Source organism: Thunnus maccoyii, unplaced genomic scaffold (assembly GCF_910596095.1).
Source record: "Thunnus maccoyii unplaced genomic scaffold, fThuMac1.1, whole genome shotgun sequence".
Lineage (NCBI taxonomy): Eukaryota > Metazoa > Chordata > Actinopteri > Scombriformes > Scombridae > Thunnus > Thunnus maccoyii.
The window spans coordinates 1096452-1168540 of record NW_024757900.1 but is presented as its reverse complement, the minus strand read 5'-3'; the positions used below and the strand labels follow the sequence as shown (position 1 = coordinate 1168540).

The 72089-nt window shown below is 42.1% G+C and overlaps 4 protein-coding genes across 5 annotated transcripts; all 4 read left to right on the top strand.

Moving 5' to 3' along the window:
• The first annotated feature begins 47743 nt into the window (after positions 1 to 47743).
• Positions 47744 to 52910, top strand: LOC121893567. Of its 2 annotated transcripts, none has more exons than XM_042405568.1 (11): positions 47744 to 47900; positions 49517 to 50002; positions 50096 to 50199; positions 50287 to 50559; positions 50670 to 50763; positions 50880 to 50947; positions 51057 to 51272; positions 51376 to 51510; positions 51600 to 51662; positions 51783 to 51851; positions 51941 to 52910. In XM_042405568.1, exons 2-11 carry the CDS (start codon positions 49900 to 49902, stop codon positions 52838 to 52840), a joined length of 2025 nt encoding a protein of 674 aa, XP_042261502.1. In that variant the 5' UTR covers positions 47744 to 47900; positions 49517 to 49899; the 3' UTR covers positions 52841 to 52910. The 2 variants fall into 2 exon arrangements, with proteins under 2 accessions (XP_042261502.1, XP_042261503.1); XM_042405569.1 differs by lacking the exon at positions 47744 to 47900 and having other exon boundaries at positions 48853 to 49767; positions 49900 to 50002; positions 51941 to 52909.
• Positions 52815 to 54117, top strand: LOC121893568. Its single transcript, XM_042405571.1, has one exon. It carries the CDS (start codon positions 52885 to 52887, stop codon positions 54109 to 54111), a length of 1227 nt encoding a protein of 408 aa, XP_042261505.1. The 5' UTR covers positions 52815 to 52884; the 3' UTR covers positions 54112 to 54117.
• Positions 54117 to 55457, top strand: LOC121893570. Its single transcript, XM_042405573.1, has one exon. The coding sequence runs from the start codon at positions 54308 to 54310 to the stop codon at positions 55454 to 55456; it is 1149 nt and encodes a 382-aa protein (XP_042261507.1). The 5' UTR covers positions 54117 to 54307; the 3' UTR covers position 55457.
• A 322-nt stretch (positions 55458 to 55779) lies between these two features.
• Positions 55780 to 59805, top strand: LOC121893566. Its single transcript, XM_042405567.1, has one exon. It carries the CDS (start codon positions 55780 to 55782, stop codon positions 59803 to 59805), a length of 4026 nt encoding a protein of 1341 aa, XP_042261501.1.
• Positions 59806 to 72089: the final 12284 nt, after the last annotated feature.

The window sequence follows — 72089 nt, the reverse complement described above, 5'->3', positions numbered from 1 at the left end:
GGCTGTGTCCTACTAAGAACAGGGAACAGAGAACAGAGGTGCTCTGCCTGGATGATAATGCAAGCCCACCAGTTGTATCACAAATCTCAGGGCACTGGGTTCTGCCTGTTGCTTGTCCTCCCATTTTCCTGAAAAATTATTTACTTTTAGGCTTTGCTCTAAGAGAGTTCCAGGGAGGACTACTGCTTGTAGATTTATTGTCTGGCACACAGCCCTCCTGTTTCTTGGTAGTCTTGCTGGTGCTAATTAGCCACTGTTTTGAGTCCATGGTAAGGTGGTGTCGTTCCCACATAGTCCATTCACTTCCATATTCACTTCTAACTGGTGAATTTTGGTTTCCAGCACTGCAATCTTCTGTAGAAGTTTGTGGTAGTTGTCCGTGAAGAAGGGAGGCATCTTGCTGCTAATTAGCTTCAGCTAAGTTCTGTGTTTCCAGTCACTACAGTACAGGCTTGTCTGCTGGTTGGCTTCACTCATGTAGTACTGAGGTATGGAAAGCCATTTCATTCAAAACCCTACCCAAACCGTGCACCACCTAGTCAACAGTGCACGCGACCCAGTTGACGGCGCTGCCACCGATTCGACAGTGCACGCGACCCAGTCAACGGCGCTGCCACCCAGTCGACAGCGTGCGAGACCCAGTCGATAGAGTTGCCACCCAGTGGACGGCACACGCGACCCAGTCGTCCATGTGTCGAATTGGACATCTGGATTTCTGGACTCCGCTTGGAGGATGTGTTCCACAGATGCACAGTGGATCGGCGTCTATTGATTGTAGCGTAGTGGCCACGCAGACACAACAAATTGGAGGTACGCGGATGTCCACACAGAGCCTATGCATACATTTTTACATCACACAGCCCCTAGCAGACCCTTGTATGGTCGCGGACAAGGAAAGTATAACACCGGCTTAACTAGCAAACTTTTATTTTTTGAGACTTTTATTTTTTTATTTATTTTTTGAATAAAAAGAACTGATAATGGCATCTAGATTCAGTTATGCATCTTTTCAAATATACAGAGGAGGGGCAGCACCACAGATTTAAATCTATTAATTAAAAGTGTGCAAAAAAAAGAAAGAAAAACTTTCAGCATCAGTATGCCAGTAGCTTGAGCACCAATTTACGTCAGCTGCCTGTTCATACTACCATTAATATTTGGGGTGTTATGAATGTATATTTTGGAACTTCAGGTGCTTCACAGAGGAACTTTCTCTTCTCTCTCTCTCAAACCATTCAGTGACCCCTTGTGCCCTATGAATTGGGGCATTGTCAGCGTGGAAGAGACCACTCCAGTCCATGTAACAAGTTTGGTGTTCAATTTTCCATATAAAAAATAAAAAATAGAAAAACCGGAAAATTGAATTCAGTTTTCTAAAATTGTGTTTTTCGTTCATTAGATCAATGTATAATTAAGATTTTGGAGTTTTGTTTTGTTTTCTAATTTTCTATTTGTGGAATGTTGGATAGTAGGATGGAAAATGGAAATATAGAAAATCGGAAACTTTTTATTTCTATTTGTATCTTGGGCTGCCTGAGAAGGCGGGTCTAAGTGCCCAACTCAACTTACATCTGATTGGCTGGTGGGGGGTGCTAGTCTCACCTATCATCACGCCTGCATTCAAGGATTACATCCGATTATGGCCGTACACAGATCCCGCTGTTATAGGTGAGTGCCACCGCTCCCTCCCTCTAAATGCACATTTGGCAGAGGTGCCAACTCATGGGGAAGACTCTGTGTTTATGTGGATATACAGCTTATACCATGGGAATCATATATAGTGATTTTTTCTGTATTGCCCAGGATGAAAAAGCTAAATACGCTAGCCTATGTAGCTAACGTTAGCCCTGTTATGCAGTGTGTCCATGCTTCAGAGACACTTGGTGATGCAGCCGCTGCATAGATTGAAATAAAAAAAAAAAAACAAAGTCAGATTGTTGAACTAGACTATCAGTGCAAAGTTGATTAGCTGAGAAGTCATCTCCTCTGCATACTTTGAGTCAGGAGGAATTGGTGCCATAACGTTAAATGTCTAAATGTTTCTGTGTAACTCAGCTGCTCCAGCAGTTTAGTGATGTATGATCTGAGCTGTGGATTAAAATCCCTCTTTTCCCTCACACGTGTCCTGCAGTGGTCATCCTGCTGCCTGCAGATCCTCTCATCTCAACTAAGGATATTACTTCAGCACTCCTCTGCATCAAACACTCAGCATTTACATCTGTCTTTATAAACATGCTTCAGTACAAGTTAGTCCATCATTTAGCCAATAACCAATGTATTGTAGTTATACATAGCTGCAAAGGTGACCCATCTTTTGTTCCTTATGATTCTTTTATTGAGGCAGTTACTGAAAACAGTTGCTACAGCCTCTGTAACATTTCAGTCCAAATGTCTGATTTGTCTGAATTTTCTCAGATGAAACTACAGTGTTAGGCAGACACAGCCTTGTAACAAGTTAAATTACAAAATCTTAATAGCATTCAGTTTACACAAACATGTATGACTGATATTCCCACTTTCTTGGTGAGTGTTACTAGCAAGATAGGTCTTCAGAGTGTGGTTGCAGACCAAAGCCCCATTTCCTAAAAGCATTTTAAGGCTCAGATTATCTTAGTCCCGTTGTAAATCCATGGTCTAAGATCACTTTAGCCTGAAGATGATTTTGGGAAATGTGCCCCGTCTAGTAGGAGCTGATGTTTCAAATAATTTTGTGTCACAAAGGGCATGCCTTGCAGCAAACTTCTTTAATTCTGAGGCAATAATCCTGCATATTCAAGTGCTTAACATCATATTCAAGTACTTAACAATATATTCAATTAATTAACATCTGCAACAGATTGCTGTTAGGGTTATCATTGTAATTTTAACAAACAACAGTGAACAGAGTGAGTCATAGAAAGTTCAACATTTTATGGGATTAGATTTGTTTCATAATATTAGAACAAAATCTCCCAGGAATCAAACAAAAACATTAATTGAAAGCAAATAAAAATGTGAAACAAAAACTAACTCAAAGGAAAAATTGACACCAAAACTATACAAGACATTTGATTCATTCACTTCCAATTAAATGTATTTTTTATCAGTTCTGGGAGATTTTATTTGATTATGAAACAAATCTAATCTCATAACATTGGTATGTTAGAACAGATTAAGTGGTACTGAACTGGGTTGTCATTTCAGGAAAGTTTAACAAGAACCTAGCCTTGCACAGAAGACAGCTGTTGTTTGTTGTTTGACACTTTCAGCTGATTCATAAGAGGCAAGTTCACTTGTCTTTTCCTCAACCTCTTTGTTGATTCAGCCTGCTTGACCTCCACTTTCACTCTCTCTCTCTCAGACTGCTCCTTACTGCTCCTCATCCGTCATGAGAAGAGGAACATGCCAATTCACTAAACATACACACAAATGTCTAGTCACTTACACAGTAAGCAGTTTTTAAATTTATAGTTACACTTTTTAAATGCAAACCACTCATTAATGCATAATTTATTATTTTTTTTATAATTTATCACTCAGGCCTAAAGCAATTTTTTTCAGAAATTTCATTGCTTTAGCAGTAGTGTCACTACCTGGTTATACACCAATAAGCCAAAACATTATGACCACCAGCTTTGGCTTATTTGTGTACAACACATAGTTTATAAAATGTTTCCTGTTCTTGCCCACCTCTTACTCATTGGCCTAGGGTTAATTTCTTCTGAATCTGTGTGTAATGTTAACGTATGACAGCAGAGCCTCCATAAAGACAGCATGTTGACCAGTGACTGTGCTGTAAAATATGTCTTCAAAGCTGGTATATGCAGTTGAAAACAGAATATCATGCTGCTGCAGTAGGTCAGCATGCCCATCTAGAGGGTCATATCCGATGTCTGTGGGGTTGATCAGGTGACCTCCATTGACAATGTAATCTGCTGACAGAACTTGAGCAGGAGGGAGAAGTTCTAGAGGTACTCTTGCTGTTCTTAGGTTGTTAGCAAACAAGACATGTGGAATACCTTTTCTTGGTATAGTGTGGACATTCCATGCTGGGACAAAGGCTCAATGCCCCTGGTCGGACATCTCGCCAGACTTTATCACAGGTCTGCTGCTCTGGTGGACAGATTTTCTAAGATGGCTCATTTTATACCTTTGCCCAAGTAACCCTCAGCCAAAGAAACAGCTGAGGTGGTGCTGCAGTATTTGTTCTGTTTACATGGTTTCCCCAGGGATGTGGTGTCTGACCAGGGGCCGCAGTTTGTCTCCAAGTTCTGGAAAGCCTTTTGTACACTCATCAGAGCCACAGTGAGCCTCACTTTCTGGCTCTCACCCCCAGTCGAATGGGCAAACAGAGAAGCTTAACCGGGAGCTGGAGAAGGGCCTTCGCTGTCTCGTCTACAGCTGCCCCTCCTTCTGGAGTAAGAACCTGATCTGGGTTGATTATGCTCATAACACCTTGCCTTGCTCTGCCTCTGGTCTCACTCCCTTTCAGTGTGCCTCTGGTTATCAGCCTCCCCTGTTTCCTGAGTTGGAGGCTGAAGTAGTGGTTCCATCTGCTCAAGCCCTCATTCATTGGTGCTGCCGGATCTGGAACTGGGCCAGGCTTCAGTTGATCAGGGCCGCAGCTAGGAACAAGAGGGCTGTGGACCAGCAGTGGATTCCGGCCCCCTCATACCAGCCGGGACAAAGACTGTGGCTGTCTGCTCAGGATCTTCCTCTCAGAGTGGAGTCATATAAGCTGGCCCCCCGTTTCACTGGACCTTTTCCTATATCCAGGGTCGTTAACCCTGCCGCTGTCCATCTCAAGCTCCCTAGGACCTGGAAAATTCACCCCACCTTTCATGTTTCCCGTGTCAAGCTTGCCAAGGACAAGGACCTCTGGTTCCCTCCTTCAGACCCCCCGGATCATCGATGGGGCCCCTGTCAAGCGGTTCCTGCCAGTCTGCTGCAGGAAGCGTAGCCATCAATACCACATGGACTGGGAGGGTTATGGTCCTGAGGAGAGGTTGTGGGTCTCGTCCTGCAATATCCTGGATCCAAGCCTCATTAGGGCCTTTCACCAGCGCAACCCAGGTCTTCCTGGTCCATCTGGAGCCGTCTCTTGGTGGGGGAGGGTACTGTCATGTCTCGTCCTCTGTGCATGTGACCATCAATGAAGGTGTTGGAGTCCTGGTAATTGCCAACACAGTGCACGAATACATCAACTCATCAGATTCCTTCACCATTTGTGACTGCAAGGGGGTGCCCATTTCTGACACAACTGAGACAAAAAGGTTTGATCAGTATATTACAGAATATAAATACTTACTTTTCACATTAGGCTGCTTAAGAAAATATGTAGGAATTGTTAGAAACTTAGAAGCTTATCAAAGCTAATAAAATGTAACTCTGAATAAGAAAACTACACTCACTTGCCAGTTTGACACACCTAGATAAAAACAATTCTATATAAGCTCAGCAAAAGATCCCTCACTTATGAAGGTTATAATGTTCAGTTTTTATTTGTTCAATTTTAAAGAGGTGTTGATTTATTGTATGATCATTTTGGAAGCTGCAGTGATGCAGAGCTATATTGATTGTACTGAAGGTGTCACTGGGATGGGATGAACAAAATATTAGCAACACCTCGCAGTATAACCAAAATAATTGGTAAACTAAAACCTATATTGCCTTAGTTTAGGTGTACCTAATAAACTGGCAAGTGAGTGTATACAGCCCTCCAATCAACAAGCAACATGTTAGTAAGCACATGTGATATATAACCACAAAGTAACACCAATGTACCTCCTAAAACATGTGTACTTTAGGTGCGAGTGATCCAACAAATTAAGTATTGTTAATTGCTTTGCATTTAAAAATACTAACTACTGAATCTTAACTTTATTTTGTAAATGACTATACACATTGCTTGTGTGTGTGTCTGTGTTCTTCAGTGTATGCAGATGCAGAGTTCTGGAAAGCCCCAAGTCATAAACTATATGCTATCAAGAGCACTGACCTGGTGAAACTTCAAAAACAGACTTCATCATCAAAGAAAAGGAGGTGGGGATTGACAGTATTTTAGTGTGCATATCCTTAACACAGATTTTCTTAATTAAGATGAGTGGATCGTCCCTGACACACAGGACTGATTGTAAATTGACATTTCCTTGTCTCAGAGATCAGAAGCTGCTGACATTCCAGAACACAGCATGAGGAGCAGTTTGCATGATATCGAGGAGAGTCTAAAAGTGGAGGTTCAGTGGGCTGAATCAAATATTCAAGAAGAGGTTGAAAAAAGACAAGTGAACTCGCCTCTCTCATTAATCAGGTGAAAGTCATTTAAGTTGACATGTTGGAGACCATCAGTCAATCTATCAAATATTTGGTTCTAGAGGCCCAAGTTAACTGCTCCCTTAAGGAGACATTTAGCTGTAAAATGTGCACTGGTATCCCTGCAACAGTGATTGTTGTGGCTTCTTGTTGTGGCCAATTGATTGGATGTGGTGAATGTGTACAAAAATATCTAGAAACTAGAAAATGCAATTTCTGTAGAAATTGCGTGTGATTGCTGAAAGCGGATTTAGACTGCATAACTGGAAGCTGAACACTAATGAAAAATCTACCAAGATTAAAATCAGCAATGGGTGGAATTGAACCTGCACCTTCATGATTATGAGACAGACATGATATACACCGAGCTGTCATGTCACACAGCAATGCCCGGCCAGATTTTGGTGTTTAGTTTGTCAATTGCATGAAATTTATCAGTAGCAGTCTCATTAAGCATGACATCACCCATAGACTCCTGCATTTTTCACCTTCAATTCAATACTGAGCTCTGCCCTAAGCAGGGCTCAAACTCATAGTCTTTTGATCTAAAAGGAATTGAGAATGGACATGAGCCTAAACCACTGGACTGCTCAGACATGGCTCTGCAGCACAGGGAAAGATGTCTTTAACATGCATATCAATCCACATTTTAGGTAATAATGCTAAAGTAAGCTAGAGTGGAATTAAGTTATGGTACAGACATTCACAAAAAAGACAGGAAAAAATCTCCATTTTGATGAGGAAAATGTATTTGTCCCAAAGTAGAGCTTGAACCCCAGAGATTTGTACATCATTAGTGAAAGCAAGAGTAGTTTAACATGAGAGTGAATGATATATGTAAAAAGTTTTTGAAGGAAGAGAGAATCTGTAAGTTAAAGGAACTGGAGTGAGAGGAGACACACATCCTACAGACTGTATTGCAGTCAATGAGAGCAAGACATAGACTCTCTATCAATTAAGGTTTACATCTCAAAAACTGTCAGTCCTGTGTGAAATGTTTTTACATTTTGAGAGAGAGGAGGCTTGTGGCAACATACTGAGACAGGATATGTGCTTGAGGAGTTAAAACTGTGGGAGTGCGACCTGTTTAGAATTTTTTTTCTGGTCTAAAATGATCTGTGCTCTCCACTGCGCCTGATCACATGACATGCTGGAGAGACCTGGCAAAGTCTGAAAAACCCCTGACTTTGGGCTTGAATGGCGTCTGTAGGATAAGGGACGTCCGAGCAGTTGAGTGTTAACGTGACAAAGGTTCCAACTCAGTTTGATGGTTCGCCCCATAGACTGCCATTATAAATTTTAATGTTCAAAAAAATTATATAAAATCGCTGGAACATGTTACATTTCAGAAAAATACAAGTGCACATCTACTCAATGAGTTGTACAGATTGACGTTTGAATGGTTTTTATAGCACAAAGTATGCAGCAGTTGAAAAGGGCCAAAAAACGTACGGAAGACGGAATACGGATAAAGAGTGAGAAGAACAAAGTGATAATAAATGACAGCTGTCTTCTGTGCAAGGCCAGTTTCTTTGGAACTAAACTGGTTTTCCTCAGAGGGATGAGTGAGGTTCTTGCTAAACTTTCCAGAAATGACAGCCCAATTCAGTACCACCTAATCCGTTCCAACATACCAATGTTATGAGATTAGATTTGTTTCATAATCAAACAAAATCTCCCAAGACTGAAAAAAATATTATTAATTGGAGGTGAATGAATCAAATGTCTTGTATAGTTTTAGTGTCAATTTTTCCTTTGAGTTAATTTTTTGTTTCACATGTTTATTTGCTTTCAATAAATGTTTTTGTTTGATTCTTGGGAAATTTTCCAATATTCTGGTTCTAATATTATGAAACAAATTTAATCCCATAAAATGTTATGGTCTTTTTTGTTGAACTTTATATGACTCACTCCGTTCACTGTTGTTTGTTAAAATTACAATGATAAGATGTTATTTAATTGAATATGCTGTTATGTACTTGAATATGTTGCTAAATACTTGAATATGTTGTTGAGTACTTGAATATGATGTTAAGTACTTGAATATGATGTCACATACTTGAATATGATGTTAAGTACTTAAATATGCAGGATTATTGCCTCAGAATTAAAGAAGTTCACAGCAAGACATGCCCTTAGTGACACAAAATTATTTGAAACATTACTTCCTAATGACCACAGTATCACTACAGGACATGTGTGAGGGAACAGAAGGATTTTAATCCACAGCTCAGATCATACATCACTAAACTGCTGGAGCAGCTAAGTTACACAGAAACATTTAGACATGTAACGCTATAGCACCAATTCCTCCTGATTCAAAGTATGCAGAGGAGATGATTTCTCAGCTAATCAACTTTGCACTGATAGCCTAGCTTCAACAATCTGACTTTGTTTTTTTATTTCAATCTGTGCAGCGGCTGCATCACTAAGTATTTCTGAAGCATGGACACACTGCATAACAAGGCCAACGTTAGCTACATAGGCTAGCGTATTTAGCTTTTTTTGTCCTGGGCAATACAGGAAAATCACTATATATGACTCTCAAGCTGTATGCTGTATATCCACATAAACACAGTCTTCCTGTCATGTGGTGAGTGGAGCAGGTGGACCCAAATGCAGGAGACGGCAGGCAGGCAGGATCAGATGCAGAACATTTAACGATAAACATGAGACACTGAGACACAGGAACAGGGAACATACAAGGGAAACAGAGAAAACCAAAAGAACAAAAACACGAGGTCCAGGCAGGATGTGACAGAACCCCCCCCCCCCCTTAAGGGACGGATCCCAGACATCCCACAAATGCCACCAAGGGACAAAGGATGGATGGCCATCGTAAGATGGGGGGAGGAGGAGGCCAAAACTGACAGTCCATAGGCCAGGACAAAGTGCAGGTAGCCAGGGAGGTGGCACTCGGGCAGGCAGCCAGGACACTGGAAACCTGGGAGGCGGCACTCAGGTGGGCAGCCTGAGGTCGGACAGGAGTGGAGCCAGGCCTGGGGACTGAGCAGGGGCAGAGCAAAAGTTCAGGTGGAAGGCCCGTGGGCCGGAAAGAGGCAGAGTCAGAAAGTTCAGGGGGACAGCCCAGGGCCCAAACAGAGGCAGAGCACAGAGCCCCAGGCAAATGGCCTGGGGGCTGAACAGGGGCACAGAACAGACGAGCAGCCTCAGGGCAGGACCAAGGGAAAACTGAGGACCTCTGGCAGGCAACGGCTGAAGCTGCTCTGCAGTGCGACCAGGGTGCAGGACAGAGGACAGAGGTCGCTCAGGAGGATGACCAGGAGGCAGGACAGACGGCAGAAGTCACTCTGGAGGGCGACCAGGGCACAGGACAGATGGCAGAAGTCACTGGGGAGGGCAACCAGATGGGAGGAGCTCCTCTAGAAGTTGGGCTGCAGATCGGCAGCGAAGGTGGAACCCCTCCGAAGGCCAGACAGGGAGTCGGTGGCGAAGGCGGAACCCCTCTGGAGGCTGATCTGGAGGTCGGGCTACAGGCCGGTGGCAATGGCGGAGTCCCTCTGGTGATTGGGCTGCAGGCTGGCGGCGAAGATAGAGCCCCTCGGGGGGCTGGCAGCGAAGGTGGAACCCCTCGGAGGGCTGGGCCAATCCGAGGGTTGGCGGTGAAGCTGGGGGCCAGGAAGAGCAGACGGCACCAGAAGACCCAGCCGTAGATCAGAGTGGGGCACTGGAGAAGCAACCCACCGGAATGCAGAGCAGGAGGCTGACCCAACCCAGCATTGGCAAAGATGGCCAACCAACAATCCGGGAGGCCTGGCCATGGGTCAACAGAGACAGCCAACCAGAGGTCTGGCCAAGCATTGGCAAAGACAGTCAACTGGAGATCTAGAGGGTTGTCAGCTGGTGCACTGGGCAGTGGAGAAACAGGGAACTGTACCACTGGGAGTGTAGCCGACTCAGGGGGCAGGTCTACCAGGTATGCTGCAAGCTCGGAAGGTGACACCACTGGGGATGCTGCAGACTCTGGGGCGGAGCCACTAGGGATCAAGGAAGTGGAGACCTGGTCCTCCTGGGAAAGCCGGAACCACAGGGAGTCCAGGCAGGATGTGACACTTCCTCATGAGTTGGCACCTCTGCCAAATGTGCATTTAGAGGGAGGAAGTGATGGCATTCACCTATAACAGTGGGATCTGTGCCGGATGTAATCTTTGAATGCAGGCATGATGATAGGTGAGACTAGCTGCCCCCGCCAGCCAATCAGATGCAAGTTGAGTTGGGCGCTTACACCCGCCTTCTCAAGGCAGCCCAAGATACAAATAGAAATAAAACTTTCCGATTTTCTATATTTCCATTTTCCATCCTACTATCCAACATTCCACAAATAGAAAATTAGAAAAATGACTCCAAAAATCTTAAACTGGCGAAATAATAAATATGTAATAATAATAATAATAATAATAATAATAATAATAATAATAATAATAATGATAAGAAGAAGAAGAAGAAGAAGAAGAAGATAACATAGTGTGCGAACTGTATTGCAGATTCTGATAATGATGACAGAGGAATTACATGTCAAGCAGTCTTATCAGGCATGCAAGTATATCCCATGTCAGTTATTTGTGCTGACACCGGGCTCAGTCAGAACTATCAAAGTATTTATACTGCCATGTTTCTACAGAAAATCACCTCCCAATCCCACCTCACTTTTCCTCCAGCATATCCCTAATTTCAATGGATGCAGCATCTTAGGTTTTTGCAGGAATTTACTCAGCAGAGGTGTGTAATAGCAATATTGAGGGATGGAAGATACAAGAGATACAATACATTCTACTCCAGCAAATTCCTCCTGACAGCTGATAGGTATTCAAGTGTTCAAACTTCATGACAGGTGTCCTATGTGTAAATGCTTAACCTTAAAAAATGGGACCAACAGTACCACCATGTGATCAGTTATTACAGTTTCTCTGATTTTATATACAATTTTAAATATTAAAATTTATAATGGCAGTCTATGGGAGCAATTGTCCAACAGAGTTGGAACCTTTGTCATTTTGAGACTCAACTACTCAGTACAGGTGTGCCCGAATACAAATATGTTATTTGGCAAAGCAGAAATAGTGTTTTTTTTTACGAATATTTATATATGTTTGAGGAATATATTTGTTTCATATAAATATTTCAAAAATTATTTGTTTTCAAGAAAAAAAACATGTCAAATACCAGCATGCAGGTTGGTTGCATCACTATCTCAGTCTTTTTCCTCTGCTCCGCTGTTACGTCTATCAGCAGGTCTCACCGAGATAGAAAATAAATGACAGGTGCAAAGCAATAATCACCTTTGAAGTTCTTTTCTATGCGTTACACAGTGTGCTGTCTCTGTGTTATGGGTGTATAAAGAGATAGAGGTCTGTCTGCAATGAGGCAATGAGTAAAGTTTTAGCTCAGTAGTCAGTTGTCTATGATCTGGGAGACTCCAGTTTTAGACCCAGTGTGGGGACCTCCTTCATGGGTAGTTTATTCATGAACACTTCTTGCAATGCTTTAATTTTCTAAAATTAAAAGTGTAATAAAAACAAAAACAGGATTTTTAAGTCTCTTTCCACTTTTATTCGAATACAAATACTGCTGCCTCACAAATACAATTACAAATACAAATACTGGGCCCTCTGCACATCCCTACAGCTCAGACATCCCTTATCCTACAGACCCCATTAAACTTTAAAATGTTCATAAAACTTTGAATTTTCAAAGTTATCGGATTGTTTAGTGATATATTTTGTAGTTTTGCAGTAATTTAAGTCCAAAGTCAGGGGTATTACAGTCGTTGTCAGGTCTCACCAGTGTGTTATGTGATCAGGCACAGTGGAGATCACAGATATTTTTAGACCAGAAAAGATTTTTTAATCAGCTCTCACTCCCACAATTTTAACTCCTCAAGCACATATCCTGCCACAGTATGTTGCCACAAGCCTCCTCTCTCTCAAAATGTAAATACATTTCACACAGGACTTATAGTTTTTGAGATCTAAACCTGCAATACAGTCTGCAAGATGTGTGTCTCGTCTCACTCCAGTTCCTTTAACTTACAGATTCTCTCTTCCATCAAACACTTTTTACACATATCATTCATTCTCATGTTAAGCTAGTCTTGCTTTCACTAATGATGTACAAATCTCTGGGCTCCAAGCTCTAGTTTGAGACAAATACATTTTCCTCATCAAAATGGAGATTTTTTTCCTCTCATTTTTGTGAATGTCCGTTGGCTCAGTGGTTTAGAACACTGTTCTTATGATCAGCTTCACCTTAGATGACAAGGTTGTGTGTTTAATACCCGCTCAATGCAATGTTCCTCATAATATTGCTCTCATGTACAAAGTTGGTTTACATCTTTACTATGTACCATAATTCAATTCCACTCTAGCTTATTTTAACATTATTACCTAAAATGTGGATTGATATGCTTGTTAAACACATCTTTTCCTGTGCTACAGAGCATGTCTGAGTAGTCTTGAGGTCTAAGCTCATGTCACTTCTGAACTCCTTTTAAATCAAAAGACTGTGAGTTCTCCCTTGCTTAGGGCAGAACTCATGTAGAGTTGAAGGATGCAGGAATCCACAGGTGATGTCAATCTGCTTAATGAGACTTCTATTGATAAATGTCATGCAATTGACAGACTAAACACCAAAATCTGGCCTGGCAAACATGAGGATGTAGGTTCAACTCCACCCATTGCTGATTTTAATCTTGGTAGATTTTTCGATAGTGTTCAGCTTCCAGTAATACAATCTAAATCAGCTTTCAGCAATCACACACAATTTCTATAGAAATTGAATAGAATAATTTGTCCTACACAATTTGTTGTATCAACTTCGTTTCAATGTCAAATTGTACATCCCCATAAGGAGATGTGTGCTATTACTTTTCTCATCTCTAACGTATTCCGATGATTTTATATAATTTTTTAAAGTATTAAAATTTAAAATGGAAAGTCAATGGGAGCAATGTTTGAAAGTTCATATCTCAAAAACTAAAAGTGCTAGTGTTCAAACGTGATTGACAGGTGGCCCATGTGAAAATGCTTCTTATATCCTAAAACGTGACCTATAGCACCACCATGTGGTCATTTATTACGTGTTTTACGTTTTGGCTTATAACTCATGAATTGTGAGGCCTATCCAAACAATTTTTGCACAGTGTTTATCTTGGATGGTCCCAAGTAGACTGATATAGGCCACGCCCACTTACGCCCAGAAAATTTTCCGCCATTTTGAATTTTTTTCAAAAATGCATTTTTTGCCTCTTTTGGCACATTTTTCATCCAATCTTCACCAAACTTGGTACATGCCATGTTTAGATGATCCTGGACAGAGCTCATATCTTCGTTTTTTGGTATCACTTATTGTTTGTCTGTAATTGTTTACCAAACTTTTGAAGACATGGCCTGATGCATTTAACAAGCCATAACTCTTCAATGCTGGTTCGGATCAGCACCAAATTTGAGAGTCTTGTAAGGATAATGACAGTGCACCATTATATAACATTTGACACAATTCTAACCACAGGAAGCACTGCTGTTGATGATGATATTTCTTCAGTTCTGTTGTCGTCAGTGAAATGAAACTTGATACACAAGTTCTCCATGTCAATGTGCACGACATAGTGAAACATGGTGCCAATAGCCCCACCTTGTGGCCATTTGTGAAACATCATCATACTACTTATTAAGTTCCATATCTCATAAATATTCCATGGTAACAAATTCAGCAAAACTGTACAGGTAGGGATGCTGAACAAGTCTCTTTGATACAAATTCACCTGTACCAATAATTGCTGCTGGAACAGAAATTTGCAGCAACAGAAGCAATAACAGCAGTGACTGCAGCCGGCAGTAGCAGTGGCTGCATCTGGCATCTGGTAACCAAATTCAGCACAGTTGTACAGATGGCAATGCTGAACAAGTCTGTGGTATTTGATCCAATTTCACATGGAAATGGCACTAAAAATGTATTATTATTTTTCAGTTTTTTGACATCGATGTACTGACATACTGTTTGTCCTACAAACTTCCCTTCGTTGTAAAAATGTACATCTCCATAAGCTATTTTAACATTTTTCCAGAATTTATTACACTTTTTTAAAGTATTAAAATGTATAATGGAAAGTCTATGGGAGGAATGTTTTGAAATTGATATCACAAACTAAAAGTGTTAAAATATTCACTGTTCATGGACAGGTGTCCCATGTGATAATGCTTAACATATTAAAACATGGTATCAATAGCACCACCATATGGTCAGTTATTACGTGTTTTACATTTTGACTAATAATTAAGAACTGTGGGGCCTACTGAAGAAGAAATACAAATTTGGGTAGAGACTTGATAATCAAGTGACATCTGGGATTAACCCCTTGATCACCAAGATACCAACTGTGTGTCTTTCCTGCCTCTTGACCCCTGCTGATTCCACCTTTTTGATCCTGTCTGAATGCAGTACCCACCTCCTGTTGCTGTCCTTGATTTCATCTGTCTGGGAGCCCCCTCCTTTCCTCCCACCTCCACCCCCTTACTAAGTTGACCCTTGATCTTGTCTGTGTCACACTGTAAGGTCTGAATGCAAATGCCCTCCCTTCCTACCTTTTGTTTATCATTTGTTGATCACTGCCTTGATCTTACTGCATAAAGTGTTTCCATTTCTTCTGCTCTGGGTCAGTCTACTGTCTCAGACCCACTCTGTGTCAGTAAGCTCACCATATTCTGGAATGCTAATAAAATCACCACTGTAAAAGAAAACTGAATAATAGTTTATCATTTGATGTATTTCTTGAATATATCATACATGTTTCAGATAGTGTTTAAGTTCAGTTTAGTGTTAGTTTGTGTTTCACACATGTTCTAAATTCCTCTGTGCTATGTCTATTCTAAACTTAGTTCTTTGCTGTGTAAGATGAGGCAGTTATGTGTTTAAGAGTTAGGTTTATTCTGTTATACCCTTACCTGAGCCAGTGATAAGATAAATTATAGTTATGTAGATGTTTATGTGTAAAACCGATAAGCTTTTATAGTGTGGTTTGTCCTTAATTTAATATAGTAGTAATGTTATTTTGTGATGCTACTTGGTGCATGCTTATGTACTGTCATATATGGTCGTTAAGAAAGACTGTTCCTAGGTTAGTTGAACTTTTGACTTGTGTTTCTATCTGAGGGTTGGTTGCTGACCTGTAAGGTTAGTAAACAAATGTCTTAAATTCTGTACAAGTAGTATTTAAGGGACTGGTTAAGTGCCAACCTTTCAGACAAAGAAAAGATATCTAGGTGGTATGTATCTCTGTCTCCAGAACTATGATGCATTATATTTCTGACTGTATTATTTGATTACATTTCATAACCTAGCAATGCTCTCTTTGTGTGTTTATTGAGTGATCAGCAATTTCCCATTACATTTAGGGGCTCTGTCTGGTGGAGGCTAACCTGCCGACCTTTTCTTGTAAGGCTGACTGACTCCGATCGGGACAGTCCTAGGAGACTGAGGAACCTCGACGCCCAGTAAGAAAGGGTTTTTTCGGGATGCCTGACGTCTTCCTTTCGAGGAATGGGACAGCAGTAAGTTAAAAGAACCACTTTTATAGGGACCTGTATTGGCAACTGTTGATCTGATTGTGTGGAAATTGCATTTGTTTGTTGCTTTTAAATTCTAAATTAGTGGGTGTGACTATGCATTGTTGGTTGTTGAAATGATGGAGTCATAAGGTTGGTTTTTGGGGTTGGAGTCCCCTGTGTGCACAGTAAAAAAAAAGGCAGGGTTAGAGTCCGCTGCCAGGGTCCCTTTCAAGGTTAAAGTCCTTGATAAAAGCTATAGGGGTTAGAGTCCCCTGGGCTAAAAGTACGAGGTAAGATCGGGAACAACAAACGTGAGCCTGTGTACAATACGAGGTGAGATCAGAGTTACATCAATATGTGAGCCTGCGTAACTAAAACCATATAAATAAAGGGGTTAGAGTCCCCAAAGGCCTAAAATAAGAGTTGAGATCAGAGTTATATCAATATGTGAGCCTGCGTAAATTGTTGAGAAGCACTTAGTACGGTTAGAGACCGTGCTGTACAGTACTGTTTTTCTTTGTTTGAGTTACTGCATTTCCCTGTGTGGTTATGTGTTGGCGGCTTCTGTCTGCTTGATGTCTGGGTGTAGACCAGTTCAGGAAATTTTTCCCACATAAATGCTAACAATTAGTTGTTGAACTCACAGAGAAAAAAAAATAAGAAAAGTGAGTAATGATTGCTCTGTTGCCGTACAATTTTTGCCAAAGTGGCATAAGAATTCAGGATTTCCTCAATATGGGAGTCTAGAACATGCTTCTCTTAGGAATCTAAGAAAAAATAGCAAAGAGATTTGAGGATAAAATTAGGAAAGCTAAAGTACGAGCTGCTAAGAAGGTTAATGATAGATGGACAAAACAAATTGAGAGTTTGAAATTGTGGGAAAAAGAAGCAAACAATAGAGAAAGAACTGAAAAAATGTGTAAAAGAGTTAGAACATTTGTTTCCTTGTGTGTGGATGACACATACAACAAATTGGCATAAATGCCCTTGTTGAAGAAATAACGAGTACAACTTATTACACAGTACCATTTTGTAATCATGTAGCAGATTTTGACTCACGGGGGCCACAAACTGGTTCTTTTGAAAAGTCTCAGATATTGTTGTTGCATGAGTTAACAGCTCCACCCAATCCTTTAGGCCCTTCTGAATGAGATTATGAGTATATGATAGAATGTGTTCGGGTATGGGATGCCATCAGTTGAAAGATCTGTCACACGAAGCAGATGACCTAGCTATGACTAGGTCAGGAACTGTTTATCAGCCTACAATGTCAGTTCCAACATTGGATCTTCTGTCAGCTGCTCCAGAGGAGGGAGCATGTGGAGGTGCTTTTGGAGACACATTTCTTGGCCCAATGATAGAATGTCCTAATAGAGCTGGCGGTGTACAGCATGTTTATAGACCATGGAAGATAACAGAATTGCAGGCTATCATTCACAAACTTCCAGACCCTAAGAATAATGGAAAAGTCTTTGCAGAAGCTTTGGCAAAGATAGTAATACAGTGTGAACCCACTGCAGCTGAACTGGAGCACGTTTGTGCTACTAAGATGGGTCTTGCCTGGGGAGAAGTTGAGCCTGCTAATTGGGATCCAGCTGCTCCATGGACTGTTGCAAATGGCACCCCTTATCAAATGCAGCTGACAGCTTTGTGTCAAGCATTAGTGACACGATTTAAACCAGTTATAAATATGACAACTGTAAATGCATGTGTGCAAAAACCAGAAGAATCATTTGATGATTATTTCTTCAGAAAGCTCCAGGTTTTTAACACACATAGTGGAAGTGAAGAACCAGCTAACACTGTTGATGATACTGTGTGGGAAAGACAGTTTGTAGAGGCCTTGGTGGATGGTCTGTCTCTGGAAGTGAGAGCTATTTTTGTCAGACATGGCAAACTGCCAGACTGAATGACATTAAAAGATATTGCATACATGCTGAGACTGTTCTTCAGGATGAAAGAAACCAGCAAATGAAGAAATCTAAAGTAGCGGCTGAAAGATTGCAGATGGTTCAGATGGCTTATTATGCTCCATCTGTAAGAGGCAGAAACAGCGGACGAGGACGAGGTAGAGGCTTCTCCTTTAACAATAGAGAAGGAAGCGAGGCCTGTTGGAAGTGTGGCCAAATGGGCCACTGGGCCAGAGACTGCCCTGCTGCAATGTCAGAGGAATAGGATGGTGGACAAGGAGTGGCACGTGCACCACCTGGCAACGTGTCTGTGAGTAGACCATTTGGAAGAAGGAACCAGAGAACATGACTGTCTGAGCAAGTCTCATATCCTTCTATTATTCAGGAGGAGGAGAGTGAAAAACCTCAAATGAATAATTCTGAAAACTCTGATCTATTTTACCTTTCTCTTTGCTTCAAGTCTAAAGAACTTCCAATGTTTAAAATCATAGTCCATGGCACCACCTATGAAATGCTGGCTGACACAGGAGCTACTGAATCAACATTAAGATTGGCAACAGAAGCTTTCCATTTGTCTCAAAAAATTAAGACTTGCATTGGAGTCTCGGGAACACCTATAAAGTGTAAGGTGACTAAACTGTGTCCAGTAGAATGTGAAGAATTTGGTGTTTCAAAAATACAGCATTCATTTGTCATTGTTCCAGAGTGTCTGGTAAATTTGGCAGGAAGAGATTTGTTATGTGCTTTGGGCTTGACTATTGAGTGCACAGAAAAAGGTTTAATGTTGAAAAAATCTGATCATTGTGACGAATCTTTGGCTGTTATAGTGTGTCGCTCCCCAGCTGTTAAGTATTGTTGGAGCATAGATCCTTCTTCAGTTGTGCAGGAATTGCATGATTTTGTTGAGACTCATAGTGATGAAATGTTTTTTAAACATGATTTGTGCAGCTATAAGTGTGTGTCGCATGTAACATATGAAGGTGTAGATGAACAGTTTAAGGAAGAGTGGAACAGACAATCAGAAAAGGAAAGGTTGCATGGTAATGGTATTGTGGTCACAGGATTTTGTTATTTTGCTTGTTGATCTAGATGAAATGCAGAGGAAAGTGTTTTGGAAGATTGGTGTCTTTCATGTTGTTCTGGCCAGTTCACCAGCACTTTCAGATTATGATATAGGGATGGCACTACAAGGCATGGATGGGTCCTGTTGTGACACTAATTTAGCTACAGGCCAGAAGGTGAACTGTGAGAAGGGAGTCATCATCCATCCTTTCCACTGTACATTTAGTGCTCACAGGACAATTCAATTGGTTAATCAGTTTCCCCTTGTAGTCCATAATTTTGTGATGGACAGTTTTGAGTCTAAAGAAAACCATCCAGCATTGGAAGGTGTTCCTAAGCAATTGTGGGCAACTCATAAATATGATGTGGGTCTGATTAAGGATGCTACTCCATTAGTAGTGGTTCCTAAATCAGATTACAGGCCTAATAAGCGACAATATCCTCTGAGGCCCGATGCAGAAGAAGGCATAACTCCTATTATTGAGCAACTCTTGAAGGACAAAATTATTATTCCAGCTCCAGCTTCTCCATGTAATACCCCACTTCTTCCAGTAAAGAAAGCTGATGGCAAATCCTGGCGACCTGTTCATGATCTGCGTGCTGTGAATGAGGCTGTGTTTGCCCGTGCAGCAGTTGTACCAAACCCAGCTACAATCTTGTCTTCAGTGCCTGGTAATGCAAAATGGTTTACTGTGATAGATTTGGCAAATGCGTTCTTTAGCATTCCAGTTGATCCGGCTTCACAATATTGGTTTGCTTTTACTTTTAAAGGTAAAAAATACACTTGGACCAGAGTTCCTCAAGGATTTGCAGAATCACCAACAGTTTATTCAGCTGCATTGCAGGAAAATTTAGCAGGTTTTGTATTTCCCAAGGGAAGTACTTTAATTCAGTATGTAGATGATTTGCTTGTGTGTTTGATATCTGAGAAAAACTGCATTACAGATACAAATGCCCTTTTAAAATATTTAGCTTTGCAGGGATATAAAGCATCACTAGAAAAACTAAAGCTGGTAAAACAAGAAGTGCACTATTTAGGACATGAGATCTCACAAAATAAACAAACAATTGGCAAAGACAGAATTCAAGCAGTACTGTCAATGCCTAAACCAATGACGAAAAAACAGGTGTTATCTTTTTTGGGATGTACAGGCTACTGTAGACAGTGGATCTGTGATTATGCTAAAATAGTTCAACCACTTTCAGACATGGTACATGCGACTGGACTGCACATGACTTCGTGACTTGGACTCCTGAAGCTACTAACTCTTTTGTGAAACTAAAGGAAGCCTTGGCTTCTGCTACAGCCTTAGGCATTCCTGGTTTGTCAAGGGATTTCACTTTGGCTGTGGATGAGAAGAAAGGGTTTTATAGTGCTGTTTTGCTCCAGAAGCATGGTGATAAACTTAAACCAGTTGCTTATTATTCTCAAAGGCTTCCGTCTGTTGTGAGAGGGCTTCCTCCTTGTTCTAGAGCAGTGGCTGCGGCTGCAGCGGCTGTGACAGCTTCTTCTTCTTTAGTGGCTTACAGACCTTTGACTGTTTTGGTTCCACACGCTGTGCTATTCTTCTTCAAGCTAAGATGGCTCATTTTACCCCAGCTTCTACCCTCCATTATTATAACATTTTGAGTTTTCCACATGTCACCTTGCAAAGGTGTAATGTCTTGAATCCAGCAAACCTTCTTCCTATTGAGGAGGATGGGGAGGCTCACAACTGTCTGGCAGTTAACCTGATTTATTATGTGGATGGATCAGTTAGAAGGTTGGAAGGAATGGCTGTTGGTTATGCCATTGTTACTGATCATGAAGTGGTGGAATCTGCAAGACTTCCAGCTCATCTTTCTGCTCAGGCTGCTGAGCTTTTCGCTTTAACAAGGGCATGTATTCTTGCATCTGGAAAATCTGTTACTAACTATACTGATAGCAGGTATGCTTTTGGGGTAGTACATGATTTTGGGACTCTGAGGAAGAATAGAGGATTTCTTATGTCACAGGGTACCCCGATTCAACATCATTAACTTGTTAGCAATCTTATTGAAGCTATCTTGCTTCCATCCCAGATAGCTATTTGTAAGTGCCAAGCACACGTTAGGATTGGAGATGCTGTTTCTAAAGGAAATTCCAAAATGTATTCTCTTCAAATGTACCTTGATTTTACAGCGGCTCAGACCCCTTTTGATCCACATATGTCCCTTAAAGACATCCAATCAATGGCCAGTGCAGCACAAAAGTCCGCTTGGAGGAAACATGGTCATTGTGATTCAAAGGGTGTCTGGAGGGGTCCACGAGATAAACCTTGCTTGCCTAAGCAACTTTTCCCCTACATGGCGAAGCTCTCCCATGGACTGGATCATGTTTCAAAGGGTGGTATGACTGATTTCATTGCACAAAATTGGGACTCCATTGGCTTTAGCACCGTAGCAGAAAACTTTTGCAAGAGATGCCTGGTGTGTGCTCAACATAACATAACAACATAAAGTCGCACAACACGACACAATTAGCATTTCCTATTCCTGATAGTCCATTTCAACATCTCATGATGGATTTCATTGAATTAACTCCAGCTAGAGGATATAAGTATTGTCTAGTTGTTGTAGATATGTTCTCCAAGTGGATAGAAGCTTTTCCCTGTAAGCAGGCAGATGCAAAATCCACTGCTAAACATTTGTTACAGGAAATTATTCCATGATGGGGGATTTTGTGGGGGGGGGGGGGGTTGTCATCGGACAATGGCTCTCATTTTGTTAATAATACAATCACATACTTGGCGGAAAAAACAGGTATTGATTTAAGACAGCATTGTACTTACCATCCACAGAGTGGGGGTGCTGTTGAGAGAGCTAATGGGGTATTGAAAAACAAGCTCATGAAAATGATGGAAGAAACGCAGTTAGATTGGGTTTCTCTTCTCCTGCTGGTGTTAATGTATATGAGGAGAAGACATCACTCTACTACAGGTCTCTCCCCACATGAAGTTTTGACAGGTAGAGTTATGCCTATAGGCCAAAATCTGTATAGGGAACACATATCGATCAAATTCTTGTAGATGAGGCTATAGTGGCCTACTGTAAAAAGTTAACTCTAGTAATGAGTTCAATTTCTGTTCAGGTGAAAGCAGCTCTTCCATCGCCTCTGAGGGAAGGAGAAACAACCTGGGAAGCAGTACTTTCAGAGTTCGTTTGATGTTGAGTGTGATAGTAAGTATGGCAAAGTATGATTTACACAGTGTTCATGGGAGTGTCAGAATGTAAGGAGTATGGAGGGAGGTATCTTGGTGTGTATAAGTTTCATGGAAATGGAAAGACTGTAGTAATACAGGTGGGTCCTACTATTGGATATTCAGCTACAGGTGCTTTGATAGATCTTGTTTTTATGTGTGAGGATCAAAATTATTATTATTATTATTTGCCTAGGATTTGGTCAGGATGTTGTTAATATGTTCATTTGACAGTACCAGTGAACTTAATTCAGATGACAAGACAATGGGAAAATACTTCCTCGGCTGAACCAAGTGAGTTAAATAGTACACGTTAGAAAGCCTAGATCACTTACTACAGAGATTACAAATATAACAGCTTTTGGTCAGCAAGCAACTTTTGGTCAACAAGCTTCTTGGTATGATAAGTTGATGAGTTTTTTCTTTCCACAAATAGCAGTAACTGCTATGTCTTTGCATGTAGATAGATTATCTTATACCATGTAGGGGTTTGCAAATGCAACAATGAAAGGGTTTTCACTCATAAAGGATACTTTAAAGTCTCATAGATTGACCTTGTTGAAACATCAACAAGCTTTGGATTTTTTATTAGCTAAAACCTCAGGGTTTGTGTGGGACTTTAAATTTGACTGGTGGTTCTTGTATGACTTTAATTCCAGATGTTACAGGTAATTTGACAGATGTTATCGCTGTTTTTGGCCGTTTTCAGTCTACTTTATATTCTAAACCTAGTATTGAGAATCCTTATCACAGTTGGTTGGTTAATACCTTTGGATCATGGGGAGCAGGTATATTACAGTTACTTTTGCCAGTCGTTGGAGTAATATTATTGTTTTTTGTAATGATTATGTGTGCTTTGAGTTGTGTTTAAGTTATGATCCATAAGTTGGTTTACACTTCATTGACTGCTGTAGCAATACAGTCTGATATGAAAAGCCCTTTGTCTAATTCATTATTGGACACCCACTCATATCTAATGGCTGATGGTAATTATAGGGATATTGATGATGAAAACTACCTTCAGCAACTTTAACTTGACTTGGATGATTTCGAGGATGCATAAGCATGCAGTGCTGGCCCTTTATATTTTGTGTGTTTGTTTCTTTCTTATTAGGGCCTGAGCCCAAAGGGCGAAGACCCTATTGTATTTCGTGTGTTTGTTTCTTTCTTATTATTATTAGGGCCTGAGCCCAAAGGCCGAAGACCCTATTGTTTTTCGTGTGTTTGTTTCATTCTCATTATTAGGGCCTGAGCCAAAAGGGCGAACACCCTATTGTTTTTTGTGTGTTTGTTTCTTTCTTATTAGGGCCTGAGCCCAAAGGGCGAAGACCCTATTGTATTTTGTGTGTTTGTTTCTTTCTTATTCTTTCTTTATCAATACACCACTTCAACCCTAAATTTGACCCCCTAAACATGCTCAAAAACTCACCAAATTTGGCACGCACATCAGGTCTGGTGAAAAATTTGATAAAATGTAAAAATTAACCACCAAAGTGCCAAAATGTGCTCGAGAGTGCCACCTATGTATCTAAAACGGCCGCCACAGTCTGTAGGAATGTCGTAGAGAGATCGAACCAAAACTCAATTATTCGTCTCATCAAGCCCTACAAATCATATGCTGACACCCCTGACCTAAATCCAACAGGAAGTCTGCAATCTCAATTTCAAAGTATGATTTTGTGCCAATTTTGGACCTTGAATAAACGCTATCTCCTCCTAGGGCGTTAATGGTATCAGCTTCAAACTTTAATATATGACTTATCACACTGTGCTGAAAAAAAGTGATTAAAAACTTTGTAATAACTCGAACGGTATAGATCTAGTAAGCCCTGAAAGTTGGAGTGCGACATCACACTTTACAATGTAAACCAATGGGGAGGCAATCTCTGGGCATGGACTTTGTACCAAACTGGGTCGTCTTACGTCTAAAATATAAGTCCGACCACTTTCAAACCTGTATCAATCGATTCGCGACGAAAATTCCTACAAAAAAATGTGATTTTCATGTAGGATTTGGCCAAAGTCATGGGATTTCTGAGGTTATTTCACAAGAAGAGTACTCTGAAATCCTTCTCTCCAGCTGAGAGGGAGAGAGAGAGAATGGGAGGGGGGGATGGGTAAAGTAAACATCTACTGCCTGTGACAGAGGCCCTTGGACTGCACCACACTCCACTTACTTAGTGTTTCTACACATCTGACAGCAGTGTTCAATCCTTACTTTTTTTCATGGAGTACATGTGCTCCTAAATGAAAGAATTTAGGAGCATGCATATAACTTTAGGAGCACACTGAAAAATGTTCAAGTAACAGTTCTTAAAGAAAACAATTCATTACATACATATTCACAATTTATCACATACATATTTAAACTCTGTGTGTGTGTGTGTGTATGTAAATCACAATTTGTGTTTTTAGGGGTGCTCAATTATGGCAAAAATCATAATCACAATTATCTTGTTCAATATTGGATCACGATTATTTAACACCATTACTTTTTGACTGTCATTTTTGCCAGTTGCCGATGTTGATATATGCACATATTTTTTCCACTTGGCTGAGGAGACTATTATACATGCAATCATATATTGTACTAATGATCAAGAAAGACTATAGCCAATATGAGGGAAGAACTTTAATGCTGAGCTACTGAACTCCAGTCTTCTTAAGTTCTTCCTTCATATATTGTCTTTCTTGATCATAGTATAATCTATGCTTGCATGCACAATAGCCTCCTCAGCCAGCTGGTAAAAATATGTGCATATATCGGCATCGGCAATCGGCCACAATGAGTTGGAAATATCAGCATATCGGATATCGGCAAAAATTTAATGTCGTGCATCCCATGTTAAAAGTGTTTACATTACTAAAAATAGACTTGATGTAAATTAGGAAATTAATTTGTTTTACACACAAACTCATCAAGGGTTGTCAATTTACTAATTGAAATTCAAGTGAATGGGCACAAAACTTGCATGATTTTTATGACACAGGTGTGAGCAAGGCAGCCATGTCTCACTCTGCAGAAAATTCTCCTCCTCACACTGTTGAGATTTGATGTTTCGCCATGACAGAGGAAGTTGTTATAACTTTTTTGTAAATGCTCCAGTCTGCACCAAACTTTACATGTTTGATAAGACTCCCGGCCTGAACACGTGTACATGACAATATTCCATCACTGATGCAAACTGGTAGAATAGTGCCCCCTACTAAATTTCAGTAAAGCAGCCCCAACAGCGGGCAAAATAGTGGACAAAGGAAGTGATGTTTATCTCCCTCTTGCACTGTCTGAAAACAGCCCGGGTCTGAAGACATCTACATGCCCGTCACGGAAGCCCTTCGATTGCGCCGCGGCCCGACGTACGCAAAGGCGCGAAGGCCCGTTCAACGCTGCTTGCAGCTTTAATTATGGCCCATGCACTAACCAGCGCGAAGCCCTCTTGTATCCAAAGAAGATCCTATTGTTTTTCGTGTGTTTGTTTCTTTCTTATTATTATTCTTTATTGATACGCCACTTTAACTCTATATTTGACCCCCTAAACATGCTCAAAAACTCACCAAATTTGGCACGCACATCAGGTCTGGTGAAAAATTTGATAAAATGTAAAAATTAACCCCCGAAGTGCCAAAATGTGCTCGAGAGCGCCACCTATGTATCTAAAACGGCCGCCACGGCCCGTAGGAATGTCGTAGAGAGATCGAACCAAAACTCAATTATTCGTCTCATCAAGACCTACAAATCATACACTGACACCCCTGACCTAAATCCAACAGGAAGTCCGCAATCTCAATTTCAAAATATGATTTTGTGCCAATTTTGGACCTTGAATAAACGCTATCTCCTCCTAGGGCGTTAATGGTATCGGCTTCAAACTTTAATACATAACTTATCACACTGTGTTGAGCAAAAGTTATTAAAAACTTTGTAATAACTCGAACGGTTTAGATTTAGTAAGCCCTGAAAGTTGGAGTGCGACATTACACCTTACAATGTAAACCAATGGGGAGGCAATCTCTGGGCATGGACTTTGTGCCAAACTGGGGCATCTGGCGTCTAAACTATAAGTCTGACCACTTTCAAACCTGTATCAATGGATTCGCAACGAAATTTCCTACTAAAATATGATTTTTAATGTTAGATTTGGCCAAAGTCATGGGATTTATGAGGATATTTCACAAGAAGCGTTCTCTAAAATCCTCCTCTCCAACTGCTCCTGGTGATGTCACTCCCTCAGTGCTGTGAAACATTCCGCAATACACACTCATTATAAAATCACAGGAGGAGCAAGAAAAGACTTTAAAACTCACACTCTAATATCTCAAAAACAATAAAAGATAGAAAACACATGTAAATTCAAGATTTGTAGGTCAAAGTCTCGTGGCTCATTTAAAGGTCAAATGAAGTTTGTATCTAAAATTATGTGGAAGCAGTAAATGTTCAAAAAGGTGTCGGTTCGCTCACACTCTCCATTCAAATATATGAGTATTTTTCTGTGTCCAGCTGCAGTTACTTATTGTCTCTACACACCTGACAGTACACATGTCAATCAAACTTTCAAAATAAAAGCACACCACACTTGTAAGAAATATCCCTCATTTTTAAAAAGCGTGATCTGATCCCGACGGGCTAGAGTGCGAGATCCCGACCAACACTGCTTGCAGCTTTAATTAGGGCCTGAGCCCAAAGGGCGAAGACCCTATTTTTTTCGTGCGTTTGTTTCTTTATTATTAGGGCCTGAGCCCAAAGGGCGAAGACCCTCTTGTTTTTCGTGCGTTTGTTTCTTTATTATTATTCTTTCTTGTTACGCCACTTTAACTCTAAATTTGACCCCCTAAACATGCTCAAAAACTCACCAAATTTGGCACGCACATCAGGAATGGTGAAAAATTTGATAAAATGTAAAAATTAAACCCCAAAGTGCCAAAATGTGCTCTCTAGCGCCACCTATGTATCTAAAACGACCACCACGGCCCGTAGGAATGTCGTAGAGAGATCGAACCAAAACCCAATTATTCGTCTCATCAAGACCTACAAATCATACGCCGACACCCCTGACCTAAATCCAACAGGAAATCCGCAATGTCAATTTCAAAATACGATTTTTTGCCAATTTTGGACCTTGAATAAACGCTATCTCCTCCTAGGGCGTTAATGGTATCGGCTTCAAACTTGAATACATGACTTATCACACTGTGTTGAGCAAAAGTTATTAAAAACTTTGTAATAACTCGAACGGTTTAGATTTAGTAAGCCCTGAAAGTTGGAGTGCGACATTACACCTTATAATGTAAACCAATGGGGAGGCAAATTCTGGGCATGGACTTTGTGCCAAACTGGGGCATCTGGCGTCTAAACTATAAGTCCCACCACTTTCAAACCTGTATCAATGGATTCGCGACGAAAATCTACAAAAAAATGATATTTTTATGTAGGATTTGGCCAAAGTTATGGGATTTATGAGGATATTTCACAAGAAGATCACTTTGAAATCTTTCCTTCCAACTGTGAGGGAGAGAGAGAGAATGGGAGGGGGGGATGGGTAAAGTAAACATCTACTGCCTGTGACAGAAGCCCTTGGACTGCACCACACTCCAGTTACTTAGTGCTTTTACATATCTGACAGCAGTGTTCAATCCTTACTTTTTTTCAAGGAGCACATGTGCTCCTAAATGACAGAAATTAGGAGCATACATATAACTTTAGGAGCACACTGAAAAATGTTCAAGTAAGAGTTTCTTAAAGAAAACAATTCATTACATACATATTTACAATTGATCACATACATATTTAAACTCTCTCTGTGTGTGTGTGTGTGTGTGTGTGTGTGTGTGTGTGTGTGTGTGTATGTAAATCACAATTTGCTGTTTTTAGGGGTGCTTGATTATGGCAAAAATTATAATCACAATCTTTTTTGTTCAATATTGAGATCATGATTATTTAACATGATTACTTTTTGACTGTCATCTTCTCCAATTGCTGTTGTTCATACATGCACATATTTTTTCTAACTTGGCTGAGGAGACTATTACATATGTAATCATATATTGTAGTAATGATTAAGAAAAACTATAGCCGATATGAGGGAAAAACTCAGGAAGGCTGGAGTTCCGGAGCTCCGTATTAAAACTGTAATGGACCTGCCATGAGGGTGGAGCAAACTCCATTTCCAAGGATGCTTTGCGATTTTCACACCAAAGCAGGGAGCAGTCCACATTGGTCCCTCACTGGCGGAAACGCTCCTGCACAGCGGAGCGTCCTGAGGACGCAGCCATGACATCACCACCCCTTTATAAGCGAGCACGCCCAAAATACACGTCTTTTCGATGTCACTGAGCTAGGGGTAACTTCTGTTCCCCTGTGAGTTAGCTTGACTACCCCACGGACATGTTTTCCCCTCAACGGAGACTCCCCTCGTCGGACGAGACGAGACTTTGCCCGTGTTCACCCGAACACATTCCTGGATCCGAGAGAGACCGCTGCTGCAACCAGCGTCCTCAAATTCCCCCGAGAAAGAGGAAATGAAGTTACTTCGGGATAACGTGGACCGGCTCTGCCCTGCGCGTCTTCGCCGAGTCGTCTCTGCTGTTCTCTCCGCCACTCCACTCAGAGCCAGCTGCCGTGTTTTCGCCGACCTGTTTTACCTTGATGGTCACGGTGTTTTTTCCGCAGGTTTCACTTCACTCAGCTGGCCGACAGACCCGCTGATTCTCTCCGCTTTAACCTAAATAGCAATTCGGGACTCGGTGCTCCGTTTGGATCTAAACAGAGAGCCGGGGTTAGCTGAGAGGCTAGCAGAGACTAACTGGTTGTGCTTCTTTCGGTCATGCTGCAATTAACGCTCCGCTGCTGCCTGTTCTCCGCTTTAACCTAAATAACAAATCAGGACTCGGTGCTCCGTTTGGATCTAAACAGAGAGCCGGGGTTAGCTGAGAGGCTAGCAGAGGCGAACTGGTTGTGCTTCTTTCGGTCATGCTGCAGTTAACGCTCCGCTGCTGCCTGTTTGCTGCCTGTTAGTTGTGTTCACCACGCTAGACTATTTTGTGTTTGTCCCGCTCGGGACTACTGTGTTTGTGCTGCCGTGAGTGAGAAAGTAAAGTGTTTGTCGATCTTAAACCAGACAACGTGCGTTACAGACTGCCGTCCATACGTGCGCTCTCTGTGGAAAAAGAACCGCTTCTCTCTCTCTCACGATCGCTTTCCCTCCTCCCTCTCTTGTGACTAACACCATACTCACGTGCGCACAGATACACGCACCGACATCGTTTTGCACATCTGATGGTCAGATAACGTCGGACAAAAGTGTCCAACCTGCAAGTGTCCAACCCTGTGCAAAACTGTTTGTGTTTTGTTTGGTAGAATTAGATTTTAGAATAGCTATTTATTGAATGAAGCATTTGTTAACTTTGTTAATTTTGCTAAGTTTAATAAACACTGTTATATCTTTAAAGAGAAGGTCTTTAGTCATTATTGGTAACATATTGTGAAAAGTGGCTGATTGAAGGAGTCAGAGCTCGAATTCAACCCCTCTTTGTTCACCCTTGAATGATTATCTCTCAGATATTAACATTCTAGGTGAACTCCCATTTACGAGACTACCTTGCTCGGTTATTGGTCCCGGTTTCGGGGTGGGGCTTCGTATCTGTTAGTTCATATTAATAATTCTGTTAATTGTTATAATTAATTATTATTGATAATTGATTATAGCAAATAATTAACTGTGTTCTTCGCAGATCCTACAGTTGGTGCCTGAATTATTGATTAAGGTTAACAATATTTTGATTTCATACTCCATAATTATCTGTGATAAACAGAGGGGTGGGCTCACAGAGAGACACTGGTTAGTATTGTGTGTCAAAAGACTCTCACACTAATCATCTCCAAACGTTTTCTTGGTTCCCACAAGCTCAACTGACTGCGCCGCGGCCCGACGTGCGCAAGGGCGCGAAGGCCCGTCCAACGCTGCTTGCAGCTTTAATTATTATTATTCTTTCTTTCTTGTTACGCCACTTTAACTCTAAATTTGACCCCCTAAACATGCTCAAAAACTCACCAAATTTGGCACGCACATCAGGAATGGTGAAAAATATGATAAAATGTAAAAATTAAACCCCAAAGTGCCAAAATGTGCTCTCTAGCGCCACCTATGTATCTAAAACGGCCGCCACGGCCCGTAGGAATGTCGTAGAGAGATCGAACCAAAACTCAATTATTCGTCTCATCAAGACCTACAAATCATACGCTGACACCCCTGACCTAAATCCAACAGGAAATCTGCAATGTCAATTTCAAATTACGATTTTTTGCCAATTTTGGACCTTGAATAAACGCTATCTCCTCCTAGGGCGTTAATGGTATCGGCTTCAAACTTTAATACATGACTTATCACACTGTGTTGCGGTGAATTTCGATCCTTCGCCGTGAAAATTCAAACGGCCATAACTCCGGCATGCAGAATCCTAAGAGACCCAAACCTTTTGTGCTTGGAAAGAGTCCCGTCCTGAACACATTCCTGTGTCAATATTGGATCTAAGTCATAGCGCCACCTACTGGCAACAGGAAGTTACATGTTTTACACTTTGACGCTCTGTGGGTCGCACGGTGATGGGATCCACCTCAAATTTACTCAGAATAGCCTAAAGACCTTGGAGATAGTATATCATGAAGTTGGTGACTTTTCGTTGAAAGGTGTTTGCCATGACGACGCGGCGAATTTCGATGTCTCGCCATGAAATTTCAAAGCCTTATAACTTGACTCCACATGGTCTGATCTTTTCCAAATTTCATATGCTTGTTAAGAGTCCCGGTCTGAAGACATTGTCAGGCCCATATTAAGTGAGAGTCATAGCGCCACCTACTGGCAACAGGAAGTATCATGCGTCATTCTTTGTTGTATTACTCCTAGGAAATTTGGCCGATGCATCTGAAATTGACTCAGCTAAGATGTAAGACCTTGGTGATGCTACATTGGGCAGGTCTTAACCCATATCAAAACGCCGTTGCCATGGCGACACATCCTTCGCCATGAAATACGATGCTGTATTTTAGGGACAAGGGATGGGTATACAGTCACAAAACTTGGCACACATGTCTGGAGTGACACCAGTTAAAATCCTGGATAGGTCATTTGCATAGACGTGACAATATGGCTCAACAGTGCCCCCTTGAAAATTTCAAAATTGTAGCCCCGCCTTTCAGATTAACCTAGAAAAATGAAATTCAGGAGGCTTATGTATCATGTCAAATCGCACAAAAAAGCCTCTTGGAGCCGTATTGTGAGTCCTACAGTAAGTCGGCCATCTTGATAAAAGTGGTCATTTTTCGCGTTTTTTTGACCATTTCGCATACCTTGTATTTTAACGAACTCCTCCTACAGAATTCATTGTAACGACTTCAAAATCAGTGTGTGTCATCTACACTAGTGTGTGATCAAAAGTTATCAAAAGATTTAGTTATCATTGAAGCGTGTGGCTGTGGCGTGGCGTTGAGTTTTGATGTTTCGCCATGACAGGTGAAATTGCTATAAGTTTAGTGTAAATGCTCGAGTCTACACCAAACTTTACATGTTTGATAAGACTCCCAGCCTGAACACGTCTAAATACCAATATTCAGTCAGTGATGAAAACTGGCTCCATAGCACCCCCTACGACATTTCAATGCAGCAGCCCCTGCAGCATGCACAGTAGGTGATTGAGGATGTGACGTTAATTTCCCCTTGCACTGTCTGAAAACAGCCCAGGTCTGGGGACATCTATATGCCCGTGACAGAAGCCCTTCACCAGCGCCGAGCCCTGACATACGCAAGGACGCGAGGGCCCGATCATCGCTGCTTGCAGCTTTAATTAGGGCCCGAGCGCTGACCAGCGCGAAGCCCTCTTGTTTCCAAAGGAATTATTAGGGCCTGAGCCCAAAGGGCGAAGACCCTATTGTTTTTTCGTGTGTTTGTTTCTTTATTATTATTCTTTCCCTAACCCTAACCCTTTATCAATACGCCACTTTAACTCTAAATTTGACCCCCTAAACATGCTCAAAAACTCACCAAATTTGGCACGCACATCAGGTCTGGTGAAAAATTTGATAAAATGTAAAAATTAACCCCCGAAGTGCCAAGATGTGCTCGAGAGCGCCACCTATGTATCTAAAACGGCTGCCACGGCCCGTAGGAATGTCGTACAGAGATCGAACCAAAACTCAATTATTCGTCTCATCAAGACCTACAAATCATACTCTGACACCCCTGACCTAAATCCAACAGGAAGTCCGCAATCTCAAAATATGATTTTGTGCCAATTTTGGACCTTGAATAAACGCTATCTCCTCCGAGCGCGTTAATGGTATCGGCTTCAAACTTTAATACATGACTTATCACACTGTGTTGAGCAAAAGTTATTAAAAACTTTGTAATAACTCGAACGGTTTAGATTTAGTAAGCCCTGAAAGTTGGAGTGCGACATTACACCTTACAATGTAAACCAATGGGGAGGCAATCTCTGGGCATGGACTTTGTGCCAAACTGGGGCATCTGGTGTCTAAACTATAAGTCCGACCACTTTCAAACCTGTATCAATGGATTCGCGACAAAAATTCCTACAAAAAATGTGATTTTTATGTAGGATTTGGCCAAAGTTATGGGATTTATGAGGATATTTCACAAGTAGAGTACACTAATATCCTCCTCTGCAGTTGAGAGGGAGAGAGAGAGAATGGGGGGTGGGGGGGGATGGGTGGAGCAGCAGGTTCGTTATGTAGTTTATTAGACAGACAGGAATAATGTGTAGGATTTAATCATTGGTTCACAGCCTGAAGCGGAGGGTGGCAGTAATGCACCTAATATTCTGGTTGTCAACCATTGTTATAAACCAGAAATAGGAGGGTAAAATATTTTCCCGCACAGAGTGGTAAATCCTGTCAGCCGAGGGATTTCCTATCTGTGCAGCTGAACACAGCAGTTCTCCACGTACTGTTTTACCGTGATGGTACCGGTGTTTTTTCCGTAGGTTTCACTTACTCAGCTGGCCGACAGACCCGCTGGTTCTCTCCACCTTAACCTAAATAACATATCGGGGCTCGGTGCTCCGGTTGGATCTAAACAGAGAGCCAGGGTTAGCCAAGAGGCTAGCAGAGGCTAACTGGTTGTGCTTCTTTCCAGTCATGCTGCAGTTAACGCTCCGCTGCCCTTACAAGCGTCGCCACTTCCTGTATTCGTCATTTCAACTTTCAATCCCTCTAGAATTCATATACTTTTATGGTTGCAATTAGTAGTCGCACAGTGTACAAGTATTTTTTTCCACTTCGCACACATCTATTTTTAGCCAAGGACAAAGTTGGACATTAAGACGGACTACACACACACCCTGCTCGCTTTGTGAAGCGACCAAGTAAGAGGCATAAGTCTAGGCAGGGGCAGAGTAGTTGTGTGTTCTTTTCAGCACCAGTTGCTGTTGTTTAGCTTTTAAGCTTTATTGCTATTGTTCTCGTTGTGTGAGTTGACGGACCGCCGAGTCCATTTTTCTCTGCTTTACTCTGAGGAGTATTTTAAGTTTGCTGCCTGTTAGTTATGTTCACTACGCTAGACTATTTTGTGTTTGTCCCGCTCGGGACTACTGCTGTCTTTCTGCCGCCGTGAGTGAGAAAGTAACTGCTTTGTCGATCTGAAACCAGACAACGTGCGTTACGGACTGCCGTCCGTACGTGCGCTCTCTGTGGACAAAAGAGCCGCTTCTCTCCCTCTCACGATCGCTTTCCCTCCTTCCTCTCTTGCTACTAACACACACACTCACACGCGTGCACAGATACACGCACCGACATCTTTTTGCACATCTGATGGTCAGATAACATCGGACAAAGCTTTGCGTTGTCTTTCGTTATCCGCCATCAGACACGTGTGTTTTTCACGGAATTGGGTGAGGGCAAGACGCCGACCACCAGTCACCTTGTAAGACACCGCCGTACTAATGCCATCGAGTCTCACGTGACGTGACTTACTCCCACAGTCACGTCCGCGTCGCAGACCGTCGACGTCATCACGTCAGGCCCCGTCGCCATCTCTCTCTCACACACACACACACACAAATATACATACATACATACACGCATTCCCCTGCAAGTGTCCAACTCTGTGCAAAGCTGTTTGTGTTTTGTTTGGTAGAATTAGATTTTAGAATAGCTGTTTATTGAATGAAGTATTTGTTAACTTTGTTAATTTTGCTAAGTTTAATAAACAATGTTATATCTTTAAAGAGAAGTTCTTTTGTCATTATTGTGTTTAACATATTGTGAAAAGTGGCTGATTGAAGGAGTCAGAGCTTGAATTCAACCCTTCTTTGTTTACCCTTGAATGTTGATATTTCTCAGATATTAACATTCTAGGTGAACTCCCATTTATGAGTCTACCTTGTTCAGTTATTGGTCCCGGTTTCCGGGTGGTGCTCCGTATTTGTTAGTTCATATTAATAATTCTATTAATTATTATAATTAGTTAATTATCTTTGATAATTGATAATTATTGCAAATAATCAACTGTGTTCCTCACAGATCCTACAGTTGGTGCCCGAATTATTGATTAAGGTTAACAATATTTTGATTTCATAATTCATAATTATCTGTGATAAACAGAGGGGTGGGCTCACAGAGAGAAACTGGTTAGTATTGTGTGTCAAAAGACTCTCACACTGATCATCTCCAAACGTTTTCTTGGTTCCCAGAGGCTTAGGTGACTGCGCCGCGGCCCCATGTGTGCAACGGCGCGAAGGCCCGTTCAACGCTGCTTGCAGCTTTAATTATTATTATTATTATTATTAGGGCCCGAGCGCTGACCAGCGCGAAGCCCTCTTGTTTCCAAAGGAATTATTATTATTAGGGCCCGAGCGCTGACCAGCGCGAAGCCCTCTTGTTTCCAAAGGAATTATTATTATTATTAGGGCCCGAGCGCTGACCAGCGCGAAGCCCTCTTGTTTCCAAAGGAATTATTATTATTATTATTATTATTATTATTATTATTATTATTATTAGGGCCCAAGCGCTGACCAGCGCGAAGCCCTCTTGTTTCCAAAGGAATTATTATTATTATTATTATTGTCATTATTAGGGCCCGAGCGCTGACCAGCGCGAAGCCCTCTTGTTTCCAAAAGAATTATTATTATTATTATTTTTTTTTTTTTTTTTTTATTTTATTATTATTATTATTATTACAACTCTTTGACCTCAAATAACTTCTACAAACATGTACCAAAACTCACCAAAATTGGTGTGCGCATCAGTTCTGGTGAAAATCGCAGATTTTATGCGTCTCGCAAAAAATGTGGGGAAAAATGGCTCGACAGCGCCACCTAGAAAATTAAGAAAAGCAAGCCCCACGATACAGATCGTCGTAGAACAATGAAATCTGGTGTGCTTATATATCATGACCAGACGCACCAAAAACTCTCTTGGAGCCATACCCTAAATCCAACAGGAAGTCGGCCATTTTGGTTCAAAGTTGCCATTTTCAGGCCAATTTTGCCGTTTTTAGCCCGCGTACTTTAACGAACTCCTCCTAGGGATTTGACCTGAGCAACTTGAAATTCGGTCAGTATCATCTACAGACCTGGGAGATGAAAAGTTATCAAAACGGTGAGTTTTCGACATTGCCGAGGGGGTGTGGTCGGGCGGCGAATTTCGATCCTTCGCCGTGAAAATTCAAACGGCCATAACTCCGGCATGCACGATCCTAAGAGACCCAAACCTTTTGTGCTTGGAAAGAGTCCTGTCCTGAACACATCCATGTGTCAATATTGGATGTAAGTCATAGCGCCACCTACTGGCAACAGGAAGTTACATGTTTTACACTTTGACGCTCTGTGGGTGGCACGGTGATGGGATCCACCTCAAATTTACTCAGAATAGCCTAAAGACCTTGGAGATGGTATATTATGAAGTTGGTGACTTTTCGTCGAAAGGTGTTGCCATGACGACGCGGCGAATTTCGATGTCTCGCCATGAAATTTCAAAGCCTTATAACTTGACTCCACATGGTCTGAACTTTTCCAAATTACATATTCTTGTTAAGAGTCCCGGTCTGAATACATTTTCAGGCCCATATTTAGTGAGAGTCATAGCGCCACCTACTGGCAACAGGAAGTATCATGCGTCGTTCTTTGTTGTATTACTCCTAGGAAATTTGGCCGATGCACCTGAAATTGACTCAGCTAAGATGTAAGACCTTGGTGATGCTACATTGGGCAGGTCATGACCCATGACCAAATGCCGTTGCCATGGCGACACATCCTTCGCCATGAAATACGATGCTGTATTTTAGGGACAAGGGATGGGTTTACAGTCACAAAACTTGGCACACATGTCTGGAGTGACACCAGTTAAAATCCTGGATAGGTCATTTGCATAGACGTGACAATATGGCTCAACAGCGCCCCCTTGACAATTTCAAAATGGTAGCCCCGCCTTCCAGGTTAACCTAGGAAAATGAAATTCGGGAGGCTTATGTATCATGTCAAGACGCACAAAAAAGCCTCTTGGAGCCATATTGTAAGTCCTACAGGAAGTCGGCCATCTTGATAAAAGTGGTCATTTTTCGCGTTTTTTTGACCATTTGGCATACCTTGTATTTTAACGAACTCCTCCTACAGAATTCATGGTAACGACTTCAAAATCAGTGTGTGTCATCTACAGTAGTATGTGATCAAAAGTTATCAAAAGATTTAGTTATCATTGAAGCGTGTGGCCGTGGCGTGGCGTTGAGTTTTGATGTTTCGCCATGACAGAGGAAGTTGCTATAACTCTAGTGTACATGGTCGGATCTGCCTGAAACTTGACATTTGAGAACAGTCCAGGCCTGAACATGTCAACATGATAATATTCAGTCAGTGATGCAAATTGGCTCCATAGCGCCCCCTACGACATTTCAATGCAGCAGATCCAGCAGCAGGCAGAATAAGTGAATGAGGAAGTGACGTTTATCTCCCCTTGCACTGTCTGAAAACAGCCCATGTCTGGGGACATCAACATGCCCGTGACAGAAGCCCTTCACCAGCGCTGCGCCCCGACATACGCAAGGACGCGAGGGCCCGATCATCGCTGCTTGCAGCTTTAATTATTATTATTTTTATTATTAGGGCCCGAGCACCTACCGGTGCAAAGCCCTATTGTAATTCAAGGAATTCTTCTCTATTATTAGGGCCTGAGCCCAAAGGGCGAAGACCCTATTGTTTTTCGTGCGTTTGTTTCTTTATTATTAGGGCCTGAGCCCAAAGGGCGAAGACCCTATTGTTTTTCGTGTGTTTGTTTCTTTCTTTATTATTACGCCACTTTAACTCTAAATTTGACCCCCTAAACATGCTCAAAAACTCACCAAATTTGGCACGCACATCAGGAATGGTGAAAAATTTGATAAAATGTAAAAATTAAACCCCAAAGTGCCAAAATGTGCTCTCTAGCGCCACCTATGTATCTAAAACGGCCGCCACGGCCCGTAGGAATGTCGTAGAGAGATCGAACCAAAACTCAATTATTCGTCTCATCAAGACCTACAAATCATATGCTGACACCCCTGACCTAAATCCAACAGGAAATCTGCAATGTCCATTTCAAAGTATGATTTTTTGCCAATTTTGGACCTTGAATAAACGCTATCTCCTCCTAGGGCGTTAATGGTATCGGCCTCAAACTTTAATACATGACTTATCACACTGTCTTGAGCAAAAGTTATTAAAAACTTTGTAATAACTCGAACGGTTTAGATTTAGTAAGCCCTGAAAGTTGGAGTGCGACATTACACCTTACAATGTAAACCAATGGGGAGGCAAATTCTGGGCATGGCCTTTGTGCCAAACTGGGGCATCTGGCGTCTAAACTATAAGTCCCACCACTTTCAAACCTGTATCAATGGATTCGCGACGAAAATTCCTACAAAAAAATGATATTTTTATGTAGGATTTGGCCAAAGTTATGGGATTTATGAGGATTTTTCACAAGAAGATCACTTTGAAATCTTTCCTTTCAACTGTGAGGGAGAGAGAGAGAATGGGAGGGGGGGGATGGGTAAAGTAAACATCTACTGCCTGTAACAGAAGCCCTTGGACTGCACCACACTCCACTTACTTAATGCTTCTACATATCTGACAGCAGTGTTCAATCCTTACTTTTTTTCAAGGAGTACATGTGCTCCTAAACGACAGAAATTAGGAGCATACATATAACTTTAGGAGCACACTGAAAAATGTTCAAGTAAGAGTTTCTTTAAGAAAACAATTCATTACATACATATTTACAATTGATCACATACATATTTAAACTCTGTGTGTGTGTGTGTGTGTGTGTGTGTGTGTGTGTGTGTGTGTGTGTGTGTGTGTATGTAAATCACAATTTGCTGTTTTTAGGGGTGCTTGATTATGGCAAAAATTATAATCACAATCATTTTTGTTCAATATTGAGATCATGATTATTTAACATGATTACTTTTTGACTGTCATCTTCTCCAATTGCTGTTGTTCATACATGCACATATTTTTTCTAACTTGGCTGAGGAGACTATTACATATGTAATCATATATTGTAGTAATGATTAAGAAAAACTATAGCCTATATGAGGGAAAAACTCAGGAAGGCTGGAGTTCCGGAGCTCCGTATTAAAACTGTAATGGACCTGCCATGAGGGTGGAGCAAACTCCATTTCCAAGGATGCTTTGCGATTTTCACACTTCAGCAGGGAGCAGTCAACATCGGTCCCTCATTGGCGGAGACGCTCCTGCACAGCGGAGCGTCCTGAGGACGCAGCCATGACATCACCACCCCTTTATAAGCGAGCACGCCCAAACTACACGTCTTTCCCATGTCACTGAGCTAGGGGTAACTCCTGTTCCCCTGTGAGTTAGCTTGACTACCCCACGAACATGTTTTCCCCTCATCGAAGACTCCCCTCGTCGGACGAGACGAGACTTTGCCCGTGTTCACCCGAACACATTCCTGGACCCGAGAGAGACCGCTGCTGCAACCAGCGTCCTCAAATTCCCCCGAGAAAGAGGAAATGAAGTTACTTCGGGATAACGTGGACCGGCTCTGCCCTGCGCGTCTTCGCCGAGTCATCTCTGCTGTTCTCTCCGCCACTCCACTCAGAACCAGCTGCCGTGTTTTCGCCGACCTGTTTTACCTTGATGGTCACGGTGTTTTTTCCGCAGGTTTCACTTCACTCAGCTGGCCGACAGACCCGCTGATTCTCTCCGCTTTAACCTAAATAGCAATTCGGGACTCGGTGCTCCGTTTGGATCTAAACAGAGAGCCGGGGTTAGCTGAGAGGCTAGCAGAGACTAACTGGTTGTGCTTCTTTCGGTCATGCTGCAATTAACGCTCCGCTGCTGCCTGTTCTCCGCTTTAACCTAAATAACAAATCGGGACTCGGTGCTCCGTTTGGATCTAAACAGAGAGCCGGGGTTAGCTGAGAGGCTAGCAGAGGCGAACTGGTTGTGCTTCTTTCGGTCATGCTGCAGTTAACGCTCCGCTGCTGCCTGTTTGCTGCCTGTTAGTTGTGTTCACCACGCTAGACTATTTTGTGTTTGTCCCGCTCGGGACTACTGTGTTTGTGCTGCCGTGAGTGAGAAAGTAAAGTGTTTGTCGATCTTAAACCAGACAACGTGCGTTACAGACTGCCGTCCATACGTGCGCTCTCTGTGGAAAAAGAACCGCTTCTCTCTCTCTCACGATCGCTCTCCCTCCTCCCTCTCTTGTGACTAACACCATACTCACGCGCGCACAGATACACGCACCGACATCGTTTTGCACATCTGATGGTCAGATAACGTCGGACAAAAGTGTCCAACCTGCAAGTGTCCAACCCTGTGCAAAGCTGTTTGTGTTTTGTTTGGTAGAATTAGATTTTAGAATAGCTATTTATTGAATGAAGCATTTGTTAACTTTGTTAATTTTGCTAAGTTTCATAAACACTGTTATATCTTTAAAGAGAAGTTCTTTAGTCATTATTGGTAACATATTGTGAAAAGTGGCTGATTGAAGGAGTCAGAGCTCGAATTCAACCCTTCTTTGTTCACCCTTGACTGATTATCTCTCAGATATGAACATTCTAGGTGAACTCCCATTTATGAGACTACCTTGCTCGGTTATTGGTCCCGGTTTCGGGGTGGTGCTTCGTATCTGTTAGTTCATATTAATAATTCTGTTAATTGTTATAATTAATTATTATTGATAATTGATAATTATAGCAAATAATTAACTGTGTTCTTCGCAGATTCCTACAGTTGGTACCTGAATTACTGATTAAGGTTAACAATATTTTGATGTCATAATTCATAATTGTCTGTGAACGGAGGGGTGGGCTCACAGAGAGACACTGGTTAGTATTGTGTGTAAAAAGACTCTCACACTGATCATCTCCAAACGCTTTCTTGGTTCCCACAAGCTCAACTGACTGCGCCGCGGCCCGCTGTGCGCAAGGGCGCGAAGGCCCGTTCAACGCTGCTTGCAGCTTTAATTATTATTATTCTTCCGAAACAAACGCATTTTTGAGGGCCTAAACATGCACGAAAAGTTGTTAAACTTTGCACATACATCAGAAGTGGTGAAAAATTTGATATTTTATGCGTCTCGCAAAAAGGCGGGGCAAAATGGCTCGATAGCGCCCCCTAGAAAATTAGGAAAATTGAGCCCCTCGATACAGATTGTCGTAGGAGAACGAAATTCGGTACGCATATGTATCATGACCAGACGCACCAAAAAGTCTCTTGGACACATACCCTAACGCCAACAGGAAGTCGGCCATTTTGTGTCAAAGTTGCGATTTTGACACCAATTTGGTCATTTCCAGTCCGCATACTTTAACGAACTCCTCCTAGAGATTTGACCTCAGCTGCTTGAAATTCGGTCTTTATAATCTACAGACATAAGAGATTAAAAGTTATCAAAACGGTGAGTTTTCGTCATTGCCAAGGGGGCGTGGCTGGGGGGTGAATTTCGATCCTTCGCCATGAAAATTGAAACGGCCATAACTCCGGCATAAATGATCCTAAAAGAGCCAAACCTTTTGTGCTTGATATGAGTCACGCCCTGAACACATCCATGTGTCAATACTGGATCTGAGTCATAGCGCCACCTACTGGCAACAGGAAGTAACATGTTTTACACTTTGACGCCCTGTAGGGAGCACGGTGATCGGATCCACCTCAAATTTACTCAGAATAGCCTCAAGACATTGGACTTTGTATATCCTGAAGTTGGTGAGTTTTCAGAGAAAGGTGTTGCCGTGGCGACGCGGCGAATTTCGATGTCTCGCCATGAAATTTCAAAGCCTTATAACTTGACTCCACGTGCTCTGATCTTTTTCAAATTTCATATGCTTGTTAGGAGTCCGGGTCTGAACATATGTGCAGTCTCATATTTTGCGAAAGTCGTATCGCCACCTACTGGCAACAGGAAGTAACATGCATCATACTTTGTCTAATTACTCATAGGAAATTTGGCTGATGCACCTTAAATTAAGTCAGCTAATAAATAAGACCTTGGTGATGCTACATGTGGCAGGTCATGACCCAAAACCAAACGTTGTTACCATGGCGACAAATCCTTCGCCATGAAATACGATACTGTTTTTCAGGGACAAGGGATGCTTCTACAGTCACGAAACTTGACACACCTGTCTGGAGTGACATTAGTTAAAATTCTATGTGGTTCATTTGAATGGGTGTGGCAAAATGGCTCAACAGCGCCCCCTTGAAAATTTCAAAATTGAAGCCCCGCCCACCAGATCAACGAAGAGAAATGAAATTCACAAGCCATATGAAATGAAATTCACAAGCCATATGACGCACAAAAAAGCCTCTTGGAGCCATATCGTAAGTCCAACAGGAAGTCGGCCATCTTGGAAAAACTGGTCAATTTTCGCCTTTTTTTGGCCATTTCGCATACCTTGTATTTCAACGAACTCCTCCTACAGAATTCATCGTAAGGACTTCAAAATCAGTGTGTGTCATCTAGACTAGTGTATGATCAAAAGTTATCAAAAGATTTAGTTTATATTGAAGCGTATGGGCGTAGCGTGGCGTTGAGTTTTGATGTTTCGCCATTTCAGAGGAAATTGCTGTAACTTTAGTGTACATGGTCGTATCTGCCTGAAACTTTGCAGGTTTGATAATAGTCCAGGCCTGAGCACGTCTACATTACGATATTCAATCAGTGATGCAAACTGGCTCCATAGCGCCCCCTATGACATATTTCAGGAAAGGAACCTCAGCAGCAAGTAAAATAGTGGACAAGGAATGAAGTTTATCTCCTCCTTAAACTGTCTGAAAATAGCCTGGATCTGGAGAAATCTTCATGACTGTGACTCGAGCATTTCGACTGCGCCCTGCCCCACGTACGACAGGGCGCGAGGGCCCGATCATCGCTGCTTGCAGCTTTAATTAGGGCCTGAGCCCAAAGGGCGAAGACCCTATTGTTTTTCGTGCGTTTGTTTCTTTATTAGGGCCTGAGCCCAAAGGGCGAAGACCCTATTGTTTTTCGTGCGTTTGTTTCTTTATTATTCTTTCTTTCTTGTTACGCCACTTTAACTCTAAATTTGACCCCCTAAACATGCTCAAAAACTCACCAAATTTGGCACGCACATCAGGAATGGTGAAAAATTTGATAAAATGTAAAAATTAAACCCCAAAGTGCCAAAATGTGCTCGAGAGCGCCACCTATGTATCTAAAACGGCCGCCACGGCCCATAGGAATGTCGTAGAGAGATCGAACCAAAACCCAATTATTCGTCTCATCAAGACCTACAAATCATACGCTGACACCCCTGACCTAAATCCAACAGGAAATCCGCAATGTCAATTTCAAAATACGATTTTTTGCCAATTTTGGACCTTGAATAAACGCTATCTCCTCCTAGGGCGTTAATGGTATCGGCTTCAAACTTGAATACATGACTTATCACACTGTGTTGAGCAAAAGTTATTAAAAACTTTGTAATAACTCGAACGGTTTAGATTTAGTAAGCCCTGAAAGTTGGAGTGCGACATTACACCTTATAATGTAAACCAATGGGGAGGCAAATTCTGGGCATGGACTTTGTGCCAAACTGGGGCATCTGGCGTCTAAACTATAAGTCCCACCACTTTCAAACCTGTATCAATGGATTCGCGACGAAAATTCCTACAAAAAAATGATATTTTTATGTAGGATTTGGCCAAAGTTATGGGATTTATGAGGATATTTCACAAGAAGATCACTTTGAAATCTTTCCTTCCAACTGTGAGGGAGAGAGAGAGAATGGGAGGGGGGGGATGGGTAAAGTAAACATCTACTGCCTGTGACAGAAGCCCTTGGACTGCACCACACTCCAGTTACTTAGTGCTTTTACATATCTGACAGCAGTGTTCAATCCTTACTTTTTTTCAAGGAGCACATGTGCTCCTAAATGACAGAAATTAGGAGCATACATATAACTTTAGGAGCACACTGAAAAATGTTCAAGTAAGAGTTTCTTAAAGAAAACAATTCATTACATACATATTTACAATTGATCACATACATATTTAAACTGTGTGTGTGTGTGTGTGTGTGTGTGTGTGTGTGTGTATGTAAATCACAATTTGCTGTTTTTAGGGGTGCTTGATTATGGCAAAAATTATAATCACAATCATTTTTGTTCAATATTGAGATCATGATTATTTAACATGATTACTTTTTGACTGTCATCTTCTCCAATTGCTGTTCATACATGCACATATTTTTTCTAACTGGGCTGAGGAGACTATTACATATGTAATCATATATTGTAGTAATGATTAAGAAAAACTATAGCCGATATGAGGGAAAAACTCAGGAAGGCTGGAGTTCCGGAGCTCCGTATTAAAACTGTAATGGACCTGCCATGAGGGTGGAGCAAACTCCATTTCCAAGGATGCTTTGCGATTTTCACACCAAAGCAGGGAGCAGTCCACATTGGTCCCTCATTGGCGGAGACGCTCCTGCACAGCGGAGCGTCCTGAGGACGCAGCCATGACATCACCATCCCTTTATAAGCGAGCACGCCCAAAATACATGTCTTTTCGATGTCACTGAGCTAGGGGTAACTTCTGTTCCCCTGTGAGTTAGCTTGACTACCCCACGGACATGTTTTCCCCCCAACGGAGACTCCCCTCGTCGGACGAGACGAGACTTTGCCCGTGTTCACCCGAACACATTCCTGGATCCGAGAGAGACCGCTGCTGCAACCAGCGTCCTCAAATTCCCCCGAGAAAGAGGAAATGAAGTTACTTCGGGATAACGTGGACCGGCTCTGCCCTGCGCGTCTTCGCCGAGTCGTCTCTGCTGTTCTCTCCGCCACTCCACTCAGAGCCAGCTGCCGTGTTTTCGCCGACCTGTTTTACCTTGATGGTCACGGTGTTTTTTCCGCAGGTTTCACTTCACTCAGCTGGCCGACAGACCCGCTGATTCTCTCCGCTTTAACCTAAATAGCAATTCGGGACTCGGTGCTCCGTTTGGATCTAAACAGAGAGCCGGGGTTAGCTGAGAGGCTAGCAGAGGCTAACTGGTTGTGCTTCTTTCGGTCATGCTGCAATTAACGCTCCGCTGCTGCCTGTTCTCCGCTTTAACCTAAATAACAAATCGGGACTCGGTGCTCCGTTTGGATCTAAACAGAGAGCCGGGGTTAGCTGAGAGGCTAGCAGAGGCGAACTGGTTGTGCTTCTTTTGGTCATGCTGCAGTTAACGCTCCGCTGCTGCCTGTTTGCTGCCTGTTAGTTGTGTTCACCACGCTAGACTATTTTGTGTTTGTCCCGCTCGGGACTACTGTGTTTGTGCTGCCGTGAGTGAGAAAGTAAACTGATTGTCGATCTTAAACCAGACAACGTGCGTTACAGACTGCCGTCCATACGTGCGCTCTCTGTGGAAAAAGAACCGCTTCTCTCTCTCTCACGATCGCTTTCCCTCCTCCCTCTCTTGTGACTAACACCATACTCACGTGCGCACAGATACACGCACCGACATCGTTTTGCACATCTGATGGTCAGATAACGTCGGACAAAAGTGTCCAACCTGCAAGTGTCCAACCCTGTGCAAAGCTGTTTGTGTTTTGTTTGGTAGAATTAGATTTTAGAATAGCTATTTATTGAATGAAGCATTTGTTAACTTTGTTAATTTTGCTAAGTTTAATAAACACTGTTATATCTTTAAAGAGAAGGTCTTTAGTCATTATTGGTAACATATTGTGAAAAGTGGCTGATTGAAGGAGTCAGAGCTCGAATTCAACCCCTCTTTGTTCACCCTTGAATGATTATCTCTCAGATATTAACATTCTAGGTGAACTCCCATTTATGAGACTACCTTGCTCGGTTATTGGTCCCGGTTTCGGGGTGGTGCTTCGTATCTGTTAGTTCATATTAATAATTCTGTTAATTGTTATAATTAATTATTATTGATAATTGATAATTATAGCAAATAATTAACTGTGTTCTTCGCAGATCCTACAGTTGGTACCTGAATTATTGATTAAGGTTAACAATATTTTGATTTCATAATTCATAATTGTCTGTGAACAGAGGGGTGGGCTCACAGAGAGACACTGGTTAGTATTGTGTGTAAAAAGACTCTCACACTGATCATCTCCAAACGTTTTCTTGGTTCCCACAAGCTCAACTGACTGCGCCGCGGCTTGACGTGCGCAAGGGCGCGAAGGCCCGTCCAACGCTGCTTGCAGCTTTAATTAGGGCCTGAGCCCAAAGGGCGAAGACCCTATTGTTTTTCGTGTGTTTGTTCCTTTCTTATTATTCTTTATTTATACGCCACTTTAACTCTAAATTTGACCCCCTAAACATGCTCAAAAACTCACCAAATTTGGAACGCACTTCAGGAATGGTGAAAAATTTGATATAATGTAAAAATTAACACCCAAAGTGCCAAAATGTGCTCTCTAGCGCCACCTATGTATCTAAAACGGCTGCCACGGCTCGTAGGAATGTCGTAGAGAGATCGAACCAAAACTCAATTATTCGTCTCATCAAGACCTACAAATCATACGCTGACACCCCTGACCTAAATCCAACAGGAAGTCCGCAATGTCAATTTCAAAATATGAATTTTTGCCAATTTTGGACCTTGAATAAACGCTATCTCCTCCTAGGGCGTTAATGGTATCGGCTTCAAACTTGAATACATGACTTATCACACTGTGTTGAGCAAAAGTTATTAAAAACTTTGTAATAACTCGAACGGTTTAGATTTAGTAAGCCCTGAAAGTTGGAGTGCGACATTACACCTTACAATGTAAACCAATGGGGAGGCAAATTCTGGGCATGGACTTTGTGCCAAACTGGGGCATCTGGCGTCTAAACTATAAGTCCCACCACTTTCAAACCTGTATCAATGGATTCGCGACGAAAATTCCTACAAAAAAATGATATTTTTATGTAGGATTTGGCCAAAGTTATGGGATTTATGAGGATATTTCACAAGTAGAGTACACTAATATCCTCTCTGCAGCTGTGAGGGAGAGAGAGAGAATGGGAGGGGGGGGATGGGTAAAGTAAACATCTACTGCCTGTGACAGAAGCCCTTGGACTGCACCACACTCCAGTTACTTAGTGCTTTTACATATCTGACAGCAGTGTTCAATCCTTACTTTTTTTCAAGGAGCACATGTGCTCCTAAATGACAGAAATTAGGAGCATACATGTAACTTCAGGAGCACACTGAAAAATGTTCAAGTAAGAGTTTCTTAAAGAAAACAATTCATTATAACATATTTACAATTGATCACATACATATTTAAACTCTGTGTGTGTGTCTGGTGTGTGTGTATGTAAATCAAAATTTATGTTTTTAGGGGTGCTCAGTTGTGGGAAAAACTATAAACACAATCATTTTTGGTCAATATTGAGATCATGATTATTTAACAGGATTACTTTTTGACTGTCATCTTCTCCAAATGCTGTTGTTCATACATGCACATATTTTTTCTAACTTGGCTGAGGAGACTATTACACATGTGATCACAGATTGTACTAATGATCAAGAGAGACTATAGCTGATATGAGGGAAAAACTCAGGTAGAGGGTGGCAGTAATGCACTTAATATGCTGGTTGCCAACCGTTCTTGCCAACCAAAAAGGGGAGGGTAAAATATTTTTCCTTACAGAGTGGTACATCCTGTCAGCCGAGGGATTTCCTATCTGTGCAGCTGAACACAGTAATTCTCTGCGGACTGTTTTACCGTGATGGTCACGGTGTTTTTTCCGCAGGTTCACTTCACTCAGCTGGCCGACAGACCCGCTGATTCTCTCCGCTTTAACAGATAACAGATCGGGACTCGGTGCTCCGTTTGGATCTAAACAGAGAGCCGGGGTTAGCTGAGAGGCTAGCAGAGGCTAACTGGTTGTGCTTCTTTCGGTCATGCTGCAATTAACGCTCCGCTGCAGCCTGTTCTCCGTTTTAACCTAAATAACAAATCGGGACTCGGTGCTCCGTTTGGATCTAAACAGAGAGCCGGGGTTAGCTGAGAGGCTAGCAGAGGCTAACTTTTTGTGCTTGTGTCGGTCATGCTGCAGTTAACGCTCCGCTGACCTTACAAGCGTCGCCACTTTTTGTGCCGGTGTTTCAACTTAAATCCGTTTAGAATTCATATACTTTTATGGTTGCAATTAGTAGTCGCACAGTGTACGAGTAATTTTTTCACGTTGCACACATCTAATTTTAGGTACATATGTGAGTCAACCTCCAGAAAGTCCGAGAAGACGACATTTTATGTACGTGGTTGTTGCACTGATTGCGCTAGTAATGTGTGTGGGCGTGGTGATGGTTTGATGACGTGTCGCACAAGCTCATAAAACAGCCGGCTTGAGTGGTACAGGTCACACTTGGTCACGCCGTCGAGGTAAGAACTGTTGTCTTCTCTGTGGTATTGACTACTCTACAGTAAATTTGTAATGTGACTGTTGTTTGTTGACCTGGTGTGGTGTGGTGTGGTGTGGTTGGTTGAGGCGAGGGCGAAATTTTACACACAGCGTACTTTTCTCTGAGAAAATGCAGTGTTTAGACACGTGGTTAATGCTTAAATTATTCCTTAAAAAACAAAGCAGTGTACTAATGTGAGATGTTAAAAAGATTTATTGATGGATTTTCATGGATTACATAATCTGTAGCCATGTGAATTGTATGCTAAAGTCGTATACAGACCAAACGTTAGTAGTACGGCGCGGCTGCGGCCATTGTGGCCGTTGGAACTGCTTTTGTGAAGCCTCGAGTGTAGCGTTTTGGCAATCGCCATCTTGGATTTGGCCGTTGCCACGTTTGTGACTCTGTGTGGTGAGGGTGGATGCAGGCGCGGGCAAAACTTTACACACAGCTTTGTTTCCTCTAATAAAATGTAGTCTTTGTGGAATAATTTGCTTAAATTATTCCATAAAAAAACAAAAAGCAGTGTAGATAATGTGAGATGTTAAAAAGATTTATTGATGGATTTTCATGGATTACATAATCTGTGACCATGTGAATTGTATGCTAAAGTCGTATACAGACCAAACGTTAGTAGTACGGCGCGGCTGCGGCCATTGTGGCCGTTGGAACTACTTTTGTGAAGCCTCGAGTGTAGCGTTTTGGCAATCGCCATCTTGGATTTGGCCGTTGCCACGTTTGTGACTCTGTGTGGTGAGTGTGGATGCAGGCGCGGGCAAAATTTCACACACAGCTGTGTTTCCTCTGATAAAATGTAGTCTTTAGACATGTGGCTGATGGTAAAATAATTCGATAAAAAACAAAAAGCAGTGTATTGATGGTTTTTTTTATGGATTATCATAATTTGTGATCATTCGAATTATCTGTAAAGCCGTGTACAGACAGAACGCCAGTAGTACGGCTTGGCTGCGGCCATGTTGGCCGTTGGAAGTGTCATTGTGAAGCTTCGAGTTGCGCTTTGGCAGTCGCCATCTTGGTTTGGCCGTTGCCACTTTGGATTGTTGGAGTCGGAAGTGACCGTATTTGGACGAGGGGGTGGGGCAGACCATGGCGGTAGCTTGTTTAGCACGGTGCATTTACACCCTGTTGTTATTAGTGAGAATGCCAATGTTGGCTGGCATAAACAGGCCTAAAATCGTAATCAGACTGTTTGATGGATATTTAATTACAATTAATTCTTAATAAGACTGTTTATAAGAGACCACAAGTTGTAGTTAATTTTAGTGAACTGAACACATTGATATAGCATGAACATGTTATTCTAAATCTTATAGTAGCATTATAGAGGCTAAAGGTTGGCTTTGGTAGCCTGCTACCAACTAGCTTCTGTGTGAGGTTGTGACTGAAAGAGTGCGTTGCAATATAATTTGTTGATCATGTTTGTGGGAATAAATGCATTATTAAAACATTGTATAAAGATATGGAGCTATGTATGTGGATGTTCAATATTTTATCCTTTTTTCAACACATTATTTTATAATTTTTCTACATAACAGCATGGCTTAAATAAAACGATGTTTATTCTTATATTTACAGATATCCAAGTCTTGCCTGTGTGATCTGGTGCTCTGCTGGTTTGTCAGCTGTCACAAGCGATATTTTCACTATCTGTGATTCTCTGATCTACAACATTTATACATATAGTTATTTAATTTATAAAGACACACATAACCTATTGATAATTGTCACACATTTACAGATTACACACACACAGAACTACATACACTCACACGCTCACACTCACACACAGTTTTTTTTAAATAAAAGTTGCCCATCTCACTGCCAAGGTAAGTTGAATCAATTTTGTGTGTGAATTCTAAAGTAAAACTGTTTGGTGACCTCTGCCTGGTGAGTGTCATTGGCACAGGCTGCAATGCTTTCTGTGTTAAGGTTTAAGAAAAAGTAATTTTTCATTGCAGATGCCCCGTGCGAAGTCCCACCGTCGTGCTCAGGCGGCCAAGCGGAGGATTGCGGAGCGGCAGTCATGGACCCCCGGGCCACCCATCCCCGAGTTTGTTGCTCGTATGTATAATGCCTTTTTGAAGTGTTTCAATAAAATGTATCGAATTGTTAGGCATGGGTTGACATTCTTTACCATGATCAACATTCTAACAGGGCGCGGTACTGGTTACCGTCATCGTGTGCGGAGATGGCGAACTTCGGAGCTGACCCACCGTCCCATCAAGTTCGTCACTCCAGCACAGCGTTCGGACCAGCAGGTATTTGTCTTTGTTATTTAGAAGACAGTGATGAGTGTATGGAGTCATGGTTGGTGTCTTTGTTCTAACGCACTGTCTCTGTTGCAGATGGTGTTCGTCGTTGGGGACTCTCACCTGCGTGCCATCGTGGACGGATTTGTAAGTATGCCACAGGGATCTCTGTCTTTTTCTTTTCTCTCTGTTCCAGGTGGAGCGGCAGCTGACCTGAGGACAGAGGTGATGCATGCTTCCCTCCCGTGGACCCCGGACGCGGTCTGTGTGTGTGCCCCGAGCAACAACCTCACTGCCAGCAGGACCATTGGTGAGGCAGCGTTGGACTTTGGTGCTCTCCTGACCACTGTCTGCAACCTCTGGCCCAAGGTGTGTATAGTTAAAAGTTACTGTCATTATTTCTTGGTCCTTCAGTGGCACATCTGTTAAGCACATGCTAATTTTAAGGACATAATTGTAATTTACTTTTTTGTCTGTAGGTGTTTGTGCTGGACTTCCCTCCACGCATCAACACTGATCCGGGCCTGCAGGACCTGCTGCGTCAGGAGTACCACCGTGTCACAGCACGCATGGGTATGTAAAGCTTTGGTCATCTGCAGTTGTAATTAATATACTGTAAAAATTTAACACAAATGGTTAATACAGGATGAAAGATTAGAAGAATTAATCATGTTTCACTTCTCTGGCAGGTCTCTCATATGTGTCTGTGGCAGAGCACCCCCCTCTGCATCGGTTGGAGCTGTGGTGCCACGACAGTGTAAGTACAGCATACTTTGTTGTTGTGATATGTAACATGGAAGTGTTTTGTTTTACTATATGTCATATAAACACATGTGATTAAAGTCTGCTGTTTGACGGTTTTTCAGGTGCACCTCAGCGACACCGATGGCATGCCGGTCATGGTGGAGCTGCTGTGGGATGCCGCGGTCCGCCAGCTGGTACCCCCTCCACCTGAGCCTCCGGTGTCTCCCCGGACGTCACCGCGTACCAGGGTTTCCCCCAGGCTGGTTGTGACGGGACACGTCCCCGTGCCTCGTCACAGCGATCCCTGGGAGTGGACAGTTGTTGGACGGGAGTGCAAGGTAGTGTGTTGTGCTAAGTCATTGTGTGGCTGGACATTTTTTCACAGTTCTGTTTGGTTGAGGAACATCTAAGCAATTCTCCTTTGCTCTTTGTATTTTTAAGGCTGGAACACCTACGGTGCGACAGTCTGCCATCCCGTCCAACCCTGTGTGGTTCAGCGGTGCCATGTTGGATGCCATGGAGAAGGTTTCGCCTTCTTCGGCCTCTGACTGCATTGCTGCTCCAGCAGCTGGCCAGGTAACTTTCCTACAAATTATATGTGTATATACTGCCAAGAGCTCAACATGGAGGCAGCTGTTTTAAAGTCCTGTTTTTTTTTTCTTTAGGCTTCCCCTGTGAAGCGTCAGCCGAGAGGTGTTGCCACGAGGAGCAGAGGAGGAAAGCGGCAGGTTGGTGTGGTGGTTTTTGTTTTTTTTTTCTTCAATGCTGTTTTTGGTATATCTTTGTAATATGAAAGTGTAATGAGTGCATTGTTTGATTGACTTTTTGTCCTTTCCTTTTCTTTACAGGTGTTGGCAACACCTTCACCTGCACGTGTGATCGAGTCTGCCCCCAGGCCCAGCCCAGCAGTGCAGCAGGTTTGTCTTTGTTTAATAATGTGACTTGTTATTGATGACAGACTGACCTATTTCCTTTCTTAGTAAAACTTTGTCTTTACATTTTTCAGGTGGAGGCGGCAGCCCAGGAGTTCTTGGAGGGGTCTGCACTGCTGTTGTCTGCTGGTGTGGTGCCAGAGGTGGTGGGGGAGGAGGAGGTTGCTGCAGCTTGCCCTGCCATGGCGATGCAGTCCACTGTTGAGGAGGGAGCACGTATGCCACAGAAGATCAGCAAAGCTAAGTCTAGTTTTTCTCCTTGTTTTTCTGTTTCTGATGTTAATACAGCTCAGTTAGGTTCCAACAGCAATGTTGTGGAAATGGTGTCTAAGAGTAGCAGAGGAATTATGTTTGTAAAGGTTGTTAGGGGGTCATTTCACCAAGGAGATGCGCGGTTTATATACGGAGGATTGCAGTGTATGGCTATAGCTTTGGTCAGCTTAGCCAAACATATGGCGAGGAGTGTGTTCTTGTGGGAGAAGCATGATCTGGATCGCGCATTGGTTGTAGGTGATGAGTTGTACAGCAGTTTGCGTGACCATAGCATCTTTATGCATCAGTCAGGTCTTTTGTCTGTTCCAGATTTGCCACAGCAGTTAGAAATTGATGGACAGGTGCGTAACTTTACTTTTGGCGATGTGGTGTTTGGTGAAGTTGGTGTGACTGAAGGTGAACTAGTTGATTTTGGTGTGTTTATCAGTCTACGTAATGGACTGAATAGGATTTTCAGTCAGTACAGCGCATGTCTTCTGACACTGTGTGGTAACACATCTGCCATCATCTGTGAGAATGGACACTTCGCTGTGGTCGACAGTCACTCACGCAGTAACATTGGCTTGTTACACTGCAATGGTACAAGTGTGGTTTTGCATGTCTTGATGACCTGCACCACTACATTTGTTGTTTGGCGGACAGTGTCAGTTCAAGTCAGAAGTTGTACGAACTGTGTGGTGTTATTGTTAATGGAGGTGTAAATCCAGTACCGTCTGGTATTTCTGTGGAGAGTTGTGGGATCAAAATGAGTACAGTGCCAAGTCCAGAGTCTGTTACTGAGCGCATGAGAAATGAGGATTTTGCAGGCGTGTCTGAGTGTGTCAGCGTAGATGCGAGTCTATCAGTGGCTAACAATTCTGCCCAAACTTTAGCCATTGAGGTTAGTAGCGGTTCAGAGGAAGAACCAACAAGTACTTATGTCAGAAAGCGCAAGATTTCTGCTCACACCGGCATGTCGAAGAAATCAAAGAGGTTTGATGTTATTGAAATTAACTCAGATGTAGAATTTATTAGTGCTGTAAGGAATGACGAGCTGGTCTTCTGTCCTCTTGGTGTAGATGTTTGTCAGGTTTTGTGTACAAAATTAAATGTTGACTATGTGAAGGTCACTGGTCCAGTGTCCAAAGAAGTTGGGTTGACAGGTGTCCCATGTAGGAATGAGAAGATCGTGGCTGATGGTAACTGCTTCTTCAGAGCCATCTCTCAGGCTGTGAGTGGTTCACAGAAGCACCATCGTAAGATTAGACTGGCAGTGTGTAAAGAGCTGGAGAGGAATGCAGGTAAATACCATAGTATTTTGAGGAGTGAGTATTCCTCTGTGTTAGAGTACATTCATCAGTCGAGGATGAGAACTGTTAACACTTGGGCCACAGAGGTGGAAATACAGGTTACTGCAGATTGGTTAGGAGTTAGTGTGTGTACATTCTATGGTGGACGTTGGCTGAAGTACAGCAGCGACAATGACCTTTTGTCTGCAGAGTGCATTTATTTAGAGAACATTATGGGCAAGCATTTTGAGAATGTTGTTTGTGTTTGCAAGCCAGGACTACAGACTTGTTACGGTTACTGTAAACTTAATGAAGTGACAGGTTACGGCATTAGGTCAAGAATGAAGGATATTGTAGACGGTGACAAGGCCGCAGTAGGATGTACGTTAGAATGTGTAGTGTCTGATAAAAGTGTTGATAGTGCTGATGTTGTAGAGGATGCTACTGAGGTAAAATCAAGTAGTAAGTCTTTGAGGTCAAAGTATATGAACCAGAAGAAAACTACACAGGAGAAATTGAGCATGTTGATAAGGGAGAAACGTCAGTTACGGAGTAGAAAGATGTATTATGAAAATGTGCTTTTTAGGGAAAGGGCGAAATTATGGAGTGTATCAAACTATCACGACAATATACCACATAGGGAGAGTGTTAAAGCCAAGAGTAAATTAAACAGTATGGTGAAATATAGTCAGCCTGCAGCATAGAGAGAATGTAAAAGGCAAGAGTATTCTGAAATATAGAGACAACCTCCAGCATAAGGACAGTGTTAAAGCCAGGAGTATTCTGAAATATAGAGACAACTTACAGCATAGGGAGAGTATTAAAGCCCAAAGTTTTCTAAAATATAGAGACAATGACCAGCATAGAGAGACTGTTAAAGCTAAGAGTAAAGTAAATAGTATGGTGAACTATAGAGACAGCATCACGCATAGAGAGAAGGTTAAAGAAAGGAGTAGAGAAGAAAGGAGAAGAAGGTATCATGATAATTCTACGTTTAAGCAGCAAGTTATTGCCAGTGTTGGGTTTAGTAGGAAGCAGAAGACAGAGAAGTCAGGAGATTTTGGTTTTGTTATGCATCAGTTTTTAGAGAAAGTCAGAGATGGGCCACATTTTGTGTGTTGTGTTTGTCACCGGTTGATGTTTAGATCTCAATTGCTGACTTGTGATAGGGAAATGTATAGTAGAAGTTCAGCAACAGCTGGTATTGCAGAAATGTGCATTAGTGAGAAGTTTCTGCATAGATGTTCAGATGACTGCGTTGTGCCCTGTCAGTTAGTTTCATCCAGAGGTCAGCTTTGGATTTGTTATACCTGTCACAATAAGATAAGTAAAGGTCAGATACCAGCTGAATGTTGGGTTAATACATTGATGCTTGATCCAATTCCACCTGAACTGGCATGTCTGAATAGTTTAGAACAACACCTGATAGCTCTGCACATTCCATTCATGAAAATGTTGGCATTGCCTAAAGGAGGACAGAACGGAGTACATGGTCCGGTTACATGTGTTCCAGCCAACATAGTGCAGACGACTAATGTGTTGCCACGTTGTAGCATGGAAGGGTCTCTGCTACAGGTGAAATTAAAGCGCAAATTGACGTTTAAAGGACATTACGAGTATCAGTTTGTAGATACTTCACGTGTAAGACAGGCGCTAGAGTATTTAAAGAGAACTAATATTTATTACAATGATATTGAGTTTAACGAAGAGTGGGTAAACGAGTTTTGTAGGCAAAAAGATGGGGAGAATGAGGAGGATCAGCCAGGTAGTGAGGATGAAGCTGTTGTAGAAAAGGTAGCATCATGTCAGGAAGATCTGGTTGTTAGAAGTGGTGAGGTGACAGCTCAGGCAGGTGGTGAGGTCACAGAACAGGCTGTAGTTGATGGTGTGGAGGAAACATCAGAGATAATACAGGATGAATTGTTACATGACAGACAGCAGCACTGCATGTTTCAGGACACTTGTCTTATGCCTATAGATATTGGTCGGGAAGCATTAGACCAGTATTTTGATGACATTGTAAACATTGCGCCTGCAGAGGGGGAATAGTCCGGTTAGGGTGCTTTCTGACCACACGAATGAGGCTAAATGTTTCCCTGTGTTGTTTCCTCTTGGTAGTAAGACTTTCCATGACAGCCGCTCATATCGCCTAACTCTGTCTCGTTACTTTAATAACAGGATTATGCATGCGGATGGTCGTTTTGCACGTAATGTAGAATACATTTTCTTTGCCCAATACATGTCAGAGATAGATCGTGTGTCATCGAGTGTTTCTGTTGCGTTGCGCAAGGGTAAAGGTGGACAGAAGTCGCAAAGGATTAGTCCAGAAATGTTGATGGACGAGGAGTCTCTGAAGAAGTTGTTAAAGTGCGATGAGGGTTATAGGTTTCTTAAGCCAATTAGAGGAACTCCAGCTTTTTGGCAGTCAGTTCAGAAAGACATCTTTAGCATGCGTACGTCAGTTGGGGATCCCGACATGGTTTTGCTCGTTTTCCTCTGCGGATCTGCGCTGGCAGAATCTTTTGACCACTATTCTAAAACAGGAAGGCAGGACACAGACTGTAGAGGATTTGGAGTGGGCAGACAGGTGTGAGTTGTTGCGTCGTAACCCGGTCACAGCTGCGAGGATGTTTGACTACAGATGGCATTGTTTTTTGAACGAGGTTCTCATGTCTCCTTCCCAACCAATTGGCAAAATCATTGATCACTTTTATAGGGTAGAATTTCAGCAGCGCGGTTCTCCTCATGTACACTGTCTGTTTTGGATTGAGGGTGCTCCCCAAATTGATAAAAACACAGATGAGGAGGTCGTTGAGTTCATAGATAAATATGTTACATGCGAGTTACCCTCAGATGATGATACATTATTGGACATTGTGTCATCAGTTCAATCACACTCGAAACGACATTCTAAATCATGCAGGAAAAAGAAAACAACATGTCGGTTTAATTTCCCAAAACCTGTTTCATCTAGGACGTTTGTTTGTAAAATAGAGACAAAAGACTGCAAATGTGATCATAAGGTGAAGGAGACCATGAATGATCCTGGATCAAGGAACCATCCAGTCTGTAAGTGTTGTGATGATGATTTGATGCCAAAAGAGAGGGCACAGTATATTTTGCAAAATGTTAAGACAGCTGTTAAGAAAGCTCAGGAAGAAGTGAGTTTTGTCAGTGTAGAGGATTTGTTTCAGACTCTAGGCATCAATCAGGGCATCTTTGAAGAGGCTTATCGAAGATTGGAAAAAAAGAGCACGGTGGTTTATAGGAGAGGGGTGAACGAAGTTTGGGTAAACCAGTATAGTAAGCAGTTGTTGAAGTGCTGGAATGCAAATTTGGACATTAGCTTTGTCACCGACGCCTATGCAGTCGTCATCTATATCATATCTTATATTACTAAAGCAGAGAGAGAAATTGGCCTATTATTGAGTAACGCCCAAAAAGAAGCAACAAAACAAGGAAATCTCTCTGCTAAAGAAGCATTAAAAAAGCTAGGCAGTGTATATTTACACAATAGGGACGTCTGTGCTCAGGAGGCGGTGTATAGGCTAACCAACATGCATCTGAAGGAGTGTTCCAGAAAGGTTGTGTTTGTGCCAACTGGGAACAACATAGTGAAGATGAGTTTACCCCTCAGTGTTTTGAAACAGAGAACAGTTTGTACTGAGCTTAAGACAGAGGACATGTGGATGCCTGGCATAGTGGACAGGTATAGGAACAGGCCTGACAATGATGTCTTTGATAACATGTGCATGGCTACATTTGCGTCTGAGTATCGTGTTCTCTCCAAGAACGAGAAGTCTAATGACATGATTGAACTGAAAAGTGGTTTAGGCTTCATCTTGATGAGAACACGCTCTCAGTTCGCAGTTGTTCGTTATATGCGTTTTGATTTAGAGAAACGTGAGGAGGACCATTTTCAGAGTCTGATGCAATTGTTCCTTCCCTATAGAGCTGACTCAGACCTAAAACCTGAAGGCTTTGAAATGTTTAGTCAGTTCTATAAAGGTGGCGAGGTGACATTAAGTGATGGTTCTGTGCATTTGGTTAAGACCGTGGTTGACGAGAACAGGGCAAAGTTTGAAGTAGATTGTCCTGATTTGGAAAGAGCTCAGGAAATTGTCGAGCAAAACGGAGTTGATGAAGACGTTTGGGGGGAGCTGTGTCCTGAACAGGAAGTGGAACGCCTTGAATGTGTAGAGGACATGAGACAGCAACAGGAAGGTGAGAAAAGGGATGAACAGTTAATAGAAGCAATGGAAAATGTTCCAGACTTGGCTGTTGATAACAAACAATTAGCACATATAGAGAGACCCAGGAAAATTATGCCTAGAAGTGAGGGGTTAGCTTTGGTTAGGTCTCTGAATGAGACACAGATGGCTGTTTTTAATAAGGTCAGACAGTGGTGTTTGCAGAAGGTGATGGGTAAAAACCCAGAGCCTATGCATGTCTTTGTGACAGGTGGCGCAGGGACGGGGAAAAGTCACTTAATTAGAGCTATTCAGTATACGGCAGGGAGGCTGTTGTCAACACTTTGTCATCAACCAGACGATATTTGTGTTTTGTTAACTGCTTCAACAGGCATAGCTGCATACTCTTTAAACGCAGCTACAATCCATCACACACTCAGTATTGGCACACACTCTAGTTTACCTTATACCCCTTTGGGTGAAGATAAACTAAACTCTTTAAGAGCAAAATTTAGTCAACTCCAAATTTTAATCATTGATGAAATAAGTATGGTTGATCACAATCTGTTGACCTATGTTCATGGCAGGTTGAGGCAGCTTAAGCACACTGGTGACTTTTCCCCATTTGGTAATGTTAGTGTGATAGCTGTTGGTGATTTTTATCAGTTGCCTCCTGTTAAAGGGAAGCCCCTGCATAACAGTCAGGTTGGTGTGGGCTTGTGGTGCCATTTCAGTGTAGTGGAGCTGAAAACAATAGTTAGGCAGAAGGATAGCTCATTTGCAGAGTTATTGAACAGGTTGCGAGTGCGTTCCAAAAAAACCCCCATGTTAGAGAGCGACGTTGAGATGCTGAAATCACGTGAGACAGGGGAAGACAGCTCGGCCTTGCATATTTTCCCAACAAATATGCAAGTAAATGAACACAATTTCAATAAGTTGTTTGCCATGTGTCCTGATTACATCAAAATTGAGGCTAAAGATTTCATAACAAACAAGAAAACAGGGAAATTGGAACGTGGTACCCAAAATAATGCTTTGGACACATGTTTAGAACAAACGTTGTATTTGGCCAAGAATGCGCGTGTTATGTTATGTAAGAACGTGGATGTTGAAGACGGTCTGGTGAATGGAGCATGTGGCACTGTCACTGACATGGATTTTGGTAAAGATAAAACATTTCCTCTAAAAATTTATGTTACCTTTGATGATGATAAAATTGGCTTACAGAGGAGGAAGACACATGCCCATTCAGCAGTAGAATGCAGGAATTCTACTGCTATTGAACCAGAGAAGGAGAAGGCCACTAAACGGGGTTGTGTGCGTTTACAGTTTCCTCTGAAATTAGCGTGGGCGTGTACTGTACACAAAGTTCAGGGCTTAACTGTAGATGAAGCTGTTGTATCTTTGAAGAAGGTGTTTGCACCTGGGCAGGCGTATGTAGCTCTGAGTCGTGTTAGGGCTTTGTCTGGACTGATCATCAGGGATTTTACAGAGAAGGCCATTTACTGCAAGGACACCATAAAGGAGGCCATGGATAGCATGCCTCCATTTTTAATTGAACAACCTAAGCCTTCAATAAATGCACAAAGTTTCTCTGTGTATTTAATGAACGTTCAGAGTTTAAATCGCCACCTTTCAGATTTGGTGTCCTGCACACAGCATTTGCAGCCTCACTGTATTGCTGTCACAGAAACGTGGCTCACTGCACAAACCTCATTAAACAGTGTGCAAATGTGTGGGTACACTTTCCACAGTCGTCCTCGAAGTTTGTGTTACAGCAGCAATAACCCCAAATTGACAGAGCTGCAAAATCTACAACATGGTGGAGTTGGTTTGTACTGTTTAGACAATTTGGACTGTCAGATTCTGCAGGTACCAGACTTAAATCTGGAGTGTTTGGTATGCCTGTGTATCAATTTAAACATATTGATGGCAGTACTTTATCGTCCACCATCTTATCCAAGATCTCTATTTAAACACAATGTGGAGAAGTTACTTGACTGGTTAAATCCAATCAGTAAAACAATTGTGCTAATGGGAGACTTTAATGAAAACATTTTACAAGACTCATCAATTTGTACATTCCTGAGCTTAAAAGGATTTAAGCAGCATGTAACACAAGAAACTACAGAGAAGGGGACATTGATTGATCATGTATATGTTAAAACAACACAGTATAATGTGGAATGTGCAGTGATGCCAGCGTAATTCAGTGATCATGAAGGTATTCTGTGTAGTTTTGGTGTTAAAGATAATCAGGGGCAGTTAGATGACATAGATAGTTTGATTATGTTTGATGAGTTTGAGGGTATGTAGCCAATTTTTGATGTAGATTTCAATTTAGAGCAGGAATAAGTTACTTTGTCTGAGGTAATGTGCTACATCGCAGTGTCCCAGCGTAAGTGTTATCGTATTCATGTTGTTGTGCTTATCTGTAGGGTTTTAGGAACACACTGACTTGTGTGTTGTTCATGGTGCGTGACTGGCTGTCATTATGGTTGCTGTCTTATTTACTGTAGAGTCTGTCTTACTCCAACTGGTCAATCGTGTGTACACATTATAGATTGTGTAGTATTGTGGATAGATTTTGGATTATTATGTATTGTGAGTATTATGTTAAAATAATCATGAAATGGAGATTTTAGATTTATTTATTATTAACTTATTTTGCCTGTGAAGCACTTTGTACTTATGTCTTTGACTATGAAGCACTTTGTAGCTGGTGTTTGTGAAGATGTCTTAGTCTCTGTTTGCCACATGATAACTGTTGGTCTGTCTTACAACTGTTAATATATATATTTTTGCATGTTTCAATTCATGATACCTTTATTCCTAGTGTGTTAATATGCAACAGTTTTATTATGTGATTTGAAAATGAAAAGGTCAATAACAATTGAACAAATGTATCTTACAAGGAACTGGCAAACTTCATGTTGCATGTTGGTTGTATCTTTCCTGTGTTACTCATCATCATCATCAGCTTAGATAAGATACACAGATCCAATAACTACATGTTGCTATAAATAATAAAAGGAAAGGCTATACTTATATTTAATAACTGAGCTGTACTCATTTCAGACATTTGTATTTTGTCATTATGATGTACAACATGAATTTCAACTTTAGTACTTTTAAATATGAATTTTCATGTTTTTTGTGCATGACCTATTAGCAAATCAGTTCTGGCACCCCAAGGCACAGATTCTTCATTCTGCACGCCGCAGCTGCCAAACAGGACAGTTATAAAAATATAGAAAACACATATTGTCATTGTTACTGTTATTATCCACGCTCTCACTTCCTCTTTGTGTCCCTACTTTATTATGTTTTTGACTGTTTGATTGTTATTTCATTACAAAATTCAGGGCTGCAAATGTGTTTTCAATACATCAGTTGTACATGGAAAAGTTGGCTAAATATTTTTCTTGATGAATTTTTGTTTAAACCACTTTATAATACAAATAAATTGCCATGTTCACAACAAAATGTTGTCTGTCATTTACTGTCAACAATTAAGGTGTTCAACATTGAATATCACAAATCACAATTCATCTGGCTCACCATGCAACACTTTCTTGCATAACTACATGAAAGGTTATATGTAATAATATTCTTTACCTAGCAACACATGTTGAAAAAAGATACACTTATAACGGAAATTTTTTTACGCAAAACAGCTAAGGGATAATGTCCTAAGTTATGGAGATTCACTCCCACGGAACGGGACAAAGTAATGTGATTTATAACAATATTTCACAAGAACAGTACTATTTTAATCCTCCTCTCCAACTAGCAGGGAGAAAAAAGGGGGGGGGGGGGGTTGGTGAAGTCAGACCTGTCAGCCCAGGTCTGAAAACATCTACATGCATGTCATAACCCCCTCATCTGCATCGCGCTCTGACGTTAGGACGGTGCGAAGGCCCGTCCAACGCTGCTTGCAGCTTTAATTAGGGCCTGAGCCCAAAGGGCGAAGACCCTATTGTTTTTCGTGTGTTTGTTTCTTTATTATTATTATTAGGGCCTGAGCCCAAAGGGCGAAGACCCTATTGTTTTTCGTGCGTTTGTTTCTTTATTATTAGGGCCTGAGCCCAAAGGGCGAAGACCCTCTTGTTTTTCGTCCGTTTGTTTCTTTATTATTATTATTATTATTATTATTCTTTCTTTCTTGTTACGCCACTTTAACTCTAAATTTGACCCCCTAAACATGCTCAAAAACTCACCAAATTTGGCACGCACATCAGGAATGGTGAAAAATTTGATAAAATGTAAAAATTAAACCCCAAAGTGCCAAAATGTGCTCTCTAGCGCCACCTACGTATCTAAAACGGCCACCACGGCCCGTAGGAATGTCGTAGAGAGATCGAACCAAAACCCAATTATTCGTCTCATCAAGACCTACAAATCATACGCTGACACCCCTGACCTAAATCCAACAGGAAATCCGCAATGTCCATTTCAAAGTACCATTTTTTGCCAATTTTGGACCTTGAATAAACGCTATCTCCTCCTAGGGCGTTAATGGTATCGGCTTCAAACTTTAATACATGACTTATCACACTGTGTTGAGCAAAAGTTATTAAAAACTTTGTAATAACTCGAACGGTTTAGATTTAGTAAGCCCTGAAAGTTGGAGTGCGACATTACACCTTACAATGTAAACCAATGGGGAGGCAAATTCTGGGCATGGACTTTGTGCCAAACTGGGGCATCTGGCGTCTAAACTATAAGTCCCACCACTTTCAAACCTGTATCAATGGATTCGCGACGAAAATTCCTACAAAAAAATGATATTTTTATGTAGGATTTGGTCAAAGTTATGGGATTTATGAGGATTTTTCACAAGAAGATCAGTTTAAAATCTGTCCTTCCAACTGTGAGGGAGAGAGAGAGAATGGGAGGGGGGGGATGGGTAAAGTAAACATCTACTCCATTTCCAAGGATGCTTTGCGATTTTCACACCTCAGCAGGGAGCAGTCAACATCGGTCCCTCATTGGCGGAGACGCTCCTGCACAGCCATGACATCACCACCCCTTTATAAGCGAGCACGCCCGAAATACACGTCTTTCCCATGTCACTGAGCTCGGGGTAACTCCTGTTCCCCTGTGAGTTAGCTTGACTACCCCACGAACATGTTTTCCCCTCATCGAAGACTCCCCTCGTCGGACGAGACGAGACTTTTCCCGTGTTCACCCGAACACATTCCTGGAGCCGAGAGAGACCGCTGCTGCAACCAGCGTCCTCAAATTCCCCCGAGAAAGAGGAAATGAAGTTACTTACATTCCTTTTTTCCGCAGGTTTCACTTCACTCAGCTGGCCGACAGACCCGCTGATTCTCTCCGCTTTAACCTAAATAGCAATTCGGGACTCGGTGCTCCGTTTGGATCTAAACAGAGACCCGGGGTTAGCTGAGAGGCTAGCAGAGGCTAACTGGTTGTGCTTCTTTCGGTCATGCTGCAATTAACGCTCCGCTGCTGCCTGTTCTCCGCTTTAACCTAAATAGCAATTCGGGACTCGGTGCTCCGTTTGGATCTAAACAGAGAGCCGGGGTTAGCTGAGTGGCTAGCAGAGGCTAACTGGTTGTGCTTCTTTCGGTCATGCTGCAGTTAACGCTCCGCTGCTGCCTGTTTGCTGCCTGTTCTCCGCTTTAACCTAAATAACAATTCGGGACTCGGTGCTCCGTTTGGATCTAAACAGAGAGCCGGGGTTAGCTGAGAGGCTAGCAGAGGCTAACTGGTTGTGCTTCTTTCGGTCATGCTGCAATTAACGCTCCGCTGCTGCCTGTTCTCGGCTTTAACCTAAATAACAAATCGGGACTCGGTGCTCCGTTTGGATCTAAACAGAGAGCCGGGGTTAGCTGAGAGGCTAGCAGAGGCTAACTGGTTGTGCTTCTTTCGGTCATGCTGCAGTTAACGCTCCGCTGCTGCCTGTTTGCTGCCTGTTAGTTGTGTTCACCACGCTAGACTATTTTGTGTTTGTCCCGCTCGGGACTACTGTGTTTGTGCTGCCGTGAGTGAGAAAGTAAACTGATTTGTCGATCTGAAACCAGACAACGTGCGTTACAGACTGCTGTCCGTACTTGCGCTCTCTGTGGAAAAAGAACCGCTTCTCTCTCTCTCACGATCGTTTTCCCTACTCCCTCTTGTGACTAACACTACACTCACGCGCGCACAGATACACGCACCGACATCGTTTTGCACATCTGATGGTCAGATAACGTCGGACAAAAGTGTCCAACCTGCAAGTGTCCAACCCTGTGCAAAGCTGTTTGTGTTTTGTTTGGTAGAATTAGATTTTAGAATAGCTATTTATTGAATGAAGCATTTGTTAACTTTGTTAATTTTGCTGAGTTTAATTAACACTGTTATATCTTTAAAGAGAAGTTCTTTAGTCATTATTGGTAACATATTGTGAAAAGTGGCTGATTGAAGGAGTCAGAGCTCGAATTCAACCCTTCTTTGTTCACCCTTGAATGATTATCTCTCAGATATTAACATTCTAGGTGAACTCCCATTTATGAGATTACCTTGTTCGGTTATTGGTCCCGGTTTCGGGATGGTGCTTCGTATTTGTTAGTTCATATTAATAATTCTGTTATTTGTTATAATTATTTATTATTGATAATTGATAATTATAGCAAATAATCAACTGTGTTCCTTGCAGATCCTACAGTTGGTGCCTGAATTATTGATTAAGGTTAACAATATTTTGATTTCATAATCCATAATTGTCTGTGAGCAGAGGGGTGGGCTCACAGAGAGACACTGGTTAGTATTATGTGTCAAAAGACTCTCACACTGATCATCTCCAAACGTTTTCTTGGTTCCCAGAAGCTTAGCTGACTGCGCTGCCGCCCGCTGTGCGCAAGGGCGCGAAGGCCCGTCCAACGCTGCTTGCAGCTTTAATTATTATTATTCTTTCTTTCTTGTTACGCGACTTTAACTCTAAATTTGACCCCCTAAACATGCTCAAAAACTCACCAAATTTGGCACGCACATCAGGAATGGTGAAAAATTTGATAAAATGTAAAAATTAAACCCCAAAGTGCCAAAATCTGCTCTCTAGCGCCACCTATGTATCTAAAACGGCCACCACGGCCCGTAGGAATGTCGTAGAGAGATCGAACCAAAACCCAATTATTCGTCTCATCAAGACCTACAAATCATACGCTGACACCCCTGACCTAAATCCAACAGGAAATCTGTAATGTCAATTTCAAAGTATGATTTTTTGCCAATTTTGGACCTTGAATAAACGCTATCTCCTCCTAGGGCGTTAATGGTATCGGCTTCAAACTTTAATACATGACTTATCACACTGTGTTGAGCAAAAGTTATTAAAAACTTTGTAATAACTCGAACGGTTTAGATTTAGTAAGCCCTGAAAGTTGGAGTGCGACATTACACCTTACAATGTAAACCAATGGGGAGGCAAATTCTGGGCATGGACTTTGTGCCAAACTGGGGCATCTGGCGTCTAAACTATAAGTCCCACCACTTTCAAACCTGTATCAATGGATTCGCGACGAAAATTCCTACAAAAAATGATATTTTTATGTAGGATTTGGCCAAAGTTATGGGATTTATGAGGATTTTTCACAAGAAGATCACTTTGAAATCTTTCCTTCCAACTGTGAGGGAGAGAGAGAGAATGGGAGGGGGGGGATGGGTAAAGTAAACATCTACTGCCTGTGACAGAAGCCCTTGGACTGCACCACACTCCACTTACTTAGTGCTTTCACACATGTGACAGCAGTGTTCAATCCTTACTTCTTTTCAAGGAGCGCATGTGCTCCTAAATGAAAGAAATTAGGAGCATACATATAACTTTAGGAGCACACTGAAAAATGTTCAAGTAAGAGTTTCTTACAGAAAACAATTCATTTCATACATATTTACAATTTATCACATACATATTTAAACTCTGTGTGTGTGTGTGTGTGTGTGTGTGTGTGTGTGTGTGTATGTAAATCACAATTAGCTGTTTTTAGGGGTGCTTGTTTATGGCAAAAATTATAATCACAATCATTTTTGTTCAATATTGAGATCATGATTATTTAACATGATTACTTTTTGCCTGTCATCTTCTGCAATTGCTGTTGTTCATACATGCACATATTTTTTCTAACTTGGCTGAGGAGACTATTACACATCTAATCATATATTGTAGTAATGATTAAGAAAAAGTATAGCCTATATGAGGGAAAAACTCAGGAAGGCTGGAGCTCCGGAGCTCCGTATTAAAACTGTAATGGACCTGCCATGAGGGTGGAGCAAACTCCATTTCCAAGAATGCTTTGCGATTTTCACACCTCAGCAGGGAGCAGTCAATATCGGTCCCTCATTGGCGGAGACGCTCCTGCACAGCGGAGCGTCCTGAGGACGCAGCCATGACATCACCACCCCTTTATAAGCGAGCACGCCCGAAATATACGTCTTTCCCATGTCACTGAGCTAGGGTTAACTCCTGTTCCCCTGTGAGTTAGCTTGACTACCCCACGAACATGTTTTCCCCTCATCGAAGACTCCCCTCGTCGGACGAGACGAGACTTTGCCCGTGTTCACCCGAACACATTCCTGGACCCGAGAGAGACCGCTGCTGCAACCAGCGTCCTCAAATTCCCCCGGAGAAAGAGGAAATGAAGTTACTTCGGGATAACGTGGACCGGCTCTGCCCTGCGCGTCTTCGCCGAGTCATCTCTGCTGTTCTCTCCGCCACTCCACTCAGAGCCAGCTGCCGTGTTTTCGCCGACCTGTTTTACCTTGATGGTCACGGTGTTTTTTCCGCAGGTTACACTTCACTCAGCTGGCCGACAGACCCGCTGATTCTCTCCGCTTTAACCTAAATAGCAATTCGGGACTCGGTGCTCCGTTTGGATCTAAACAGAGAGCCGGGGTTAGCTGAGAGGCTAGCAGAGGCTAACTGGTTGTGCTTCTTTCGGTCATGCTGCAGTTAACGCTCCGCTGCTGCCTGTTTGCTGCCTGTTAGTTGTGTTCACCACGCTTGACTATTTTGTGTTTGTCCCGCTCGGGACTACTGTGTTTGTGCTGCCGTGAGTGAGAAAGTAAACTGATTTGTCGATCTTAAACCAGACAACGTGCGTTACAGACTGCCGTCCATACGTGCGCTCTCTGTGGAAAAAGAACCGCTTCTCTCTCTCTCACGATCGCTCTCCCTCCTCCCTCTCTTGTGACTAACACCATACTCACGTGCGCACAGATACACGCACTGACATCGTTTTGCACATCTGATGGTCAGATAACGTCGGACAAAAGTGTCCAACCTGCAAGTGTCCAACCCTGTGCAAAGCTGTTTGTGTTTTGTTTGGTAGAATTAGATTTTAGAATAGCTATTTATTGAATGAAGCATTTGTTAACTTTGTTAATTTTGCTAAGTTTCATAAACACTGTTATATCTTTAAAGAGAAGTTCTTTAGTCATTATTGGTAACATATTGTGAAAAGTGGCTGATTGAAGGAGTCAGAGCTCGAATTCAACCCTTCTTTGTTCACCCTTGACTGATTATCTCTCAGATATTAACATTCTAGGTGAACTCCCATTTATGAGACTACCTTGCTCGGTTATTGGCCCCGGTTTCGGGGTGGTGCTTCGTATCTGTTAGTTCATATTAATAATTCTGTTAATTGTTATAATTAATTATTATTGATAATTGATAATTATAGCAAATAATTAACTGTGTTCTTCGCAGATTCCTACAGTTGGTACCTGAATTACTGATTAAGGTTAACAATATTTTGATGTCATAATTCATAATTGTCTGTGAACGGAGGGGTGGGCTCACAGAGAGACACTGGTTAGTATTGTGTGTAAAAAGACTCTCACACTGATCATCTCCAAACGCTTTCTTGGTTCCCACAAGCTCAACTGACTGCGCCGCGGCCCGCTGTGCGCAAGGGCGCGAAGGCCCGTTCAACGCTGCTTGCAGCTTTAATTAGGGCCTGAGCCCAAAGGGCGAAGACCCTATTGTTTTCCGTGTGTTTGTTTCTTTCTTTATTATTACGCCACTTTAACTCTAAATTTGACCCCCTAAACATGCTCAAAAACTCACCAAATTTGGCACGCACATCAGGAATGGTGAAAAATTTGATAAAATGAAAAAATTAACCCCCAAAGTGCCAAAATGTGCTCTCTAGCGCCACCTATGTATCTAAAGCGGCCGCCACGGCCTGTAGGAATGTCGTAGAGAGATCGAACCAAAACTCAATTATTCGTCTCATCAAGACCTACAAATCATATGCTGACACCCCTGACCTAAATCCAACAGGAAGTCCGCAATCTCAATTTCAAAGCATGATTTTTTGCCAATTTTGGACCTTGAATAAACGCTATCTCCTCCTAGGGCGTTAATGGTATCGGCTTCAAACTTGAATACATGACTTATCACACTGTGTTGAGCAAAAGTTATTAAAAACTTTGTAATAACTCGAACGGTTTAGATTTAGTAAGCCCTGAAAGTTGGAGTGCGACATTACACCTTACAATGTAAACCAATGGGGAGGCAAATTCTGGGCATGGACTTTGTGCCAAACTGGGGCATCTGGCGTCTAAACTATAAGTCCCACCACTTTCAAACCTGTATCAATGGATTCGCGACGAAAATGCCTTCAAAAAAATGATATTTTTATGTAGGATTTGGCCAATGTTATGGGATTTATGAGGATATTTCACAAGAAGATCACTTTGAAATCTTTCCTTCCAACTGTGAGGGAGAGAGAGAGAATGGGAGGGGGGGGATGGGTAAAGTAAACATCTACTGCCTGTGACAGAAGCCCTTGGACTGCACCACACTCCAGTTACTTAATGCTTCTACATATCTGACAGCAGTGTTCAATCCTTACTTTTTTTCAAGGAGTACATGTGCTCCTAAGTGACAGAAATTAGGAGCATACATATAACTTTAGGAGCACACTGAAAAATGTTCAAGTAAGAGTTTCTTAAAGAAAACAATTCATTACATACATATTTACAATTTATCACATACATATTTAAACTCTGTGTGTGTGTGTGTGTGTGTGTGTGTGTGTGTGTGTGTGTGTATGTAAATCACAATTTGCTGTTTTTAGGGGTGCTTGATTATGGCAAAAATTATAATCACAATCATTTTTGTTCAATATTGAGATCATGATTATTTAACATGATTACTTTTTGCCTGTCATCTTCTCCAATTGCTGTTGTTCATACATGCACATATTTTTTCTAACTTGGCTGAGGAGACTATTACATATGTAATCATATATTGTAGTAATGATTAAGAAAACTATAGCGTATATGAGGGAAAAACTCAGGAAGGCTGGAGTTCCGGAGCTCCGTATTAAAACTGTAATGGACCTGCCATGAGGGTGGAGCAAACTCCATTTCCAAGGATGCTTTGCGATTTTCACACCTCAGCAGGGAGCAGTCAACATCGGTCCCTCATTGGCGGAGACGCTGCTGCAGGGCGGGGCGTCCTGAGGACGCAGCCATGACATCATCACCCCTTTATAAGCGAGCACGCCCAAATTACCCGTCTTTCCCATGTCACTGAGCTAGGGGTAACTCCTGTTCCCCTGTGAGTTAGCTTGACTACCCCACGAACATGTTTTCCCCTCATCGAAGACTCCCCTCGTCGGACGAGACGAGACTTTGCCCGTGTTCACCCGAACACATTCCTGGACCCGAGAGAGACCGCTGCTGCAACCAGCGTCCTCAAATTCCACCGAGAAAGAGGAAATGAAGTTACTTCGGGATAACGTGGACCGGCTCTGCCCTGCGCGTCTTCGCCGAGTCGTCTCTGCTGTTCTCTCCGCCACTCCACTCAGAGCCAGCTGCCGTGTTTTCGCCGACCTGTTTTACCTTGATGGTCACAGTGTTTTTTCCGCAGGTTTCACTTCACTCAGCTGGCCGACAGACCCGCTGATTCTCTCCGCTTTAACCTAAATAGCAATTCGGGACTCGGTGCTCCGTTTGGATCTAAACAGAGAGCCGGGGTTAGCTGAGAGGCTAGCAGAGGCTAACTGGTTGTGCTTCTTTCGGTCATGCTGCAGTTAACGCTCCGCTGCTGCCTGTTTGCTGCCTGTTCTCCGCTTTAACCTAAATAACAAATCGGGACTCGGTGCTCCGTTTGGATCTAAACAGAGAGCCGGGGTTAGCTGAGAGGCTAGCAGAGGCGAACTGGTTGTGCTTCTTTCGGTCATGCTGCAGTTAACGCTCCGCTGCTGCCTGTTTGCTGCCTGTTAGTTGTGTTTACCACGCTTGACTATTTTGTGTTTGTCCCGCTCGGGACTACTGTGTTTGTGCTGCCGTGAGTGAGAAAGTAAACTGATTTGTCGATCTTAAACCAGACAACGTGCGTTACAGACTGCCGTCCGTACGTGCGCTCTCTGTGGACAAAAGAGCCGCTTCTCTCTCTCTCACGATCGCTTTCCCTCCTTCCTCTCTTGCTATTAACACACACACACACACACACACATATATATACATACATACATACACGCATTCCCCTGCAAGTGTCCAACTCTGTGCAAAGCTGTTTGTGTTTTGTTTGGTAGAATTAGATTTTAGAATAGCTATGTATTGAATGAAGCATTTGTTAACTTTGTTAATTTTGCTAAGTTTAATAAACACTGTTATATCTTTAAAGAGAAGTTCTTTAGTCATTATTGGTAACATATTGTGAAAAGTGGCTGATTGAAGGAGTCAGAGCTCGAATTCAACCCTTCTTTGTTCACCCTTGAATGATTATCTCTCAGATATTAACATTCTAGGAGAACTCCCATTTATGAGACTACCTTGCTCGGTTATTGGTCCCGGTTTCGGGGTGGTGCTTCGTATCTGTTAGTTCATATTAATAATTCTGTTAATTGTTATAATTAATTATTGATAATTGATAATTATAGCAAATAATTAACTGTGTTCTTCGCAGATCCTACAGTTGGTACCTGAATTATTGATTAAGGTTAACAATATTTTGATTTCATAATTCATAATTGTCTGTGAACAGAGGGGTGGGCTCACAGAGAGACACTGGTTAGTATTGTGTGTAAAAAGACTCTCACACTGATCATCTCCAAACGTTTTCTTGGTTCCCACAAGCTCAACTGACTGCGCCGCGGCCCGACGTGCGCAAGGGCGCGAAGGCCCGTTCAACGCTGCTTGCAGCTTTAATTAGGGCCTGAGCCCAAAGGGCGAAGACCCTATTGTTTTTCGTGCGTTTGTTTCTTTATTATTATTCTTTATTAATACGCCACTTCAATCCTTAATTTGACCCCCTAAACATGTTCAAAAACTCACCAAATTTGGCACGCACATCAGGTCTGGTGAAAAATTTGATAAAATGTAAAAATTAACCCCCGAAGTGCCAAAATGTGCTCTCTAGCGCCACCTATGTATCTAAAACGGCCGCCACGGCCCGTAGGAATGTCGTAGAGAGATCGAACCAAAACTCAATTATTCGTCTCATCAAGACCTACAAATCATACGCTGACACCCCTGACCTAAATCCAACAGGAAGTCTGCAATCAGCTTTTCAAAATAAGACTTTGCCCCAATTTTGGCCCCCGAACAAACGCTATCTCCTCCGAGGGCGTTAATGGTATCGGCTTCAAACTTGAATACATGACTTATCACACTGTGTTGAGCAAAAGTTATTAAAAACTTTGTAATAACTCGAACGGTTTAGATTTAGTAAGCCCTGAAAGTTGGAGTGCGACATTACACCTTACAATGTAAACCAATGGGGAGGCAATCTCTGGGCATGGACTTTGTGCCAAACTGGGGCATCTGGCATCTAAACTATAAGTCCGACCACTTTCAAACCTGTATCAATGGATTCGCGACGAAAATTCCTACAAAAAAATGTGATTTTTATGTAGGATTTGGCCAAAGTCATGGGATTTATGAGGATATTTCACAAGAAGCGTTCTCTAATATCCTCCTCTCCAACTGCTCCTGGTGATGTCACTCCCTCAGTGCTCTGAAACATTCCGCAATACACACTCATTATAAAATCACAGGAGGAGCAAGAAAAGACTTTAAAACTCACACTCTAATATCTCAAAAACAATAAAAGATAGAAAAAACATGTAAATTCAAGATTTGTAGGTCAAAGTCTCGTGGCTCATTTAAAGTTCAAATGAAGTTTGTATCTAAAATTATGTGGAAGCAGTAAATGTTCAAAAAGGTGTGGGTTCGCTCACACTCTCCATTCAAAAATATGAGTATTTTTCTGTGTCCAGCTGCAGTTACTTATTGTCTCTACACACCTGACAGTACACATGTCAATCAAACTTTCAAAATAAAAGCACACCACACTTGTAAGAAATATCCCTCATTTTTAAAAAGCGTGATCTGATCCCGACGGGCCAGAGTGCAACAGGAAGTATCATGCGTCGTTCTTTGTTGTATTACTCCTAGGAAATTTGGCCGATGCACCTGAAATTCACTCAGCTAAGATGTAAGACCTTGGTGATGCTACATTGGGCAGGTCATGACCCATG

What these genes read in the sequence shown, in the direction of transcription:
- LOC121893567 (XM_042405568.1), top strand. Translation starts at nt 49,900, where the DNA reads ATGCCCCGTGCGAAGTCCCACCGTCGTGCTCAGGCGGCCAAGCGGAGG. An exon ending in TCTGCAACCTCTGGCCCAAG is followed by an intron (nt 50,560 to 50,669) that starts GTGTGTATAGTT and finishes TTTTGTCTGTAG; the next exon opens with GTGTTTGTGCTGGACTTCCC. An exon ending in CCGTGTCACAGCACGCATGG is followed by an intron (nt 50,764 to 50,879) that starts GTATGTAAAGCT and finishes CTTCTCTGGCAG; the next exon opens with GTCTCTCATATGTGTCTGTG.
- LOC121893568 (XM_042405571.1), top strand. Translation starts at nt 52,885, where the DNA reads ATGAGTACAGTGCCAAGTCCAGAGTCTGTTACTGAGCGCATGAGAAAT.
- LOC121893570 (XM_042405573.1), top strand. Translation starts at nt 54,308, where the DNA reads ATGGTGAACTATAGAGACAGCATCACGCATAGAGAGAAGGTTAAAGAA.
- LOC121893566 (XM_042405567.1), top strand. Translation starts at nt 55,780, where the DNA reads ATGAGGGTTATAGGTTTCTTAAGCCAATTAGAGGAACTCCAGCTTTTT.